Here is a 61,123-nt window from a genome sequence, read left to right as displayed (position 1 = left end):
GGATACGAATGTGCGGTGCCGGCTGTGGGACTGTAGCCAGCAGCTGCCCCAGACCAGACACTGTGGGTTAGGATGTCAACAGGGCAGCCAGTTCTGGTGCTGTGCGGAGTCAACAGGTCGGGGTGGCCAAGGTGAAGGGGGGCTCGGGTCCCACCTCCTACAACACACACCTTCGATTTTGATTTGACTTGACTGGCATCTAGAGGCAGAGGGTAGCCCAGGGTCCCAGATTTTAACAATCATTCAAGGGCCATCATGTTATTCAGAGGGTGGCTCTATCTGGTAGGAGTGGAGGCAATTGCCCCCAATCTCTTGCCCAAAAGTGGCATCAGACACAACTCTTCTGTTTTGTGCTCAACCATTGCCCTGGTTCAGCCTCAGGAGTGGAGGAGATTGGGGCAGGGAAAGAGTTGCACAGTGGAGGGCTGGGTTCAGCCTCTGCTGTGTGACCTTGGATGAGTGACCCACCTCTCTGATCATCTACAAAATGGCGATGCTCTCCCCATTCACAGGGTGTGGGGAGGAGGACTTGAGTTGCAGATTGGAAACTCCTGACATGTAGCAGGCACGCGGCACATGCTTGTTCCTCGCCATGTCCCCTCACACCTGTGCTCCTATCTTCTGTTAGGGTAGGACAAAATCTGTGGAATTACCCAGAAGTCCCCAGCCAGAGCCGCTGGCTCTTGGATGTGTGCTTTGAGAAGCATTTCCTGAGCCTGGAGGGTCTGGACACAAGCATCAAGTCCAAGTTCCTGACCCCAATTCACTGCCTTGCCCCAGGTGTCGGCCTCCTCGCCAGCCCTGGACAAGATGGCTCATCAGGATGGGACCGTGCGGCACAGCCTGCAGGCTTTGGAGCCAGGCAAACCTGGGCAGGGAATCCCGGTTCTGCCTCGGCCTCTGTGATCTTGGACAGGCAGCCTCGCCTCCCTGAGACGCCATTTCTCTACAATGGGATCACACTGCCTGCCTCGTGGGATTTCCGTGGGCACTCAGGGTAATTAATCTGGGGAAGGCTGACTCTCTACCTGGCACACAGGGAGGCTGTGGTCATGCTGACCCCACTCACCTTTGCCGGCCTGCCTTCTCCTTCCCTGCCCAGCCTCCTCCCCTCTCCCTCTGTGCTTTTCCAAACCTTCCATGTCCAGTTCTGAGACTCCTGGGCCCTGAGCCTCAGCCCTGGCAGGTGACCCCTCACTGTCCTGCTGTGTGTGTGAGCTCCCCCTCCCCAGTCCCTGTCCAGCAGCACCCAGGAGCCTGAGGACAGCCGGGCACCACCCTCTGTGGTGGGTGGAGAGGCTCCTGCTCCCCTCCCTCTTGGCAGCTCTGCTCCGCTCCGCTCCGGCCTGGGCAGTTCTGGTCGGTTTTCAAGGACATTCTAAGTGTTTGCCATAAACCCTGGGTCCGGCAGCAAAGGGGGGAGGATGTTGATTGTTGGAACACGCACCTGTCCAGGTGCAGGGAAGCTGGAGGCTCTGTGAGAGGAGGGCCAGCTCAGTCACAGCAGGAGGACTGACAGGTGAGGGGTCACTGCAAGGAGCTGGGGCCTGTCAGGGCCAGGTAGGCAGGGTGGAGTGTGGGGTGGTAGGGGCAGAAGCCAGCACCTCACTGTGGCCCTGAAGGGATCTCCTTCTGGGCCTGGGGTTTTCCTGCCTCTGTGGCCTGGGCTGGGGTGGGGGGTGCTCAGCGGTGGACAGGGAGAGTCAGAGCCATCCATGGGACTCTGCAGTGAGAGAGTCACAGCCCTGGGCAGAGACTGCTTCCAGCAGCGGAAGTGCCAAGCGACCCAGAAGGGTGGGAGCAGCGGCCACAGAAGGGGAAGGGGCTCTGAGCAGGGCTTAGGCTCCGGCCTGTGCCCAGTCTGCTGCTAGACACGGGCGGATACCGAGGAATCCCACCCCCTTCCCACAAAATGATACACACAGGTACACACCCTCAGTGACGGAACCTCAGGGATGAGGGCACACACAGACCTAGTGTGATAACTTCACACACACACACACACACACACACACACACACACACACACAGGCACAATCCTTCCTCTTGATTTGGTGGGGAGAGCACTGGAAGGGCCTAGAGGCAGCGCGAGGACGTGCAGCAGCTCACCCGGGTCCCTCCCTCTATCTGCTTCCCCAGGGGTCTGATGGAGGAGTTGGTGGGGCTGCGTGAGGGCTCCTCAGGGGACCCTGTGACTCTGCAGGAGCTGTGGGGCCCGTGTCCCCGCATCCGCCGAGGCGTCCGAGGTGAGAGCCAGGTCCTCTTCCCTTCCCCCTGGAAGACCACTCAGGACGTCACTCCTGCCCGACTCCCATCCCACCTCCCTCCCTAGGAGCCACCCTCCTCCTGGCATTTGTCCAGGACCTCACTGCCCAAAGTCTCCTGGGAGGCAGGGAGAGAAGGGGTCTGTCTGTCCCACTGTCTGTGGGTCAGATGGGTCAGGCATCTGCCCTCTGCCTTTCGGGAGATATAGCCCAAGGCCTGGTCACTGTGCCCATCCTCCACCCAGGCCTCTCCCTCACCTACCTGTGCCAATGAGGGGATGTGGGGGTTAGCTGCTGGGACAGCTGGGGCCACAGCAAGGGGCTGGGGCAACCTGCACTTGGCATCTTTCCTTGGAGCCCCATGTGCCTTGTTCACTTTGAAACCTGACTGTCCCCTCAGCTACAGGGCAGAGCAAGTAGGGACTCCAGAAGGAGGCTAAGTGCAGCCCCAGGGGCTGGTGCCCACAGCCAGTGGGCCAGGGGCATTGCTGTGGACCCAGAGGATACCTGTGCCATAGGCCCTGGGACACGCAGGAGTCTGCTAGACCCTGGTGCTCTCTCAGCTACGAGCCCTGCAGGGATACAGGTGAAAGCTGTAGCTGCCAGCCTCCTCCACACTCCCTGTCCCCCAGGAACCTCCCAGTACAGGCAGGGATGCAGAGGGTGGGCAGGTCAAAGGCCTTCCGGCAGGGGCAGCAGTTCTGGCACCCACTGTGTCACCACTGTTGCCTGCCACAAATCCTGCCCGGCTACTTATGTGAGGCAGGTCCCTCTCAGGACCACCCCAGAGTCCACCACCAAGCTCCACCCCACTGCCCCAGCCTCCCTGCCTGGAACCCAACAGGCCTCCTAGGATGGGACTGTCTGTGCCTCTTGCCCCACCCTGTGCCATGACCCCATGCCCTGCCCCAGGTGGCCTGGAGTGGCTGAAGCAGAAGCTGTTCCGCCTGGGCGAGGACTGGTATTTCCTGATGGTCCTCGGGGTGCTCATGGCCCTGGTCAGCTATGCCATGGACTTGGCTGTCGGGAGTGTTGTCCAAGGTAACCCCTCCATGGCAGGTGCTGCTCTGGGCCAAGGGATCCTGAGCTCGCTCTGGGGATGCCAGGTGGATGTCGCCAGGTGTAGCAGAGGTGGGAGGAGGGCTCTGGGTGGGGATCTGGTCCTGGCTTTACTCCTGACTTGCTGTGTGATCCTGGGCAGGCTCCTGCCCCTCTCTGGGCCTCAGTCATCTCATTTAAACAAGGGAGAGAGGCCTGAATGTTCCCAAGAGCCCTTCCTCCTCTGACCTCTCTGCCTCCTCTTCCAGCCACCTTGTTCCTTCTCCTTCCCTCCTCCATGCCTGGGGTGGGAGTGGGGGCACTTCCCTATAACACTAAGCTTGGAGCTTCCTTCCCAACTCTCGCTCCCTCAGCAGCCTGTCTCCACCCTGAGGCCTCCCTGGAAGAGGGGGTGTGGGCCAGGAAGGGTCAAAGACACTTTCTCTGGAGACCCTCAGCTGCCAGAAGCAGGACCTGCTATGGTGTTTGGCGCTCCACACCTGTGTCATTTAGTTCTCAGTGGCCCTCTGTAGTCTTCAATGAGCCTGTGAGGGACAGCCCATCACTAGCCCACTTGACAGATGGGGAAACTGAGGCTCAGAGAGGCTGAGTGGCTTGCCCACGGTCACTCAGCTAGGCAGTAGAAACCTGGGATATGGACCCAGGGTCATACTCCTGCCTCTTCTTGGGGCTCTTCCCCTCACTGGGTGGCCTGCTTCTTCCTTCTTTGTGACTCCATTTCTGGTCAGTAAGTGGGCACCACAGTGTCTAGCCCCGAGGGCTGCAGAGGCTATGGGTGGCTCCTGATACACAGCTGTCCCCAGCGCATGAGTGGCTGTACGGAGAGATTGGGGACAGTCACCTGCTCCGGTATCTCTCCTGGACTGTGTACCCTGTGGCCCTCATCTCTTTCTCCTCGGGCTTCTCCCAGAGCATCACGCCCTCCTCTGGAGGTGAGTCCATGGTCACCACGCCAGTCCCCACTGGCCAAAACCTTCTCAGATCCCAGGGGGCTTCTGATGTGGGGAGTCGGGAAGCGGCAGCCTCATTTCACAGACAAAGGCCCAGAAGAGTCATGTTGCTTGCCCGAAGGGACACAGCAAGAAGGCCAGATCTTGACCTCTGGGTCACTGCTAGCCCTACCCACTTTCCAGGGGCTCCTCTGGGACTTCATGGGAGGCCTGGTGGGAGGTTCTTCTGTGAAGCCTGGGAGGAGCTGGTGGAGGAGGCACAGCTCCACCTGGCCGCTCAGCCCGGCCTCCAGCTCCAGGCTAGCAGAGGGGAGCTCAAGGCTCACTCAGTGGTGGCCTGAGATTTCATCCAGGCTTCCCCTATCCTACCACAGCTTTCTGCCAGGTCTGTCGGGAGGAACGTAAGCAACTCACATTCCCTCTGTGACGCTCCGCGTCCAAATCTGCTAAATGAGTTTAAGGACCTTACCCTAGGCTGGGTGCGGTGACTCATGCCTGTAATCCCAGCAATTTAGGAGGCTGAGGCAGGAGGATCGCTTTTTGCCTAGAGTTTGAGATCAACCTGGGCAACACAGGGAGATCCTGTCTCTACAACAAATAGAAAAAAATCAGCTGGGCGTGATTGCATGTGCCTGTGGTCCGAGCTACTCAGGAGGCTGAGGCGGGAGGATTGCTTGAGCTGGGGAATTCGATCCTGCACTGAGCCGTGTTTGCACCACTGTACTCCAGCCTGGGTGACAGAGTGAGATCCCTGTCTGAAACAAACAAACAAACAAACAAAGGAATCCTAACCCAGTTGGGCACACTGGCTCACGCCTGTAATCCCAGCACTTTGGGAGGCAGAAGCGGACGGATCGCTTGAGGTCAGGAGTTCTAGAGCAGCCCGGGCACCATAGCCAGACTCCATCTCTTTACAAAAGTAAGGCGGGTGAAGTGGTCTCCACCTATAGTCCCAGCTATTCAGGAGGCTGACACGGGAGGATAACTTGAGCCCTGGCATCTGAGGCTGCCATGAGCTATGATCCTACCACTGTATTCCAGCCTGGCCAACAGAGCAAGACCCTGTCCCCAAAGGAAAATAATCCTAACTTCAGAGGGTTCTGCTGATCTGGCGAGATCGTAATGTGAAAACACTTTGTGGGTAGAGTGTTGAGATTTTTAATCTAGAGATTGTCCCTCTCCTGGCCCTGCCCACCCCCGCCAAGGTTCTGGAATCCCGGAGGTGAAGACCATCTTGTCAGGTGTGGTCTTGGAGGACTACCTGGATATCAAGAACTTTGGGGCCAAGGTGGTGGGCATGTGTTGCACCCTGGCCTGTGGCAGCACCCTCTTCCTGGGCAAAGTGGTATGGGCAGGGGTGAGGGCACCCCAACCACCCTACCCACCCCAGCCACCCCAGCCTCACCCCCATCACCCCACCAAAGCTGGGTCAGAGGGGACTTGGGCTTGTCCCTGCCTTTGAGAAGTTCAGTCTTGGGGGAAGAGCCAGGACAGGTCCCCAGAGTGTGACAAAAGCCATCTGAGGACAGCCCTGGGGGTTGGAGAGAGGGAGGAGGGGGTGTGGTGGGGAAGCTGTGCTGCCTCTGGATGAGGCTATCTGTGCTGCCCTCACCTGGGCCTTGGGCCCACCCTTCCCTCTGCAGGGGCCTTTCGTGCACCTGTCTGTGATGATGGCTGCCTACCTGGGCCGAGTGCGCACCACGACCGTCGGGGAGCCTGAGGTTAGGGACTCGGGGGTTTCCTTGGAGGACTGGGAGTGGGGAAGGAGGGGGCTGACGCTGAGCCCCGGACTCGGATCCCCCAGAACAAGAGCAAGCAAAACGAAATGTTGGTGGCGGCGGCGGCAGTGGGCGTGGCCACAGTCTTTGGAGCTCCTTTCAGCGGTGAGACCGCCTCATGCCCCGCCCCCTGGGTCCCTCAAGCCCCTCCCCTCACACCCTGGGTTCCCTCCGCCCAACTGAGAGCCTGGAGGAGGGGGTGGGTCTCATTCTAGTTCTTACTTCAGCCTCGCCTTGGGTATAGCCACCGCCCCCCACCGGGGGGTGACGTGATTGGCGGTGCTGAGAGGCTTCAGGGTAACATTACACAGACTTGGGTTTGGAATCCACGTGTGACCTTGGCCCGCTGGCCTCTCTGAGCCCGGCTTCTTCCTCTGTAAAATGGAGATCTCAACCGTCCCCACCCAATAGTGAGAGGACGCACACCCACATTTCAGGCTGGACGGCTCTCTGGGCTGCGGGCTCCTCCTCACCCAGGGCCCATGCCCTGCCCTCCCCTCCTGTCTGTCCCTGTCCGGGCTGTAGCAGAGCAGTACAGATGGGTCAGGGAGAAGGTAACAGGGTGAGGGGGCCCTACAGTCACAGGTGGGTGGGGGTGGGGGGCCCACCTGAGATCAGCGTCGCCCCCAGGCGTCCTGTTCAGCATCGAGGTCATGTCTTCCCACTTCTCTGTCTGGGATTACTGGAGGGGCTTCTTTGCGGCCACCTGCGGGGCCTTCATGTTCCGGCTCCTGGCGGTCTTCAACAGCAAGCAGGGTGAGTCCCCTGGGCTGCCTGACCCTGGCCCTGTCTGGGGGCTGGGGCGAGGGGCCCTCCCTTCCCCTCTGTGTACACCCCTTGCTCTTCCCTTCCCTCTCTCTCCCTCCCTCTTTTTCCTCCTCCCTGTTCCCACCTCTTTGGGAGGATGGAAGGGGCTGACCTGTGCTGAACATGAAGGGCAGGGGCCCTGAGGGTAGAAGGGATGAGGCTGGGCAGGGGTCAGGACATGGCACCCCCTCCACCCTGGGCTGTTAGTCTGGGACTTGTGTTCAGGTGGGGTGGGAGCGCCATCTCGGCTCCCCACTGCTCTCCTTCCCCAGAGACCATCGCCTCCCTCTACAAGACCAGTTTCCGGGTGGACGTTCCCTTCGACCTGCCAGAGATCTTCTTTTTTGTGGCACTGGGGTGAGTGGGTGCCTTGGGCCCCTGAGAGTCCAACAAGGCATTCCCTCCAGGCCTGGACTGCAGCCCCTGGCACTGGGGTCAGGCTCTGGACTCCTATCTCCATGCTCCTCAGGGGTCTCTGTGGCATCCTGAGCTGCGCTTACCTCTTCTGTCAGCGAATCTTCTTTGGCTTCATCAAGAACAATCGGTTCAGCTCCAAACTGCTGGCCACCAGGTAGGCTCCAGGCTAGGGGCTGGGGACCTCTCAGCAAGCACCTCCCTCACCCGTACTCCCAACCTTATGTAGAAAGCTCCACCACTTGAGCCCCTAAAGCCCGTCCTAGCCCACGCCCCACATGTGGAGCCCCTGACACCTCCTACAAGTCCCCACAGTCACTGCCCCCCTACTTTACTGGTCTCAAACCTCCCCATTTAATCCCCATATCTCCTTGAGTCTATACCCCCTCAGTGAATCCCAATCCCCTCACTGACCTTTAACCCCTTCTTGGTCCCTCTCTCCCTTTAAACCGTGTGTGCCCGAGGCATTGGCTAAGCCCTCCTGCCCCAGGTGCATGAGCCCTGCCCGAGTCTGGCCCCACTCTGTCCTCCCTCCCAGCGTGCCTGTGCCCCAATTCTCCTATCAGCCTCTACCCCTAAAAATGCCCAGGAGTGTGGGGCTGACCCCACAGCTGCTGTCTCCTGGAGCTGGCCCAGTTCGTGTCCCCCATTCCTGCTCTTCCTCCTCCCCGGTCCTTGCCTCGACGTCCTGCCTTCGCGAGACCCTGCTTCCCTCTCCTGGGGATGTGGGAAAGAGAGGGCCAGCCCTAGAGCCCGCCTACCCCCACAGCAAGCCTGTGTACTCCGCCCTGGCCACCTTGGTTCTCGCCTCCATCACCTACCCGCCCGGTGTGGGCCGCTTCCTAGCTTCTCGGGTAAGGGGCCCTAAGTGGGGTGGCAGGAGTGGGGAAGTCCTATTTGTTGCCCCCTTTGCGTGTATCTCACTTAATCCCCCCAATACCCCATAATGGAGATGCCTAGGCATTATTTTATAGATGATATTACAGCTCTGGGAGATCAGAGCCCTGCCCAAGGCCCCCTGCTGGGAAGTGGCAGAGGAGGATTCCAGGTGGGGTTAGGCAGTGCAGGGGCGGCTGGGGTCTGCCACTCGGGGCCCCTCATGTCCAGTTCCCACCTGCCCTGCCACAGCTGTCCATGAAGCAGCATCTGGACTCGCTGTTCGACAACCATGCCTGGGGGCTGATGACCCGGAACTCCAGCCCACCCTGGCCTGAAGAGCTTGACCCCCAGCACCTGTGGTGGGAATGGTACCACCCGCAGTTCACCATCTTTGGGACCCTTGCCTTCTTCCTGGTTATGAAGGTGGGCCTCCGGTCCCAGGTGTGCACAGAGCCAGGACCAGCTCTGGTGGGGAGGGGATGCCTCCTCGCAGCTGGTGGCATGGAGCCCAGGCCTTCCACCCACACTTCCTGATGTGCTCCCTGCCCACTGCATGGTCCTGGACAAGTGACTTCAGCTCTCTGGGCCTCAATCTTCTCATCTTTAAAATGGGGTGGTTACTGGGAAGACTGAGGAGGAAGAAAGGAATGTACCTGGCACAGTGCCAGGCATAGAGTGGGCATTTCTCAGGGTGAGGACCCTCCCCTAATGCCAGATTCTGGTAATGGGTGCATGGCCAGCACCCTCTTTCTCTCTAGGACACTCCCCTGTCCCCTGCCCTGTCCTCCCCAGTCAACGCCTTGCCTAGCGGCCTCTAACCTCTGCCCCGGGCTCCCCACTTCCACAGTTCTGGATGCTGATTCTGGCCACCACCATCCCCATCCCTGCCGGGTACTTCATGCCCATCTTCATCTATGGTGAGTCTGGAGTCCTGAGGGTCTGATAATTTCGGGGTTCTTGGGGCAGGGCTGTGGCTCCTGGTTCACCCTGCCCAGGTAGTACTGAGGATGGTCCTCAGGGATGGAGCGTTGTGGGGGCCGGGTCAGCCTGGCTCCCCCTCACCCTAAGTCTGTGGCCAGGAGCTGCCATCGGGCGCCTCTTTGGGGAGACTCTCTCTTTCATCTTCCCTGAGGGCATCGTGGCTGGAGGGATTACCAATCCCATCATGCCTGGGGGCTATGCCCTGGCAGGTGAGTGAGTCAGGGCCCTGCTGGGTGGGCAGCATCGTGGGGCTGGGTTGGACCTGGAGAATTGGCCGGTGGCTCCACAGGGCACAGAGCCGTCACTGAGCCTCCCAGTGAGCCCCTCACCCCTCATGGGGGTCTGTCCCTCCTAAGTCCCACCATTCCCCGGGGCCCATCACTCCCTCTTGGTTCCTGTCCTGTCCCCAGCCCCGTGGTCTCCCTTATTCCTCTGCTCTCACCAAGCCCAGGCACTGGGCACTTCCCACAGTGCCCAGGCTGTAACCTCTTACAAATCACACTTAGCCCCTGGTCGCAGCTATGCCAGTTTTGCCCTCACATGAGGCTGGCCCCTGGCCTCAGCTGCCCTGCCTGACTCTGCCCTTGCAGGGGCTGCAGCCTTCTCAGGGGCTGTGACCCACACCATCTCCACGGCGCTGCTGGCCTTTGAGCTGACCGGCCAGATAGTGCATGCACTGCCCGTGCTGATGGCGGTGCTGGCAGCCAACGCCATCGCACAGAGCTGCCAGCCCTCCTTCTACGATGGCACCATCATTGTCAAGAAGCTGCCATACCTGCCACGCATTCTAGGCCGCAACATCGGGTGAGCAGTGCCCACCTCAGGCTGGCTGAAGGGGGTCATAGTGTCCAGGTAGGGCTGGGAGTGGAGGGCACCTCCAAAAATAAATGCCACCGCAGCAGACCTTGGACATGGGGGCTGGGAGGGGCTGACACACAGCCGTGCTCTGGTCTCCATTCTCCCCAGTGCCCCGGGTGACCTTGGACAAGTTGTTGGCCTTGAGGCCTCAGTGTCTGTCTAGGGGCCAGCAGGGCTCCACAGCAGGAGATGAGTATTGCCCCGTGTACAGGTTGAGGAAACCGGGGCTCAGAGAGATGCCGTGTCTTGCTCCAGCACCAGATCTGGGTCTCCTCCCCTCTCTTCACTTCTGCAGCCTTCACTGGAACTTTGGGAGCAGGAGGTGGAACGAGAATGGAAATGGGCTTTGAGGTCTTCACTCAACCAGATAGGACCAGAGCAGCTTCTGGTGCCAGAGAAGCAGACCAAGGAGGCTCTTAGAGTCCCTGGGTCCGAGGCCCTGCTCCAAATACAAGCAAGCTGCTGCCTTGCTCTGAACCTGTTTCCCCATCTGGAAAACGGGGCTGCTTACCCCAGTGGTTTCCTGACTTTCAAGTTTTTCCCTGGTGGAGGCATACACTTTTTTTTTTTTTCCTTTTTCTTTTTTTAGGTGGAATCTTTCTCACTCTGTTACGTAAGCTGGAGTGCAGTGGCACAATCTCAGTCACTGAAACCTCCACCTCCCAGGTTCAAGCAATTCTCCTGCCTCAACCTCCCAAGTAGCTCAGACTAGGCATGTGCCACCATGCCCAGATTATTTCTGTAATTTTAGTGGAGATGGGGTTTCACCATGTTGGCCAGGCTGGTCTCGAATTCCTGGCCTCAAGTGATCCACCTTGTTTGGCCTCCCAAAGTGCTGGGATTACAGGCGTGAGCCACCGTGCCCATCTGCATACACTTTTTATTCAAATTAAATTTTCCAGGGAAGGCCGCTGGGTAAAACAGGACAAAGTGGAGCTGGTCTGGGGGACATGGGGGTCCAGGGGGCTGGGAATTAGGAACTGGGTCATCGGTGACGTGGTCCCCAGGTTTCCTCCCACCGTGGATTCCAGGAGTCCCTCATTCCATGAACCTCTCCGGCCCTGTCCACACTCCAGAGCCGTGGGTCCCCAGTTCAAGCAAAGCTCCCCCCAGATCCTCCTGCCGGCCTGGGTCTCACATCCCCGACTCTGGGACCTGATGGGAGCCCCTCTGCCTGCAGCTCCCACCGCGTGAGGGTGGAGCACTTCATGAACCACAGCATCACCACACTGGCCAAGGACACGCCACTGGAGGAGGTGGTCAAGGTCGTGACCTCCACAGACGTGGCCGAGTATCCCCTGGTGGAGAGCACAGGTGCCCAGCCGTAAGGGAGGAGGAAGTCGGGGGTGGGGGATGCCCTCTGCCTCCTTCGTGGACCTGTCAGGCAGACAGGATCTGCATCCAGGCTCTGTGACTTAGCAACCAACCGTGTGACCTTGGGCAAGTCACTTCACCTGAACCTCAGTTTCCTCATCAGTAAAATGGAAATCATGGCCACCCTCCCCTGGGGTGGTTGACATGTCTAAAGAGAGTCGGCTGGGTGCTTGTAAGGCAGTTCCTGGGTAGCTGCTGGGGTAGGAGCATGGGGACACCACCAGGGTCTTCTGGAAGCTTCCCTACAGGCCTCCCTTTAAGCATTCCCCAAATGAGACCCCTCCCCCAAATCCCTGTTGCCATAAGGTAAACATCTCCTTAAAGACAAAAGCATGGTGGCCCTTGTTAAAAGGCATGGCACCCGCTTCTTGCGGAAACCTTAACTAGCGCATCATTTCCTGTGGGTACAACTCCAGTATCTGCATTCAGAAGATAAGGCGGGGTTGGGGGGTAACCCTGCTCATTCAAGTCTGCTGTCAGCCCATGTGTCCCCCTGTGCAAATGAGATAAGGTGCACACCTGGCAAGCACATCACAGCTGGATTTTGGTCTCCACTTGCACTTTGGGTAGGCACCTTGTGCAGTGAGCAACCTGTACAATAGGGTCACCCCTATGCCCACCCCAAGAGGGATAAAGCCATTTATGAGCTAAATAACTGTGAGTATACCACTTAAGCTCTATGTACTGCATTTTCATCATCTTGAAAGTAGGGATCAAGAGACATTCTCACTCCAAATGCTAGGCCCTTCTTTCCCCACTAATTGGAAGACTGTTAGCATTATGCTGTGGAACATGCCAAATATCTCATCTGAAAATGTTTGCTTTCGGATGAGCCCCCCAAGAGTCTTCACCTCCTGGAGCAAAGAAAGAATTAGCCTCGAAGACAAAGTCCTCTTTTACCCTTAGAGCCATAGCAAAGTGCTCCAACCAACACAGGCCCAGGCTGTGGGACCCCACTGCTTACCCAAGAAATAGCCTTCATTGTTCATTTAAAAGGGAAGGGGGACATTTACATGTCTAAGTGTCAAGTTTTTATTCCACTCAACAGAAAGCAAAAACACCAAGCTGGGCCCTCAAAACTAAATATCTGACAATGCCATTGATACCCCAGGGCCAGAGTGAAGCTTGCCAAGGCCCCAGCACACAGTAGGACCTCAGAACACAGGGTCCTCCTGGGTTCGCACCTTCACTGGGCTGCACCAGATGTGAAGCCTCTTGGGAAACGAAGGAGAAAGCCCAGCCCTGACACACAGACTTCATCGTGCTGGCGTCCCCAGCTTGCTCCTGTCTTGAGACCTTGCAATGTGGGGGATCTCAGTGGTGGCCAGGGTCCCTCCTGGTCCCCTGGTAGCCTCACTCAGCCACCTGCAGCTACCACACCTGAATGACCTGGGGCAAGACAATTAGCCTGTCTGTCTCTGAGCCTCAGTTCCTGTCCTTTATAATGGGAGACAATAGTTACAACAGCCCCATAGGAACACCAGCACAGTTCTTGGCTAAGTAGGTGCTCAGTAAATGTGAGTTCCTGTTTCCTCCTAATGCGCCTCCCTCCCTCTCCCTCTCCACTTGCCAGAGTCCCAGATCCTGGTGGGCATCGTGCGAAGGGCCCAGCTGGTGCAGGCCCTCCAGGCTGAGCCTCTTTCCTGGGCTCCAGGACACCAGGTGGGTACTCCTGAGGGGCGTGGGGATGGGGTGGGGGTCGGTCAGCAGGGCTGGGACAGGAGGCGCCTGCTGATCTCCTGAGGGAGAGGTGGTCTGAGAGAGGCATCCTGGAGAGGCCGGCCCTGCACCTGTAACCCTTCCCCTGTAACCCTTCCCCACCCCCAGCAGTGTCTCCAGGACATCTTGGCTGGGGGCTGCCCCACCGAACCAGTGACCCTGAAGCTGTCCCCGGAGACTTCCCTGCATGAGGTAACAGGGAGAATTGAGGAGTGTGACATATGAGGCCCCTGGGTGGGGAAAGAGCTGATGAGGAGCTCAGGCTTCAGCCTCCCCTCCCAACCCGCGCCCCCACCCGTCTTATGTTGCTTCCTTCCCCTCCTGGGCCTGTGTCCTCATCAGCAGACTGGGCAAAGCAGCTCCTGCCCTGTCGCCCCTCACTGCCAGGGTTGCGGGGATGATGCAGAGAGATGAGGGAAGTGGGAGAGTGGCAAATGTTTAAGTATCTGGGTGGAAAGACAGTGGAGTTGAACCAGCGCACACGTGCACTTCAGTTTCAGGTCCACCACATTCTCCCTGTGTGATCTTGCACAAAAGACTTAGCCACTCAGGACAGAGCCTGGCACATGGGCGGGGAAGGGGCAGAGGCCCACAGGGAACCTGGAGATGGCCCTGCCCCCTCTGTGCTGCTGGAGGGTGCTGGATATTGGGTCCTGTCCACCTGTGGTCTCGCCCAGACCCTTGCATGGACTCTGGCATCCCCCAGTGGCCACACTGGACATTGCAGGCCTGGATCTCTTGCCTCCCACACACATCAGGTCCGGCCCCTCTTCCTGGCTCAGAGGCGTGGCAGAGTGGGCCAGAGGGTGGGCTGGGCGCCTTCTACCCTCCAGTGTTTCCTAACAATCCCCCATCCAGGCACACAACCTCTTTGAGCTGTTGAACCTTCAGTCCCTCTTTGTGACATCGCAGGGCAGAGCTGTGGGCTGCGTGTCCTGGGTGGAGGTACCAGGGTCCCAGGGGCAGAGCAAAGCAGGGGACCCATGCCTGAGAAGCCTGGGGAGGTGGGGGGGACACCGGCATGCTCCCATCCAAACCTGGGGGGATTCAGAGGATACTGATGAGTCCCTCTTCCTGGCCCAGATTGGCCACTGGGCCTGGCTCCCCTATCTTGTTTCCTGGCCAGTGGCCAGCCTGCCCCTCTCTGCCTCTGTGATCCCATCTGTGCAATGGGGTGACATGGGCTCTACTATTTACCCAGAAACCACCCTTAGGGGACTAAAAATGCTGGTGCCACCCTGTCAACCTCCTCTACATCCCCCCTCCAGCCCCCTCCCCCTTTCTCTGTTCTAGATGAAGAAAGCAATTTCCAACCTGACAAACCCACCAGCCCCAAAGTGAGCCAGTCCAGCAAGATGAAACAGGGCACCCCAGCTGCCTGGTACTGAGGTTGGGCTGAGACCCTGCCTCTCTTCCCCCGTCACCCCTTACCCCCACTCCAACCCAGCTCCATTCCTTGGCATAACAGACAACTCTAACCTAGCCGGAAAGAAGATGGCTCATCCTGGGTGTGATGATGGCTCCTGCCTTGAAAGACAAATCCCACCTTGGACAGAGCTGAGTGTGAGATGACAGAAAACCAGTGTCTGCCAGGTGCTCAGTGACTGGCCATCACATTAATGGATGACGGGATTGGAGTACGCTGTCACCAAGGGCCGGAGCAGATGCCCTCTGGGGTTGTCTGATTCCCAATGAGAGGCTCCAGAGAAAAATAAAGCTGGTTCCCAGAGCCACTGTCCATCCCTCATCTCAGCTGCAAGGTTGCTGGCCTGGGACTAGAGCTCCTCACCTGTGCTGGCCCAGAGTGAGTTTCCCGTGGTCACGTGGACACTGCAGGCTCGGGCCCCTGGGCTCCCCTCCTCATGCTCCACTTCTTGGCAGGTGGATGGTAGGGAGAGAGGGTCTCTCACCAGGTCTATGATGCTTGCCCTCATGGATAAGCAGGACCCTGTGTCGTTTAAGCCCTAGTCTCCTGCTTGGCTGAGCCACAGTTCAAAAAGCTGGGTCCCCAAGTGTAGCTCCCTGGGGAGTCCACAGAGACTTGGGCATCCTCCATGGGCCCTCTCTGGCTAGGTGGGAGCAGGTTGACCAGCTGTGTGAGCGTTGGCAGTAGGGACCTTCCCCGACTCCCTCCGGACTTCGTCCAGGGGCCCAAGGTCACATCTTCCCAACAGAGACCAGGCCAAGGTCATCGAGAGTGAATCGACCACTTTAATGTCCTCAGAGAACCTTGAGTGAGATGGGAGGGAGCTGTAAGGAGTGAGAGTGGGCTCCCGGGGGCGAGGAGCAGGGGACACCGAGGAAGCAGGTTCAGAGAGGGAGGGACAGACAGACAGACACTCCAGAGAGACAGATGTCCTGGTGAGGACAGCTGGGGAGCAGGTGCTTAGCTACCAGAAGTGGCCACCCCACCTTTGCTGGGGGGCAGACACACAGAGAGAGTGGGGAGGGACTGAGCCCCAGGTACAGGCAGGGTTCCCAGACCCCACTCTAAGTGGGTCTCAGTTCTCTCCATGGCTGTCCTCCTGGGGGCCTGGCTGTTGCTCCTCTGGGCCAGGCTGCCCTGGTTTCTCTGAAAGTCCTTGAGTTCCCTGAGGGCAGACACCCTGCAGGGGAAGGTGCCCACCTGAGTGAAGTAATGAAGGGGAGGGGTTATGGCTGCCACTGCTGGGGCAGGTCCGCCGAGGCACAGAGAGGCCATGATGAGCGCTGGCCCCATCCCTGACACACCTACCCTGTGCCTACCCGAGGGGTCAAGAGATGCCCTGCCCTGGACACCAGGATCCAGATATGCCTGGACTGCCCACTAGGTGAGGTCATGGTGTGAGCAGGTGCTGGACCAGCACAGCCCCCACCTCAGTTATAGAACACCTCGTCCTCCTCCTCCCAGAGGGAACCGCTGTCCACGGAGGGAAGGGATCCTGGTAGGTGCGTCCCACCCTTGGGTCCTTGGTGCCCGGGCCGCCGCCGCCGATGCTGCAGCTCTGGGCTGGGGGGCTGCAGGATGCCAGCGGTGCTGGGGGTCTCCTCCAGTGAGGGACAGCTGTCAGGGGTGAGGCTGGGCGAGGAGAAGGCCTGAAGGCTGTCATCCTGCGAGGGGCCACTGGGAAGGCTGTGCTGAAGGTAGATGCTCTCCAGATCTGGAAAAGCAAAGGGATGACGGGGGAATGGAGTCCTGAGTCCGGCTCTTCGCCCTCTCTGGGGGTGTGAGAAAGGGCAAGGGGCAGAAGACCTGCCTCCAAATCCAGCTGTGTGACTGGTGAGCGTTGTTACCTTGGTCAAATCACCAAAACCCTCTGAGCCCCAGGTTCCTCCTCGAGGCAGTAAACGGAGGAGTCAAGAGTGGGCTTGGTGCCAGCCTGTGCTCTCTGAGAACTGGGACAACCAGTGCTCCCCTGGGCCTCTGTCCCCTCCCCGTCCCTCTCCATCTGTCAGGGAGGATTAAGCGCAGGCTTCCCCCAGGGCCAAGGCTCCTTGAAGCCCTCTATAGTAACCTGGGCTTCTAGAAAGACGGTTGCTTGTGTCTGGTGGTAAGTTTCAGATCCGGCTCTGACGCTTCTAACTGTGTCATTTGGAGTAAGTTTCTGAATCTCTGAGTGCCTCTGTTTCCTTATTTGTAAAATGGGGACAACAGGACCCCCCTCCCTAGGGCTGCTGTGAGGATTCCGTGAGATGCCTCGTGCACAGCCCTCAGTGCGGTAAGCACTCGATTCCCGCCCCCACTGTGCTCATTCTCTCCTTCCTGCTCCTGGCACTGCTGGGCAATGGGCAGGGCAAGGATCACTGCTGCATTTTACAGATGAAGAAACTTAGGCTGAGAAAAGGAAGGGGCTTGGCCGAGGCCACACTGCATTTGGTGGTGGGCAGGCATCCACCCTCAGCTCCGCTCTGCCCACCCCCACCGCCGGACCTCCTGGGCTGTACCTTGGAGCTGGACGATGCCCTGGGGGCTGTTCTCGGGGTGCAGTTCCTCATCATCCAGCGAGGACCAAGCGCTCAGTGTGGCCTCTGTGATGGCAAACTGCTCAGCGACCCCTGGGGGGACAGCGAGATCTGGCTCAGTGGGGGATGGGTGGGGACAGCCTCAGTGCCCGATAGAGCTGCTCCAGAACAGGCCGGAGGGTGGCCGCCTCTCAGCGCTGCCCATCCACGCCCCAGTGGTCAAGAATGCTCACTTAACAGCCCCCCACTCTATGCTATTATTTTTTCCTGCCCAGACAATGTCCATGCAGTGATCTGGGCCCCCCAAGGTCCCAGCTTCATCCCCACAGAGCCCTGGCCAGTCCCCCTCCTCACTGACCTGCAGCAAAGCGGGCCTCACGCAGCTCATCCGGGAGGCAGCAGTAACGCTCGTCCTCAGCTGGGGACAGCTCCCAGCCTGCCCGCTGGGCACTCCAGCCCTTCCACTCGATGAGGTGGGCCACGCGGCCTCGGGCCATGGCCGTGGGCTTTGTGATGTGGTCCTTGATGCTCTGCACCACCCCTGGGGCATGGAGGGCATCTGGGCGACTGTCCTGACACAAGACCCAGCCCAGGGCCTGGCCTCCATGCCTCAGGCCCACCTGGTGGCCTGTACCCCACATTCCCTCAGTGTGCCACGGTCTCCATCAGTGCCCCACACCCCCCCAAGGGCCTATGCCTATCTAATTCCTCATGCCCTCTGAAGCCTCCTTCTCCTGCCCTGAGCCCTCTGAGCTCTGCGGCCCCCTCCCCTCAATGCCCCCACCCACTGGCGTCCACATTTCCTCCCAGCATCCTACTCCTAGTCCATGTTCCCACCCACTGGGTGCTTCTTCCCCAGATCGCCCACACTCTCACTCCCTTTCTGACTAAGTTCAGACCCTTCCGCCCAAGGAGATCCACCCGAGGACCACTCATGAGCCCCCAGCTTTCTCCATGATCCATTAAACACATTCTGAGAGAGCATCTCTGTAGCCTGCCAGCTCTGCTGAAGGTGAGAGCTGGGTGGGTAGAGCAGGCAGGGAAGGCTTCCTGGAAGAGGGGACCTGGGATTGAAATTTGAAGGTGGGTTGGGTTTGAATATTTGGAGGCAAGACTGGAGGCTTTTTCAGTGATGAGAGAGGATGAAGGCATGGAAGAGTCTGGTGTGAGCTCAGGAGTAGCTGGAGTGAGACATGGGGTCCACACTAGGACTGGGTGTGATAGGAGAAGCTGGGAGCTGATCAGGGCCAGAACAGGGTTGGGGAGAATAAGGTGGAGGGCTCACGTTCCTGTGCAGTGGGGAGCCCCAGCAGGGTAATGAGCAAGAGAGTGAGCAGTTAGCACAGCTGTTTAGAAAGACACCCCAGTTGGAGGATTAGGGGTTACTGCAGGGACCCAGCAACAGACATGGCAAGGGCTGGGCAGACAGAGAGGAGGGGTCAGGGGCTTTGGGAGGAGAGCTGTTGGATGTGTAAAATGGAGAGGGGGCTGCCAGGAACGGGTCAGCATCACCATTAACCAAGGCTGAGAACAGATCTGGGAGTCACCCAGGTCCCCGAAGCCATGATGTGATGTGAGGAATGGCAATATTTAAGTAGGAGAAAGTATCCACAAAGGTAATTAGAGAGTGGGGAAAACAGGAAAGATGGGAGTGTGGAAGAAAGTGGAGACTCTCTCTCCCACCCACTTAGTTGGCGAGTGTTGGCAATTGGAGAGGATGTTTTGTAGGAAGTGGGGGTTCAAGTGGCGCTTGAAGGGCAGTTGAGGTGGAGGAAGGTGCTGGAGATGAAGGAAAGGCACAGGCCAACGTGGGGAGGGAGGGCCCCAGGGGCCTCAGGGGAGCTGGGTGGGATTTAGTGCTGGGGCCACCTGATGCTGTGGTGGCCACCGAAACCCCCTCTACTGGCCTGGGAGCCCACGCCCAGCTGCTTCAGGTGCTGCTGCTGCTGTCAGCTCACACCCTTATCTGGAGAACCACCCTGAGCTCCTGGGAGCCTCTTCACCTGGAGATGCCGGGAGGCTGCGGAGTCCTCCCCAGAGGCAGCCAGTGAGGCAGCAATGGGGGAATATAAAGTCCAGCCCCATCAATTCTGGGGTACTATTCATGCTCCCACGCTCCCAGTGGGACCAGGTGGGCAGGGCTAGACTCCTGCTGAGCCCCTTCCCCAGTCCCCTCTGCCTCCCCCGCTGTCTGCTCGCTTCTCTTGAGGGCCAGTCTCCAGGGAATCACCTGCACAGTCAGGCCATGTCAGGCTCTGCTTCCAGGGAACCTGAACTAAGGTGATGTGACTGGCAGAGAGGCAGGGAGACCATGCCGGACAGACATCTGAAAAACTCTGCCCCACCCCCGCAGAGCTTCTTGAGAACCCAGCAGTTTAACTCGTGGAAACAGAACGCTGAGCCACTGGTCCCCCCATGACCCGCATAACCTAGCATGGACTCTGGCATTTAGAAAATGGGACTCTGGCATTTAGAAATGGAGAATCCAGCAGGGCTGCCGTCTTCCCACCTGCAATGCAGCTGTGCCCCTCCCACAGCCAGGGTCTACGGTGGGACTGTGCATTCTCCAAGGGCAGGAGAGTTGCAGCCAGAACCTACCCACAAGGGACGAGGTGGCCAGGGCTGCCACGTTGTAGTTGCTGGGGCAGGACCTGGAGTCGGACAGGTAGCCGTTGGTGGTCTGGAAGCACCTCTGGAACAAGGGGCAGGAGGAGTGAGCAGGGTGGGCCAGACTGCTGGCCGACATCCCTCCAGTCCCACCCATCCCGTCTCCCAGCCCACCAGGTCCTCTGGCCAGTGGGCAGGGACAGGGCAGCTCAAGCCAGGGAGATCCTACCAACTCCCACAGGACCACCCCCACCCACTGTTTCATCAGACTCGTCTCCCCCAGGGCCAGCAGGACTGTGTGCCTGGGCTGGGCACAAAGGATAGAGGGATGGGGGTGTCAGCTTGGGCTGGCTAGACTGGGGGACACACAGTGCACTGACCTGCCAAGGATCCCAACAGAAATCCATCTGTTTGTCCTAAAACAAGAGGAGAGAGAGGATCAGGTAGGGCCTGGCACACTGTCCTGGCAGATGGCCCAAGTCCTGCGGCCCTGGGTGGGGATGGGGGTCAGCCTTCTGGTGCTCCGTGAGGTCGGGGTCTGTCCTCTCTTGGGTGTCCCCCGGCATGCAGAGTAAGAAGGAGGGGGCAACAGTGGTGCTGGGAGGAGAGGCAGCGGGTGCAGCTTATAGAGCAGGCTTGGGTGTGGGCTCTGACTTTGCCAAACACGTCTCTTCCTCTGCAAAACGGTGACAATGTCATTCACCTCACAGGCTGTGGTGAGGCCAAATAACATAATGGAGGCTGAGAGCTGAGTGCGGTGCTTAGCAGGAGGGGTGTGCTGGTGGGGGGAATGGTAATTACATCAACTGGTGGGTTCATGCCACAGACCCTAAGGCAAGGGTGGAAATTATGCACCAGAATTTGGGGTCCTTTGTGATCCTTAGTGACATCTTCTAAATCAATCTGGACTGAGAAACATATGTAAAATTTTAATATATATTATATATAAATTATATTCATATAAATTATATATAATATAGTATACAAAAATTATAATATACAATTTATATATAATATATAACATATTTATGTATTATATATATTTTATATTTATATTTTATATATACTTATATATAATATAATATATTTTATTATATAATATAATAAACTTTTATATATAATTTATATAAATTATAATATATAATTATATATATTACATAACTTATATATAACATTCGTGAGGCTGCTCAGGAGTAGTGGGCTGGTAGCAGAATGTGTTGTCTGCAAGGCAGCGTTAATTTGTGCAGGAAGACCTTCAGGATGGATGGTCTTCTAAACAAGCCTGGTCCAGCCCCTGGATGCTCAGCCCAGTCCAGCCTCTCATGCTGCTGAATACCAGGCCTTAGGGCCCCTGGTCCCACAGGGAGAAGAGGGTTTGGCAGGGAAGGAAGGAGACTGGAATGGATTCTGCTCCCTGTGGGGAGCTGTAGGGGACAGGCCGGGAACTGGGACACAGGCAGCACAGGGATGAGGAGCAACCAGTTACCTTGCCAGGGACATGGTCTACAGCCACGATAGGAGTGCAGCCCGAGGGCAGGTCTGGGTTCAAGGGGTCCATGCCCTGGGGCATGGGGCAGTCCTTGTGGGCACTTGTGAACAGGTCTGGAAATAAGATCAAGAGGAGGAACTCAGCAAAGCCCAGCCCTCTCTTGCTTACAAGGCGTGTTCAAGGCCCCCCCATAAGATGGGTGTGGCCTTATTTTTATCCAGCATCATTGTAGAGGAAGCCGACTCAAGTCCATAACAGGGGAGGAGGGGTCCAGCCAGATGCCCTCCTGCCTGTGCCCCTCAGCAGGAATCACTGGCCTCATCTTCTTTTTACCCCCTTTTCGAAATTTCTAGCACCCACACTCCAGCATGTTTTTGGCCTCGTGGAGACGTTTAATCCATTTGCCCTGGTATTTCCCGACTAGCTCCTCTTTTGCTCCTGGCCCAGCTGACCCTCCGGCACGGCCTCTGAGCTCTCTCTCACAGATGCCCTTACCTCTCACCCGGGTTTGAGTCTGACCCTCTCGCCCTGTGCCTGGATCTGAGGAGCTGAATGTTGCTGGAGAGAGTGACTGCCACGTGCTAGATTGTAGCCCCAGCCTCCTGTGGGATGCTGCCCGGATCCTTCCCTGTTTCTCCATTTCCTGCTGCCTTTGTTTCCTGCCAGGCTGACAACTTCACCCCAACCTTCCTTCTCAGACATGAAACACACTCCCTCCCCTACCCCACACAGTGCTGGGGGCTTCTGCCCCTCCCTCACTGGGTCCAGGATCCTTGGAAAGGTGTCACCTGGATCTTTCCACCCAAATCACCAGAGCCTGCCTGCACCTTTGCCCACATCATCGCCTTTCCCTCCTGCAACGAAGGAAGAGCTGTTCCTGCTGCACCCAGGACCTTCTGGCCCATCCACCCAGGGCTGGGTCCTGCCCCTGCCCTCCCCTCAGGGGCTCTGCTCTCCCTCCTGTGGAGTCACTGCTCTCTCCACTCCGTCCGCCTTGAAGCATTCAGCCAGCACCGCATATGCTGCCATGCTTCTTGGGCTCTGGACGTTCTCCCGCATTCTCACTCCTCTGTCCCCTTACCACGGGGTGGGGCCATCAGCATCCCATCATCTCCTGTCTTTTGAGAAGCTTGTGACCACTGTTTCCCTCCAGCGACTTAGCCGTTCCTTTGCTCCCTTCTCGCCGGACGTGCAGAGAGCTGTGTCCCACCTCTACTTCCTTGTCCTCCAGTTCTCCTCCACCCATTCCAAGCAGGCTTTCATGAGGCAGCCCTTGCCAAGCTGCCAGGAACCTCCATGGGGCCAACTCCAGTGGGGGCCGCTCCAGCCTCTTCTTGGAGCTAGAGCTGTGCAGCCTGCCTGCCCTCTTGAGCCTCGCTCTTACCCTGGCCTCTGGCCTCTCTGGCTGCTGTCCTGGGTCCCCTCTGTGGCTCCTCCCTGGCTCACCCCTGCCCATTGGCTGGCACCACACTTCCGTCCTGGCCCTTCACCACCCTCTCTCCCCAGGAGGCCTCACCTTCGTGTTTCCGCTGCCCACTGCCCATGTGCACACCTCCAGCCCTGACTCCTCACTTGAGCTCCCAACTGAGTTTCCAGCTCTCTACATGGAAGCCCAAGGGGCACCTCAAGCACACCTGGGCAAAAGAGGACTCCCAAATCCGGGTCTACCTTCCCCCGGTCCCCCACTGCACCAACTACAACCCTAAGAGTTTCTCAGGGTCCTGCCTTCCCCTATTCTCCCGGGGACCACCCAGTAAACCGGCAAATCCTATTAGCCCTCTCCTAGGTCTATCCCAGGTCTCCCTGATCCCTTCTCCCAGGGCTCCCCTGCTGCAGGCATCCTCCCTTCCTGGAAGACAATGGTCCCTGCGCTCACTCTCTGCCCGCCAGCGGAGGGACTTTATGCTCTAGGCCAGATTGTGTCACTGGGGTTAGGGGACCCTGTGGGTGCTGCCCCCAATTCCCCTGGATTCCTTTTTCCTGTTTTTGCCCCCATGCCCTGCATGGCTTCTAAGAGGCACCACCTGTGGCTCTTTCTACAGGGGCTACCCTAGGTAAATTTCTGTTGGCCCCACCTGGAGCAGCCCCAAGCCAATGACTGCCAGGTGCAGGACTCCTTTGTCTGGGATCAGAAAATTCCCCTTCACTTACCCTCCAGAGTACCCTGCAGGATGAGGCCGAGGCCAGGCCTGAGACCACCCCACTGCCTGGTTGGCCTCCTCTATCCTCCTCTCGCTCCGTTCCCTACTGGCTTCCTCTGGAAGGTTCACCTCATATCAGTTGTACCCAAATCCTCATTTCAGGGGCAGCTTCTGAGGAGCTGCTCCAAAGCTCTCCGGGTCAGGGCCTGGAGCCAGACTGTCCTGTCCAAATCCCAGCTCCACCCTTACCACCTAGGAGACCTGAGCAAGTGCCTTCCCCTCACCCATTTCCTCATCTGTAGAGTGGGCCATTGAGCAACACTGTTCTTGTTCTTCAGGAATTGTCTAGTGGGATCCAAAACTGAGAACACGGAAGCCTTGAAGCCCCTGTGTTTCCAAGCAAGCCACTGTCGCCAGTGGGGAGGGAGATGACCCCATCTCTAATGTGGCCAAAATGGGCCCTGCAACCCCAACCATCAACCATCCTTCTGACTCCAACCAACCACATCTCCCCACATGCTAACAGGAGGTTCCCAGAGGATCACGTGCAGAAATGTGGGATGCCTGCAGAGGCAGACGTGGCCCCAGTTAAATGTCTCTACAATCAGTGAGAGACAGCAGGCGGGGTAGGTGGGGGCGGGGTGGGCCGGGAAGAGCCAGCCCTCCAGCCTGTGCTATGGCAAGGATCGTGAGATGTTCAAAGCAAAGCAGGCAACTAGGAAGGAGTCCTGGCTGGGCCTCACTGGGACCGCTAAGAGGGCTGCTTGCAGGGTGAAGGGACCACAGCCCCCATGCTGCAGGGGGAGCACTTTAGGAGGAGAGGGAAGTTGGGCAGGGCGTGGAAGGGGTCAAGCCAGGTCAGGCCTTCCATGACAGGGGCTCTATAGTCAGCAGCCCCCACCCCCCCACACCCAGATGGCTCCCCAGAGAACTCACACACGCTAAGCTGGGAGATCCAGGCCCCCATTCCACCTCACCCCCACCACTGTCCCCTCTCACTCCCCTCTGGCCACCCTGATCCCTCTCCTGGGGCGTCCTCAGAGCTGCCCAGCCACACCTGCCTCAGGGCCTCTGCACTGGCCGTCTCCTCCCCACGCCCGGAGCTCCCTCCTCCCAGACACCCAGGGGTTCACTCCCTCACTCCACACAGCTCTCTGTTCCAATGCTGGGACCTCAGCGAGGCCTCCCCCAGTGGTCTGATTTACAGCCGACCCTTTCTCGGTCCCCATCCTGTTTGGGACATAGCTCCCATCTCCCTCCTCATCGCGAGTGTCCATCTCATTCATTGGCTCTCACTAGGACATGAGCTCTGCAAGGGCTGGGCCCTTGTCTGTTTCCTTCACCACAGCCGCCTCAGCACCTGCCATAGGGCCTGGCACACACAGGCACTCATTGCATATTTGGGTAAGAAGGAAAGCATGAATATTTGGGTGCCTGCCACACAGACGTCTCAACAGTGAGCCGGTGTTGGTCAAGGGAGACCCTAAAGCCCCTGATAAAATAACCATGTCTTGACCCTTTCTCTGAAATCCTTCATGCCACACCCCAGCATGCCAGAGGAAAAAGGAATGCCAAGAGGGGATAGAGGTCAGCAGGGTAGAGATCCCACTGTGGCCCGCAGGTCACCAGCCCTAGCTGGCAGGGGAAGGTGGGCATTCAGTTGGAGGTGAGATTAAGGATTCCTTTTATTTTCTTTTCCCTTCCTTCTTTCCTTCCTTCCTTCCTTTCTTTTTTCCTTCCTTCCTTCCTTCCTTCCTTCCTTCCTTCCTTCCTTCCTTCCTTCCTCCCTTCCTTCCTTCCTTCCTTCCTTTCTTTCTTCCTTCCTTCCTTCTTCTCCTTCTCCTCTTTCTTTCTTTCTTTCTCTTTCTTTCTTTCTTTCTTTCTTTCTTTCTTTCTTTCTCTTTCTTTCTTTCTTTCTTTCTTTCTTTTCTTTCTTTCCCTTTTTTTCTTTCTATCTTTTTTTTTTTTTGACAGAATCTCGCTCTGTCACCCAGGTTGGAGTGCAATGGCACGATCTCGACTCACTGCAACCTCCGCCTCCCAAGTTCAAGTGATTGTCCTGCCTCAGCCTCCCGAGTAGCTGGGATTACAGGCACCCGCCACCACGCCCGGCTAATTTTTTGTATCTTTAGTAGAAACGGGGTTTCACCACGTTGGCAAGGCTGGTCTCAAACTCCTGACCTCATGATCTGCCCGCCTCGGCCTCCCAAAGTGCTGGGATTACAGGTGTGAGCCACCGCGCCCAGCCTGAGATTAAAGTTTTCATCCCAACTGGATTAGATTTAGTTTGCAGAAGAGACCATAGGTTTCTGGGATCTACCCAAAGGTAAGCAGGTGAGCTAGTCAGGGAAGCTGGAGGCAGAGACTGGAGCCAAGGAAAGATCTTATTGAGCACTCCATCCATGACCCAGGCAGGCCTAAGGAGGAGAGAGCACTCATGACCCAGGCAGGCCTAAGGAGGAGAGAGCACTCATGACCCAGGCAGGCCTAAGGAGGTGAGAGGCCTAAGGAGGAGATCCCACCACATGGGATCATGTGGGCTGAGCCATGTGCCTGCACACCATAGCACTCAGCTCATCTTGTTCTTTTTCCTGAGTCCCTGCTGTGTGACTCTGAGCTAGTCCTGCCCTTCTCTGGGCTCCAGGGCCTCCATTTCTACAAAGGCCATGTTGTCCAGGCCCTTCAAAGGCAATGTTCAAACTAGGGGTGCCTCTTTCAGTGGGTCATGCAGCCATTTATTGATTAGGCCTTATTTTAATGGAATAGAATGGAAAATATCAGAGCCCACTGCAAGTCACGTTAAGTATTACTTTATGAAGCTTCTGTTTATGCAGACACAAATCTGTGCAGATGTGTGTGCACAACACACACACACAGTAAAAATTTTCTGGGTCATGATGCAAAATATATTATTCCTATGGGTCCAGTCAAAAAAGTTTGCAAGTTGCCAATCTTGAGGTTCTGGAAATTCTGCACGTCTTGGACAAGCCAGGGCCCGCCAAGGTACAGACAGGTGGTACTGGCCATAGGCTGACCCTGGGAACTTGAGAGGCATTAGGGTATTTCTAGGACCCCTGGCCACCCCCTGAAGCTTTTTTACAACTCTCCAGCCACAGACCAGGGAGCAAGGTTGATGGGGAGGGGAGCCGGGCATGGAGGAGGCTGATGGTGCTGCCAAAGCCTGGCAGAGGCATGACTTGAACAAGGTCATTCGTTGAGATGGTTGTGGGCTTGGAGGACTCCTGGCTCCCACCCCCTCCCCAGTCCACCTGGCTCCCCACCTCAGTTGGGGTTCGGGTGTCTCCGCCAAAGCTGCCTGCTACCCCTGAGGACTTTGGCCCCGTGATGTCACAGGCTGGTTGCCATGGGGACGTCAGGTAATGAACCAGCCCAGGGTGAAATCACAGGCTATTCTTCGCCCAGCTGGGACTGGTGGCCACGTCACCACTGGCAACTGGAAAAACACAGAGTGTCATGTGGCGTGGGGGCTGGGAGGCAGCCCGAGGGGACCGCTAGCACCTGCTCCTGTGGCTCCCTCTCCCAGAAGGACACCCCCTTTCTTTCAGTCCACATCCTACTCTCCTGACCTCAAGGTCAGAGATCCCTTCTCAGACCTGCTCCCTCCCCCACCTCTTCTGTCCACAAGAGTGACAGGCTTCTGATTGCCATGGCAACCTGAAGAGGGCCATCTTGATCCTTCAAGGAGAGGGTGTCAACCAGATGTCTCCTCCATCCCTCTGTCTTCAACCAGAGCTTCTCCTCTGCATCTTGAGGGTGCTTCCTGCCTTCCTATGCCAGCTCCTCTTCAAACTGCTTTAGAGTCTAACCTCCCAGACAGTTCCTCCTGATGTCCAGCCTAAACCCCTCTTGTTGCAGTTCCCATACTCGTCTTCTCTACTTGATCCTTGGGTGAGTCTGCAAACTCTCAGGCTCCTATCATCTGCTTCAGGGTCTTCCAACTCCTTTAAGCCGTTCTTTGGGGCTCTGTGTCCCAGCCCATTAGTCACCATGGTTTCCATCCACCCCAAGAGTGTCTCCCAAGGCTCTGTACCCCAGAGGGCAGAGAGGGACCACGTTTGACTCTGCAGCAGCCCAGGGAGGGTAAACATCCTCTTGAAACCACACAGGAACTGAGCAGCAGCCTGGGGTCAAAGTGTCCCCTGATGCTCCTCCCCGGCCAGCCTCGGGCTTCTCCACTCAGCTTCTCAGGGCACCTGTAGCCGATGCGGCCCCTCCAGCCAACCATTGCTCAGGTATGTACTGCCCAGTTGTGACGTGCCGGGCTCTGCCCTTGGCTCTGAAGAGAACATAATCGGCCAAGGCATTCCTCTTACAGTCCCTGAGCTGGGTTTAAGTCCCAACTTCTCACTTTCTGCTCAGGGGGTGGGCATGCGACTTAGCCCCTGTGAGCCTTGGATTCTCATCTGTGAAATAATACCAGCCCGGAAAGGGCTGCAGCAAGGACGAAGCACCCACCACAGCAAGCAGTCTGTAGGCAGCAGCCGCTCCAGCCCTCTCCCCTCAGTGTCTCTCTCTGGACAAGGGACACATCTTAGTCAGCCACTCCTCTGGTCTTGTCCCCAGGGCTGGAGCTGGCCCTGGAGGCTCCGCAAAGGGAAGCCCTTGAGGGTGAGTCCTTGGCCTCTCTGCCTGTTGAATCACTGCCAGGGGAGCAGGCCACAGAGCTTGGCAGAGGCCAGGCCTTGAGTGGACTGAGTGTCCCCTCCCTCCCTAGGATGTTTGTTTACGGGTCACCTGAGCCGTGACAGTAGCTCATCCATGCGTTGGCTCAGCTCAGAGCTCTCCAAGGGGGTCCCTTTCCCTCCCTGTGCAAGGATGGAGAGAGAAAATGGGCTCCTCCCCGGAACTTCCACACACTCCAGCTCCTCCCTACTTCCTTCCCCAGGCTCCCTCCCACCCTGTGACCTGGTCTCTGGGAACATCTTGCTCTAGCCTCACCTCTCCCAAGCAACCTGCCCAGATTGGCCTCTGCTGGATTAGGTGACTCCCTCACCTGTGGCCCTAATGGCCAAAGTCTGGCCTGCAGTGATTTGCTGCCACTGTTTACTGAGCAGGTGCAACAGTACTGTGTCAGGTACTGTCCTAGGCCTATTCACCCATGATCTGTCATTTAACCCACACAACAATCCTGCAAAGTAGGTATTATGCCCATTTTACAGATAAGGAAACAGAGGCTCAGAGAGGATAAATCACTTACACAAGATCACCCGCTAATAAGCAGCAGAGATGAGGGTCACACTTTGGCCCGTGTGAAACTCCAAAGCCTGTGCCCCAACCACTAAACAGGGCTGATCTCCAGACAGGATCCTCGGGTCATCCTTCCAAGGGTTCATGCATCCTGCCTCCCCCATTAGGCTACTCCACGGACAAAGCTGTACCTCTCTTATCAGACTGTGAGCTCCTGAAGGGCAAGGTCCCACCTACCCTTTCCTCAGTCCCTGGTATAGGACTGCTTGGAAACTATGGGTGGCTCTGGTGGGTCCCCTTAGAGCTTGTGCCTTCACCCAGACATGACCAGATGTCTGATTTTCCAGAAGAAAATTCTCGGTCTCTCGTTTCTACTCTCACCCCTGACCCCACCAGCCCCCAGTGCATTGGAGACCCCCAACGTGGGGCCAGGAGGCTGATCAGTTGGCCTGGAGGAGAGGGCTGGGGCATGAGTGGGCAGGCAGAGTGGTTATGGCACCAAGGGCATGGAGTGGGTACTGAGCCCCTGGAACTGGAGAGAAGCAGGGCAAATATTCCTCTCTGTTCCATACAGACTGCCACTGGTTGCAGAGCCCCAAACAAATGGAAGGGACCATTCAAGTTTTCCAAGAGGTTGTTTTTCTAAGCACTGGCTGTATACTGAGCACCTTTTTTTGTTTTTGAGACAGGATCTTTGTTGCCCAGGCTAGAGTGCAGTGGAGCAGTCACAGCTCACTGCAGCTTCGACCTCCAGGGTTCAAGCCATCCTCCTGCCTCAGCCTCCCAAATAGCTGGGACTACCAGCGCACACCAACACACCTAGATAATTTTTTTAAAGTTTTTTTGTAGAGATGAGGTCTCACTATGTTGCTCACTGCAGCTTCGACCTCCCGTGTTCAAGCTATCCTCCTGCCTCAGCCTCCCGAATAGTTGGGACTACCAGCGCACACCAACACACCTAATTTTTTAAAAGTTTTTTTGTAGAGGTGAGGTTTCACTATGTTGCACAGGCTGGTCTTGAACTCGTGGGCTCAAGTGATCCTCCCACCTCAGCCTCCCAGTGTTTGGATTATAAGCGTGAGCCACAGCACCTCTCTCTCTATAGGGACATAAGAAAGCAAAGGACAGGGTTTCCACACTCAGGCTCTGGGGTCACACTGACCTGGATTCAAGTCCTGCCTCTCCATGCCCTGGCCATGTGACCTGAGGGAAGACCCTCCCGTTCTCTGAGCCCCATGTCCTTTGTCACAGGGTTGAATGAGAACTAACTAGGTCAGGAGAGCAAAGGCTCAGCCCGGCTCAGGATAAGCGCTCAACAAACGGTAGCTTAAAAATAGATAATGAACACAAAATAGCTCCTGGAAACAGCATTTGTTCCCTTAATCTGGTCCCAATCAGTTTCTCAATGTCCTCAGCACCTCGAGTGCCTGCCACCCACTGCCTTTCCCATGAGGCAGGATGCGGCTGAAAACCTCCGTAGGTTTCCCCTTTCGGCCATGAAGGCCTGTATTAGCTGTCTGCACAGACAGGTAATAAAAATTAAAGGCCGGGCGCAGTGCCTCACACCTGTAATCCCAGCACTTTAGGAGGCTGAGGTAGGAGGATGGCTGGAGGCCAGGAGTTTGAGATAAGCCTGGGCAACATAGTGAGAGCCTATCTCTATTATAATATATACAATATTAAGATTAAAAGTAAAAATGAGAGCGATAGCTAATACGTACGAGTGCTTACTATGTGTTGGGTACTGGTCTGAATGCCTTACATGAATTAAGCCATTTAGTCCGCCCAGCAACCCTATGACATCAATAATATTATAATTCCCATTTTAGAGATGGGAACACTGAGATACACACACAAGGTCCAGTCACTTGCTGAGGTCACAGAGCCAGTAAATGGTGGAGCCCTGCTTCCTATTCTGCACTCCTAGCCTCTCTACCAAGTATGCAGATGCTAACTGCTGCCAGTGCTGGGATGGGGTGATTTTCCCAGGTGTGGCCTGACCTAGGTTTTGGGGTTTGGCTGGATGGTCCCGGCTGGGTGCAAGCTCTGGGCTCAGTATGGGCATCAGCCTGAGGCCTGCAGTCCTTGGCCTTGGCCAAGGGTGGACGCACTCCCTTCACCCTTCCTTCTGCAGCAGTGCCTACCTGGCCTAGGAGGCACTCAGCACTCAGGCTACGATTAGCAATCGATTGCCGGTGCAGGGGCCAGGTGGGGGCACAGGAGCCTGCAGCTCCAGGAGAGTAGACAGGTGCAGGCACCAGGGCCGAGGGCTGGCTGTGAGTGCAGAGACTGAGGCCCCAGCCTGTGGAGTCAGCATGCCGTGGTTTAAATCTTGGCTTATCCTTTCCTAGCTGTGTGGCCCTGGACAAGACTCTCCACCGCCCTCTGCCTCTGTTTTCCCACTCGTAAGATGGGGACTGTGTTCATATATAACCCAAACTAGCTTTATCTGCCTAAAACTTTCAGACTAGTATGTGCTCGGAGAGCATCAGTGAGGAGGACAGAGCTGGGTGGGTCAGTGATGCAGCCACCCAGAGTCTCTGGGACCCTGGCCGTCCCCTGCCCACGTGGCTCCCCATACTATTTTCACCTCAATCCAACTTTTTGGGTGCATGTTGAGACTGCCAAGGGCCCCATCTTCTCAGGAGGGGGACAAGGCTGAACTATACAACTAGATCTGGGGGGCACCGGGGAAGCCCAGGCTGCAGAAGGAAGGGTGGAGGGAGCGCATCTTGGCTGCTGTGGCCCCAAAGAGCCCTGGCAGAGGGGGCAGTGGAGGGACCCCCAGGTGTGGGGTCAGAGGACCTGGGCCCCAGTCTCTCAGGGTGACCTTAGCAGGCGTCTCTTCCTCCTCAGCCTCTGTCCCGTGCTCAGTGGGTCCTCAGCTCAAAGGCCAGTCCACTGGGGCTGGGACCCCAAGGTGCCTGGCATGGGGTGGCCAAATGAAGGGGAAGGGACCTGGCCACTGAGGAAACACTCAGATCCCCTCCACCTGGAGCCAGAGACTGCCTAGAACCTTTGGGGTTTCTGGAGCCTGGTGCTCCTAAAGAATCCTTAGCACTCCTCACTCTTCAAACTCCCTTCCCCTCCCGCTAGGCTGCAGGCCTCATGGACCAGGTGCTGTGCTGGATTCCTTGCTGCTGGATGCCCAGCATGCACACGGTGCCTGACACATGGCAGCTATCATGTTAATATCAGCTTTTGCATAGATAAGTAAAGGAACCTCACACAGCCTAACCCTGTACTTTCCCCTTCCCCAGCCACGATTAGACATCCTGAGCCACTTACCTGAATGCCCACAGGAACTCCTGAGCAGAAGCCCTTAGGGTCCAGAGGATCGGGAAGGGCGTTATGCTCCCTGCTCAATACCTCCAGGACAAGGTCCTAGTAGCTTATTCTGGGTAAGCTACTAGGGTTGATGGGTGTGGTGGTGGTCAGTGGGTTTGGCCTCAGCCTGCAGAGCCTGAACCAAGGCCAAAGCCACCCCCACTCCCAGCCACACCCCCCTGATCCCACTGTGGGGTGAACAGACCAAGCTGGGAGAAGAGCTCAGCCCAATCGCTTGTCTAAAATGTTGCCCAGCGGCCTGTTGGAAAGCTGGTGGTGATGGGTGGGGGTGGAGGTAGGGGGCTCCAAAGACCAACCTGCCCATCCCCCAATCTCTGTGCAAGACTCTGTGTCCCCTACTCACCGATAGAAGCGGCCAGGGCCTGCCCTGGTCCCCCAGGCAAGGGCAGGTCCCTCCACCTCCCTGGGTACCACCTCAGGGAGAGCAGAGAGTGACAGGTCAGGCACAAGAGAGAAAGACCCAGGCGGTAACTGGGAACATCAGCTGTGCTCTGGCCCTTCTGTCCCCTGACCAAGGATGGGGGTGGGGAGGAGGATTAGGGATAAGGGGTGGGGGCAGGGGAACCTTCTTTATAACCTGTTCCCCACCATTAACCCTTTCCTGACAACAGCGTTCAGGGACTCTGCAGATGGGGGCACCCGATAAGACGTGGGAAGGGGCTGTGGGGGTGAGCTGGCAAGGCCTGTGTCTTGAGGAAGGGTGGGACAGGGAGGGTCTGCTAGTTCTCCCCGTGCCCCGGAGTTCCTCCGAGAAGCCAGGAAGAACCGGAGCCTCCCTCCCCTCCCAGGCACCCGGCAGGGGGTGTGTGGCTGTAGGGATGAGAGCGCGGCACTGGACCCTGCTTCGTGTCACCTGCGGGGCTGCAAACCGGGACGGGGATGCAGTGAGCTCTGCACGTGCGCTCTTTGCGCTGCTCCCCGCCCCCCACCGTCCCCAGCCCTGTCCCCTTCAGGACGCCGCGTCCTCGGGGGTGCGGCCGGGCTGTGAAGGGCGGGTCACCAGCCCCACCCCCCAGGTCTCCCAGCGGCGAGGGGACTGCACCGGTCCCCGGCGCCCGATCCCCCCACCCCCGGCCGAGCCCCCTCACCTCGCGACACGCAGGAGCCCATCACGGGGCCGCGGGGCCGGGCCGCTGCGCCCGGGGTGCGTGGGGCCGCGGGGCGTTCATGTCTCCGCGGGCCCGGGGCTGAGCACTGCGCAGCCAGAGGACGCGCCGGGCGGGGGTCTCGGGCGCCCTCGGCTTGGCCTCAGCTCCAGCCCCGGTCGTCCCCGCTGCCGCCGCGCCCGGCTCGCCGCGCGCCGCCGCCTCCCGCGCCGCTGCCTCCCGCGCAGCGCCCGCCGCTGCCAGGGGAGGGCGACACCGCGGGGCGCGGCGGGCGGGGCCCGGGGGAGCGCAGCCGGGAGGCCTGGGCGCACCTGTGGCCGCGGCGCGCGGGAGGGCCACCTCTGTCCCTTCGGGCCTCCCGCACCTCCCGGGATTGCCCGGGCTGAAGGTCAGGGAAGGGGAAGGAGGGGGCGGGGAGACTCCTGGCATTTGGAGCACAAAGTAAACAACATGAATTTAACCACAACAGCGACGACTGGGCACCAGGGCTTGGGGGCGAGGAGGGGTGTGCACAAGAACAACAGTTCCATTGGGCCCATTTTGCAGAGGATAAAAGTGAGGCTTGCAGAAGTTAGAGGGCTTGCCTGAGAGCCCTAAGCTGTGAGTTCAGCGACTTTTGACTGTCAATGCCTCATTCAGAGCTATTGAAATTAACATACGCAAAATAATATATGCCCAGAGGTGGGGTAGAGAGAGTGGGGGTAGATAGTGCTCTGGCGGCCTGGCAGCTGGATGAAGGGTCTCCAGCGATGGTTGAAGAGGGGGGCAAGGCTGCCTCTTAGGGCTTATCTAGGGCAAAGTAAACTGAGGCATGGGTTTTTTTTCTCAGCCCTGGACGGCCTCTGTAGTTATTCACACTCACACGCACATACTTACACACACACTCTCCCATGTGTACATACCCTCATTCACACACTGATGGTCATACACACACATATATATGCACACTTGCATTCACACACAGGCACGCACACTCACATACCTACACATGAATACACACAGTCTCCCATGTGTACATACCCACTCACACCCGCACAATGACAGTTATACACACACATTGAAGCACCCTTGCTTTTACACACACACACACATCCCAGCTCCTAAGGTGTGAACATCCTTTAGCAAAATTTCCCATGTGCACAGCACTCAGTGTCAGCATCTGAGACCCTCACTCTCACACGGCATCTCGCTCTCTCCTTCATGCCCACCTGTGCATCAGGCAGGGCAGGCACTCTTGTGTCTGTTTTCCAGTTGAGGCAGCCAGGTTCGCTGGTGGCAGCAGAGAAAGGTTTTGAAGAATGAATAAGGAGGGGCCAGGCGCCGTGGCTCACGCCTGTAATCCCAGCACTTTGGGAGGCCGAGGTGGGCAGATCACCTGAGGTCAGGAGTTTGAGACCAGCCTAGCTAATATGGTGAAACCCCGTCTCTACTAAAAATACAAAAACTAGCCAGGCATGGTGGTGGTGGGTGCCTGTAATCCCAGCTACTCGGGAGGCTGAGGCAGGAGAATCGCTTGAACCCAGGAGGCGGAGGTTACAGTGAGCCAAGACCATGTCATTGCACTGCAGCCTGGGCTATAAGAGAGAAACTTTGTCTCAAAAAAAAAAAAAAAAAAAAAGCTGGATATGGTGGCACAAGCCTGTAATCCCAGGTGGAGGGCAGTTCTGTGCCTGACCCTGGTATCAGCAGACCTGGGTGAATGAGGGCTTAACTCACACAAGCTGTGTAACCTCGGGTAAGTTGCTTCGCCTCTCTGAGTCTCAGTTTTTTCATCCGTTAACTTAGGGTAAAAATCTCACCTCATGGGATTGCTGTGAGGGCTAATGAAATTAATATATGCAAAATGACTGGCATGTAGTAGGTACTCAACTTAGGACTAAGACTAAATAATAGTGATAGTGAACACAAACAGTTGTGATGTGTTATTACTCCACCACAGCTTCCCGACAACCACAGGGAAGCCTGAGAACTTCCATTCAACAGATACATTAAAGCATCTACTGTGTGCCAGTGTGAACAAGACAGATGTGCCAATCCTTGAGTCAGCGCTGTATTCAGTCACAGTGGCTCAGAGCCTCCCTAACCGTACCCTCCAGGTCTGGCCTTGGAGGGGGTGGCTCAGAAGGGATGGCCTTCTATCACCTTGGATGCTCCAGTGCCAGGTGTGTGCCTGCCCTTGTGCGGAGAGGGAAAGGTGGATCTGCCTGTGCCAGGCTCTGGGGTCCCATCCTGTGTGGCCCGGGCTTGGAAAGGCAGCGGTGTCCTTCTCTTCTTCCTGTCACGGAGTGACTGGATCTGGCTTGGAAAGAGGGCTCTGACTCACTATGACGCAGGATGCTCCGTCATGGCAGCTGATGCTCTCTGCTGGCAGCCTGACAGCTTTGGGAGTAGATGGGACAGGGAGAGGGACCCTTGAGAAGAGGACAGGGCAGCTCACAAGGGAGAGGATGCCTGGGCACCCCACTGTGCCCTGTTTAGCCTAAGCCAGGGACAGGAGGGAGGGCTAGGCAGTGGCCCCACCTGGAGTCCCTTGCTGACCCACTCAGAGATGTGGCTGGGCTGGAGATCTGGCTCTCCAGCCTCTGGTGTTCATGCTGGTCAGTTCCACACTGACTCAAGCCTCTCCTTGTACACACTGGCACTCAGAGAGGGGCAGGGGCTTGCCCAAGGTCACACAGCAAATCAGTGGGAGAGTGGGGACTAGAACCCAGGTCTCCTGCCTGTCAGCCCAGCCCAGGCACCAGCCTGAAACCAGGCCACGCAGGGGCAGTGGCTCTCCTTGCATGCTCACATTCACCTTGGAATTCTGCTGAAGCAGACGATGTCCAGACAGCTCCAAGCTGTGTGGTTGTCCTCCCCGGGGCCACACTGTCCTTTCCCAGTTTACCGCACAGCCCATCTGCCCTGTGACCTTCCACTTTCCGCCCCCAGGGCCCTCTTTGCCATGCCCGCTGCTGGGGCAAGGGGGGAGGACAGAGTGTCCATGCTGTGCCCTTCACACCTGGCAGCCCATTCTCCTGTCATGATTTTGGGGATCCAGGCAGAACCCCCACTCCTGTGGCCTTGCTCTGAGCATGCACCAGCCCTGAGTGCCCGGCCCTGGTTGGCTGCGCGCTGCAGCGTGGAGAGGAGCTGCTGCAGGGTTTGATCAGAGAAAGATTAATCAAGGCCAACCGTTACAGTGATGAATCAGACCAGGCCCTGCCCTGGCAGCCCTGGGGGGTGGGGTGGGGATGCTGCAGGAGCCACGTGCATAAATAGCGCAGGGTCAGGGTGGACAGTGCTGCATCTCCATGCCAGCCAAGTGTGTGACAGGACAGTCACTTGTGCCGAGGGCTGTGGGGATGGCTTTCAGGCGATCGTGACCCTAGAAGCGGATTTTGAAGGTCAGGTGGGCTGTTGGTGGTAGAAGGCTCTGTGTGCACAAAGGTTTGGAGGCAGGAGGCCACAGCAGACTGGCATATATGGCATCCAGGAACCAGGGGGAGAGGGTGGGGCTGGACCACTTCCCCAGGCCCCAAACATCGCAAGAAAGGCAGAGGTTAAAAAGCAGCAAGAGAAGAGCATCAGAAGCCAGTCAGATCTGGGTTTGAATCCTGTGCCAAAACCAACATGCAGTAGACTGATGCTCAGTAAGTATTTGCTGAATGAATGCAAGAAAGTGAGACTCTTCCAAGGTCCCACATCTAGAACGTGGGACTGATTCAACTTTCCATTCATCCAGCAATTGCTCACTGAGCACCTCCTGTGTGACAAGTGCAGTCTGTGCCGAGATTACAGCATGAATGAGATGGACAAGAGCCCTGCTCATTGGAGCTTACGGTTCTGATGGGGGAGGCAGGTGTTAATCCAATAATGACCCAGATACATTTACAATCACGGCCCTGGAAGCGCTCAGAAAGGAGCCCTTGAGAGTGGAGAAGAAGACTTCATCTGGTCCTAGGCATGAAGGGCACATCCAGAGAAATGACAGTGACAGAGCCCACAGCTGATGGATGGGTGGGACGTAGCTAGGCAGAGAGAGGGGAGGGCCTCCAAGGCAGAGGGGCTGGGCACAGAGGCTAGGCCACGGTCACGGTCACGGACTGGAGGTGGGAGGGAGGGACCAGGTCCCAGGAGGAGGATAGAGATGGCAGTTCCTGCAGGGCCTCGCAGTGGAATCCGGTCTTTGTCCAAAGCACATCTCTTGTTTCCTCATCTGTGAACCAAATCCTGCTCCATTCATTCTCGGTAAGATGGAGGCGCAAATGAGTTTCCAGGAGAATTCCCTGCTTTCTCTGGAGGTTTGGCCCTGCCTGGGGGTTCCAGGGACCAGGACTTGGGGCCTTTTGGTGGAGGCTGAGAAAGAAGGCCACAGGCTGACCTCAGAATGGGCCCACTTTCAGCTCCAGGCTTGGGCCCAGAGGCTGCTGACTGGAGTTGGGTGTTAGGTCATTTCTCTGCTTCACCCCCAGGCAACCAGCTGGACTAGGGAGAGAGCGAGAACGGTAAGTTCTCAGTCTGATGGGGGAGACAGAGCCCTCAGGGAGCTCCAAGTCTAACAGAGGAGACACAGCCACTGTGCCAGGCACGAGGACACTGGGGTGAGACCAGCCCGCTCCCTGGGAGCCTCCAGCCTGGTGGGTAAAGAGGTGTCCCGGGCTGGGCACGGTGGCTCATGCCTGTAATCCCAGCACTTTAGGAGGTCAAGGTGGGCGGATCACCTGAGGTCAGGAGTTCGAGACCAGCCTGGCCAACATGGCAAAATTCAATCTCCACTAAAGATACAAAAAAATTAGCCGATGTGGTGGCACACGCCTGTAATCCCAGCTACTCTGGGGGCTGAGGCAAGAGAATCACTTGAACCCAGGAGGTGGAGGTTGCAGTGAGCCAAGATCACGCAACTGCACTCCAGCCTGGATGACAGAGCGGGACTCTATCTCAAAAAAAAAAAAAAAAAGTGCCCTGAGTTCATCTCTAAGATGCCCGGCCCTGTCCTGGCCCATGGTGGCTGCTCTGTGATAGGGTCCCTTCCTCAAGGTTCAGAGGGCTGGTACCCCAATTCCTAGATCTCAGGATCTCTGCAGGTGGGGAGGAAGGCCCCCTGCTAGAACCGCTGCTTTTCCAGAGCTGTGAGTGTGAGGCAGCTGCTGGCCATCAGGGGGCAGCCTGAGACAGCATCATTCTCTGTTGCCGTCTTTTCCTTCCTCCTGCGGTCAGCTGACCCAGAAAGTACCCCGCTGGTAACTCAGCCCCAGTCATGGCTCCAGGTGGTGGATGCTACACCCTGCACAGAGGTGCCTGGCTGAGCGGGAGGGGACCAAAACCTGCCCATGCTCTGGTCCCAAAGCCCTGAGCTCTACCATTGTGTAGAGTTCTGTGTCTGCCCCAGGACAGGGCGGGTTTTTTCCTAGCACAAAGGTGTCACCTCCGCTAAGCTGTGCACTCACAGGGTGCATCTACCCAGAGGGAAGACCTTTTACAAACCTGCACAAAGTCTCTCTATAGCCTAGCCAGGCTCCTGAAGTCAGACGACATGTGGTCCTGACCCCCATTGTACAGATGCGGAGACTGAGCCCCAGGAAAGGAACCAAAGCCAGTTAGGAGCACAGCTGGGACTGGAACCCCACAGCCAGCAGGACCCCCTGCTCCAGTCTGGAGGGGTCAGGTGCTAGGTGTCACTTCTCGTGTCCTGGCCCTGCCTGGGGGTTCCCCGGGGCTGGGGCTTGGGCCCTTTCTGGGGAGCCTGAGAAAGTCACAGGCCATTCTTGGAATATGCCCACTCTCACTTCCAGGCTCTGACTGGAGTTGGATGTCAGGTCAGAGCCCTTCCCAGGCAACCAGCTGGACTAGGGGGGATAGGGAGAGACAGAAAAGTTAAGCCCTTAGTCTGATGGGAGAGACAGAGCCCTTAGGGAATTCCAAGTCTGATGCAGGAGACACAGCCATGCTGCCAGGCCCTGTCCTGAGCACTGGGAACATGGATGAATCCAGTCCCTGTGCTGGGAAATCTCCTAGCCTGGTGAGTATACAGGTGTCCCCAGCTCCTCCAGAGACATTTCATGGCCATTATGAGGGCCCGGCCCCAGTGTGGCGAGAGCCCTGCTGACCAGGTCAAGCCATTAGTGGCAGCTTGAGGGGCAGTTTCAGATGTCTGGGTTATTAACAGTACCAATAGTTGACCGGGTGAGGTGGCTCACACCTGTAATCCCAGCACTTTGGGAGACTGAGGCAGGCGAATCATCTGAGGTTGGGAGTTCAAGACCAGCCTGACCAACACGGAGAAACACCATCTCTACTAAAAATACAAAATTAGCCAGGTATGGTGGCACATGCGTGTAATCCCAGCTACTCGGGAGGCTAAATCAGGAGAATCGCTTGAACCCGGGAGGCGGCGGTTGCAGTGAGCCGAGATCGCGCCACTGCACTCCAGCCTGCACAACAAGAGCGAAACTCTGTCTCAAAAAACAACAACAACAAAGAAACAAAAGAGTACCGATAATCATCATGGCAGCTGAGGCCTTTCTGTGTGTCGGGAGCTTTCTGGAGACACCCTCCCTCCTGTCCTGTTTCACCCTCCCAGTAACCCTAGGAGGGGGAGAAGGTGGTCCAAGCCATCACCATGCTGGGCCAGCCCTTAGACTCTTGGCATTCCCCTCTATCTTGACCTTGGGGGCGATTCTGAGCCTGGTAACCCCTGGGGCCTGAGCGTCGCCCCCCATTTCTGCCTTTGGACATTTCACCCTGTCACGATCAGTCCATACCTCACACATCCTTTGAGACCCACAGAGGTCTTGCCTGTTTCACTCTCTGTTCACACCTTTATTCACCAAATATTGATTGAAGCAGCACCTACAGTGGGTTACAGCTGACAGTGGATAGCCGTCCTCGGACTCCAAGGCAGAGGGAATAGCTCAGGCCACACCCATGGTCTGGAGGTGGTCCAGCTGTCCTGGAGATAAGAGCAGGGGCCAGCAAACTATGGCCCATGGGCCAAATACGGCCAACAGTCTGTTTTTGTAAGCAAGGCCTTGTTTTATTTTATGTTATTTATTTATTTATCTGAGACGGAGTCTCACTTTGTCACCCAGGCTGGAGTGCAGTGGTATGATCTCGGCTCACTGCAACCCCTGCCTTCCTCGTTCAAGCAATTCTCCTGCCTCAGCCTCCTGAGTAACTGAGACTACGGGTGTGTGCCACCAATCCTGGCTAATTTTTGTATTTTTAGTAGAGATGGGGTTTCGCCATGTTGGCCAGGCTGGTCTTGGAACTCCTTACCTCAGGTGATCCGTCCACCTCAGCCTCCCAAAGTGCTGGGATTATAGGCATGAGCCACTGCGCCCGGCCTAAACAAAGTTTTATTGAAACATATCTACACTTATTTGTTTATCTGTTGTCTCCGGCTGCCTCCCCCTCCCCTGGTAGAGTGGTGTAGACAGAGATGGCAGGGCCCTCAAAGCTGAAAATAGGCTGGACCTGGTGGCTCATGCCTATAATCTCAGCACTTTGGGAGGTCGAAATGGGAGGATCACTTGAGCCTAGGAGTTCAAGACCAACCTGGGCAGTATAGTTAATACTTGTCTCTACAAAAAAAAATGTTTTAAATTGGCCACACATGGTGGCATGCGTCTGTAGTCCCAAATACTCTGGAGGCAGAAGTGGGAGTGTCACTAGAACCCAGAAGATTGAGGCTACAGTGAACTATAATGCTTAGAGTGTGACAGAGGAGACAACATTAACAAGTCCCTGGCCGGGCGCGGTGGCTCACGCCTGTCATCCCAGCACTTTGGGAGGCTGAGGCGGGCGGATCACAAGGTCAGGAGATCAAGACCGTCCTGGCTAACACGGTGAAACCCCGTCTCTACTAAAAATACAAAAAATTAGCCGGGGCGCGGTGGCGGGCGCCTGTGGTCCCAGCTACTCCGGAGGCAGAGGCAGGAGAATGGCGTGGGCCCGGGAGGCAGAGCTTGCAGTGAGCCGAGATCGCACCACTGCACTCCAGCCAGCCTGGGCGACAGAGCAAGACTCCGTCTCAAAAAAAAAAAAAAAACCAAGTCCCTGGAATACATAAGTTGACAAATCCGAAGTGCCAGGAGGGGTACAACAGGGGACAGGAACTGACGCTCAGGGTCACACTGCTTGACCATTTATTTTCACCTTTGATCCCCGACCAGGTCAGCCAGGGCAGGGTTGGGTAGCAGAGAGTGTGCTGGCCCCTCTGAAAGCAAAGCCTTGGAAGGGGGCCTCCTCCTGGGTCGTTGTTTATGCCAGGCAGGGTGAGGGTCCCGCCCAAATCTGCAGTAGGGGCCAGTGTTCTCATCACCACCTCACCTGGCCTCACCTGGCCTCACCTGGCCTCACCTGGCCTTGTGGCACTTCGCTGTCAGTCATCCCCTGGGAGGAAGGCAGGAGCGGGAAGTACAACGGGACAACAGAGGCTCCTTATGTTTTTGTTTTGTTTTGTTTTGTTTGAGATGGAGTCTAGCTCTGTCACTCAGGCTGGAGTGCAGTGGCGTGATCTCGGCTCACTGCAAGCTCCGCCTCCTGGGCTCACACTATTCTCCTGCTTCAGCCTCCCAAGTAGCTGGGACTACAGGCGCCCGCCACTACGCCCGGCTAATTTTTTTTTTTTTTTTTTTTTTAATTTTTAGTACAGACAGGGTTTCACCGTGTTAGCCAGGATAGTCTCAATCTCCTGACCTCGTGATCCGCCTGCCTCAGCCTCCCAAAGTCTGGGATTACAGGCGGGAGCTGCTGTGCCCAGCCGAGGCTCCTTATGTTTGATGACTTGGCCAAGGCCTTGCTCCTTGTCTCTGCAGGCAGAGATCTTGATGTCGTGGGAAAGCCCTGGATGGCATTTAGGACACCAGGGTTCTAGCCCAGGACTCATTCGGGCAAGTCTGTTCTCCTCTGTACCTCAGTGTGTTCATCTGTACCCTAGAGGGCTGGATGAATGGACCTGTAAGTTCTTTTCTGCAGCTGCCAGCAGCACGCTGGGGCTCGTCCCATCACTCTCAGGCCTTGGTTCGTCTCTGTAAAATGGGGAGATGAATACTCGGCCCTCCCACACTTCTGGGGTGGGGTCCCAGGCCAGAGAGATCACAGATGGGAAAGTGCTTTGAGCTCGGTGGGAGAAAGGAGCTCTATAAACCCAGGGGTTTATTAGATGATGCGGGATCAAGCAGGGCTGATGGCCTGGAGGCCTTGGGGCAGTGTCTGGTCTGACCAGCAGAGGGCACTCTGGGAAAGCTGGGGCTGGATCTAGGACTGGAATCCGCTTTGCTCCTCTGTGAACACAGCTAAGGCCCTACTGTGAGCCACGTCTGCTGTGCTGGGCCTGGGGACGTGACCATGAATGAATGGACCCAAGGGGGTGGGGTGGGGTCATGGAGCAACTAGGCCGAATGCAGAGTGAGATGGAGCTATGGTGGCGGCTAGGCAGGGATGGTGCCCGGGGCACCTCTGCCACCATAGCTCCCATCTCTCCTTAGTTGGGAGAGCCCAGGTCGGAGGTCTAGGCTGGAGAGCCAGAGGGGCAACCTGGAGAAGCAAGTGTGTGGGCTCTGGGGCCAGGCTGCCTGGGTTTGAATACAGCTCTGCCACCTATGGTCAGTTTCGTCCCCTCTCTGGGCCTCAGCTTCCTCACCTGCAAAGCAAAGATAAGAATAATATTCACCTCTCAGAGCTGCTGTGAGGAATGAGCAGCTAATTTTGGGTAACGCCTTTTAGAACAGAGCGTGGCCCGTGCAAACGCCTGAAATGGCATTGTTATAACCCGGTGTCAGTGGTTTGGATGTTGCCACCAGGGGCTTATGTCCACACCAGGGAAGACGGATGAGGACAAAGCTGAGGATGGAGCTGCCTGGAGAAGAAAGAGCGAGAGGCGCAGTCTGGGAGATTGGGGGAAGGAAACACGACTTTGGGGGGAGGGTACAATGAGGGGAGAGAGGGAGTTTGAAGGAGGAGAGGGTAGCCAAGCACCCAGTGCAACCCCAAAATAAGCCCTCCTGCTGAGACACCCCCTGCCAGCCCCTTCTCAGCTGTCACTGGGTGCATCACTGGGCCTCTCTGAACCTCAGTCTCCTCCTCTGTAAAATAGGAAAATAGCACCCGTGTCACTGGGCTTCAAATGTTCCCTAAGATGACATGGCCCTGGGGGGGACTCTAAATGCCCCCTCCCACATAATCTTCTGTTGGAACCCCCTTGGCCCCAGGAGGGGCTGGGGCTGGCTCTGTCTCCACAACCATCCAGGCCTTTTGTTTAGAGAACCAGTCTAAGAGGAAAACCCCAAAAACAAACACGGCCCAGCTGGTCTCCCCTGCCCAGCCCTGCCCAGCCCCTTCCTGCCTTCCCAATCCGAAAAGCGGGTGGGAAAGTGGGGGAGAAACTCACATTGTGGGAAAGTGTTTTTCCCAGCAGAGGTGTGAAGGGGACACAAGGCCAGGTCAGGGTGGTGCCAGCTGAGGGGTGAGCCCCAGGGCTCACCTGCCTGCAAGATGTTCCTTCCTAGGGGAAAAACAGTGGGCAGAAGCCCCCCAGCAAACTCACTGAATGTGCAGATTCTCCAGTCCTGCCACCCCCACTCCTCACCACCAGGTCCTGGTTCCTTGAGTTGGTAGGAACTCTGAGCTCCCTGCCGGGGTGGGGGATAAGGGACTGATGTAGGAGGTCCCCAAATGGGACTTTTTTCCCTTCTTGTAAAAAAATTCCAGCCAGGAGTGGTGGCTCATGCCTGTAATCCCAGCACTTTGAGAGGCTGAGGCGGGCAGATCACTTGAGCCTAGGAGTTCGAGACCAGCCTGGCCAACATGGTAAAACTCCATCTCTACAAAAATACAAAAATTAGCCGGGCCTGAGGGCTCACACCTATAGTCCCAGCTACTCAGGAGGCTGAGGCAGGAGAATCTCTTGAACCCAGGAGGCAGAGGTTGCAGTAAGCCGAGATCACACCACTGCACTCCAGCCTGGGCAACAGAGCAAGGCTCTGTCTCAAAAAAAAAAAAAAAAAAATTCCCCAACATCCCACTTTTTTAAAACACAGGTCTTGCTTTGTCTCCCAGTCTAGAGTGCAGTGGCGCAATCATAGCTCAATGCAGGCGTGAACTCCTGGCCCCAGCAATCCTCCTGCCTCAGCCTCCCAAGTAGCTGGGACTACAGGCGCCGCCGCCACACCTGGCTCCCTGAACTGGGCTTTAACACCTGCTGGGAAGGACAGAAGCCAGGTGGGGAAGGGTGAGAGGAAACAGGCTCCAGGACACGTTTTATGAGGAAGTGGGAACTTCCACAGACTTAGAGGCCAAAGAGGAGGCAACAGTGGAAATTAAAAAGCCGGACGTGTGGGAGAGAAGGGGCTGGGTGGGAGACACAGAGGGTGGGCGAAACAATTAGAAATAAACAATCATGGCCACGCACGGTGGCTCATGCCTGTAATCCCAGCACTTTGGGAGGCCGAGGAGGGTGATCACCTGAGGTCAGGTGTTCGAGACCAGCCTGGCCAATGGGGCGAAACCACATCTCTACTAAGAATACAATAATTAGGCTGCACACGGTGGCTCACGTCTATAATCCCAGCCCTCTAGGAGACTAAGGCAGGTGCATCACCTGAGGTCGGGAGTTTGAGACCAGCCTGACAAACATGGAGAAACCTTGTCTCTACTAAAAATACAACATTAGCTGGGCATGGTGGTACATGCCTATAGTCTCAGCTACTCAGGAAGCTGAGGCAGGAGAATCGCTTGAACCCAGGAGGCAAAGGTGGTGAGCCGAGATCGCGCCATGCCACTCCAGCCTGGGCAACAAGAGCGAAACTCCATCTGAAAAAAAAAAAAATACAAAAATTAGCCAGGCGTGGTGTCGGGCGCCTGTAGTCCCAGCTACTCAGGAGGCTGAGGCAGGAGAATGGCGTGAACCCGGGAGGCGGAGCTTGCAGTGAGCTGAGATCGCCACCACTGCGCTCCAGCCTGGGCGACAGAGCAAGACTCCGTCTCCAAAAAAAAATTAAAAAAAACCAAATAAACATTCATATGATTCTGTACCTCTTGGGTGAGGCTCTTCATGTACATTGTCCCTTTTCGTCCTCACAACCAGCTGAGGAAGTGGGATTATTTAAAGGATGGTTGTGCAGATAAGTAAACAGAGGCTCTGAGAGGCAAGTGCTAGGATTCCAAATTCCATCACCTGAGAGGGCATCCAGAGCGCAGCTCTCCATATCTCAAGATGGAGATAGGAGGGGAGGAGGACAGCGTGGGTCAGCTGGGCTGGAGCAGGTCCCTCTGTGGACCCCGGGGTTCAGGGTTGGATTTCTGCTGATACTTCTCAGGGCTAGGCAGCGGCAAGGTCAAGCTTTCTGATCCTGGAGGGCTGGGGGTGGTGGGCTTCAAGCGTGTTTGCCAGGCCTCAGACTGAGGAGTGGAGAGATGTGGCTCTAGGGACAGTAGTCACTTCCTCTTTCCTTTAAGGGAGCCTCCCAGGACCTGCCAAGGAAGGACTGCTCCTCCCCATCTCCCTGGTTCTCACTAGAAACCTCAGTGGTGCTCTGAGGAAGTCCCACGTTGGGGACCCACTTTTCTGGGGACACACCATAGCACTGTCAGGTGGAGGGTCTGGGCTGTGCCTTTTTTTGTTTGTTTGTTTGTTTCTGAGACGGAGTCTTGCTCTGTCGCCCAGGCTGGAGTGCAGTGGCGCAATCTCGGCTCACTGTAAACTCTGCCTCCCAGGTTCAAGCAATTCTGCCTCAACCTCCCAAGTAGCTGGGACTACAGGAGTGCACTACCATGCCTGGCTAATATTTATATTTTTAGTAGAGATGGGGTTTCACCATGTTGGTCAGGCTGATCTCGAACTCCTGACCTCAGGTGATCCACCAGCCTCGGCCTGCCAAAGTGCTGGGATTACAGGCATGAGCCATCAAGCCCAGTCACTTTTTTTTTTTTTCTTTAAATAGAGACAGGGTCTCACTATATTGCCCAGGCTTGGTCATAAACTACTGGACTCCAGCCATTCTCCCACCTCAGAGAATGTGCTGGAATTACAGGTGTGAGCCACCATGCCTGCTTGCTTTTTTTTTTTTTTTTTTGGCTTGGCTTCAGCTCACCGCAGCCTTAACCTCCCAGGCTCAAGCTCACCTCCTACCTCAGCCTCCTGAGTAGTAATGCCACCAGGCCCGGCTAATTTTTTTAATTTTTTGTAGAGGTGGAGCTCGCTATGTTGCCCAGGCTGGTCTTGAACTCCTGAGCTTAAGCAGTCCTCCCACCTTAACTTCCCAAAGTACTGGGATTACAAACCTAGGCAATTGTGCCTGGCGCCTTGTTCTTTTTTTTTTTTTTTTTTCCTTTAGCAACAAGAATCTGTTTTATTTTTTCCAATTACAAACACAGAAGTTTGCATGTTCTGCAAATATTGCTTCAAAGCAACATCTCTATTTAGGGTGCCTTCTGTTCGAATAGCACGTGGACATAGAAATGTATCCACAGTGCAATGTTGGCTCACCCAGGACCCACACTGCATACACTTACTACTTAAAGAAACAAAATGTGAGGCCAGGCACAGTGGCTCACGCCTGTAATCCCAGCACTTTGGGAGGCAGAGGTGGGTGGGTCAGGAGTTCAAGACCTGCCTGGCCAACATGGTAAAACTCCATCTCTACTAAAAATACAAAATTAGCCAGGCATGGTGGTGCATGCTTATAAGTAATCCCAGCTACTCAGGAGGCTGAGGCAGGAGAATCGCTTGAAACCGGGAGGTGGAAGTTGTAGTGAGCGAAGATCACGCCACTGCACTCCAACCTGGACAAAAAGAGTAAAGCTCCATCTCAAAAAGAAAGGAAGGAAGGAAGGAAGGAAGGAAGGAAGGAAGGAAGGAAGGAAGGAAGGAAGGAAGGAAGGAAGGAAAGAAAGAAAGAAAATAGGCCAGGTACAGTGGCTCACGCCTGTAATCCCAGCATGTTGGGAGACCGAGGTAGGTGTATCACCTGAGGCCAGGAGTTCGAGACCAGCCTAACCAACATAGTGAAACCCTGTCTCTATGAAAAATACAAAAACAAAAACCAAAAAAAACTAGCCAGGCTTGGTGTTCGGTGCCTGTAATCCCAGCTACTCAGGATGCTGAGGCAGGAGAATCGCTTGAACTTTGGGAGGTGGAGGCTGCAGTGAGCCAAGATCGTGCCGTTGTACTCCAGCCTGAACAACAAGAATGAGACTCCATCTCAAAAGAGAAAAAAAAGAAAGAAACAAAATGATCAGTCAAACCAGAATTGTTTTTGTCAAGGTAGTTTTTTATAGGTGGATAGTTTTCTTGAAAGACAAAACAGGTTGTGCACATATTTCTAAATGGTAACAATAATATTTGCAAATAACAGTTTTCTCGTGCTCCAACTTGGGATTAATTCAACTTGACCCAGGACTTGGGAATGGAGCCCATCAACATGGCTTTACACTGGGGAGGCACACTGAGATCGTGAGAACTTGGGGAGTCCTCCCTGCTCCCTGCTCGTTGATACGTCCTGGGGCAGTATCACTGTGGGGAAGGTAGCCCTCTCCCTCCTTCCCACCATTGAGAGGCCCTGGGTCCCAGGCTTTAGGTGGAAGAGGAGTAAGAGGTTGTTTGGGCTGAGGGCGGAAGCAGGAGGGCAGGGAGGCAGGAACAGAACTCTGTAGGGCCACTGACTCAGCCTCTGAACCTTCCTAGTCCCTCTCCCTCTTCCCTGTGCCTCCCCACATCAGCCTCTCTCCCCACAGCTCCCAAATCTTCTCCTTCCCACCAGCCAGCTGGGGCAGGCAGACCAGGACCACCTTGGTCCACGTGCCCTCTGATCTAATTTGTACTTTCTAACACTTCCTCCTATTTCTCTGCGCCAGCCCAGGCTGGGCACCTCCTGGGAGGAAGAAGGGGATGGTAGGGCAGGGATGGGGACAGGGAAAGCAGATTCCCAAACAGGAGTACAGGAAGAAGCTCTGAGATGTTGGACAGAAAAGGGAGATTCGGCTGTGGCCAAGTGAGTTAACCTCACTCTGTCCTGGCCCCCGCCCCCCTCCGCAGGCTGGTGGTGAGGACGTGGGGATGCTGGGCCTGGCGTGGGCTTGGTGCTCAGGGAAAGGTGGCTGTCACTACTGGACAGTGGCCTCCCATGACCTCGCCTCACCTCCTCACTTCTCAGGAGGGAAACCAAGGCTCAGAGAGGGCGTGGGCTGGTCCTGGGACACACAGCGCTCACAGACGGCTGGGCTGGCGCCTCCCCGGGGTGGGTCCCTTGGGGCGGGCTCCATTGTACTCTCCCCAGCAGGAAACCGCTGTGCTCAGCAGCCTGGGCAGTAGGAGAAGAGGAACGAGTTTGGCTACGTGACCGGCAGGCCCTGGAGGCTGAGCCAGGCCCAGCCAGGAAAACAACCTGCTGGAGGCCGCCTGGGCAGGGCCAGGAGGGTGGGCACCAGGGTGGAGACCTCGCTGCCTGGAGAGGGGGAAGTGGGCCAAGCTGCAGGCTTCCCCTGGGACAGAGTTGGGAGGAGTCCTCAGGGGCCTGTGCCCCAAACCTGCCTGTGAAGGGTAGCTGGGCCTGTTGCTTCCTTGATATGCATGGCCCCGGGGAGCAGCAGGCGGGCAGGCGGGCAGCGGGGCCAATGGGTACACACAGCACTGAGGGTGATTTGCGCAGAATACCACCCACTCTTCACCTCTGATTTATGGGGATTTGGGAAGCCAACAGGGCAGGAGAGTTCAGCCTTATCCATGGGCCACTTGGCTCCCAGGGGCCCAGTGCCCACAGGGGCAAGACCCAGGGGAAAGGGGCAGGGCCTCTGCTGAGCTTCCCCACCATGGGACTTGGACTTGAGGCCCCTTTTAGGGCCTCAGTTTCCCCAGCGACTCATGCAGCCGTTGTCTCCCTCACCTCCACACACAGGGCTGACTCAGCGCCTAGACACTGGCTGTCAGGAGAAGGCCCCGCAGGCCCACGTGGTTCACCGCTTGGCCAATTTCCGCAGGGCAGGCACTGAATGCCAGAGCCACTAGTCGGGACTTCATCAGGAGGCAAAGCGGAGCTGTTGAAAGATTCAGCACTGGGGCAGAAGGTGATCAGATGAGGGTGTGGGAAGGGGCCAGGCTGGAGGCTAGAGGGAGGTGGGTAGAGCCCAGGTGAAAGGAGGAGGCCACAGCTTGGGCCTCAGTGAGATGATAGAAGAGGGGTGAGGGAATAAGGTTTAATGGATGCCTATGAATGATGAGGAGGAAAGAAAAATAAAGAAATTGAAGGCCGGACACAGTGGCTCACACCTGTCATCCCAGCACTTTAGGAGGCCAAGGCACAAGACTCACTTGAACCAAAGAGGTGGAGGTTGCGGTGAGCCAAGATCACACCACTGCACTCCAGCCTGGGTGATAAAGCAAGATTCTATCTCAAAAAAAAAAAGAAAAAAAAGGAAGGGAAAGGGAAGGGGGGAAAGGGGAGGGGGAGGAGACGGGGCGGTGGTTCCCAGCACGTTGGGAAGCCGAGGCACAAGAATCGCTTGAACCCAGGAGGCAGAGGTTGCAGTGAGCCAAGATCACCCGATGCACTCCAGGCTGGGTGACAAAGCAAGACCCTGTCAGGGAAGGGAAGGGAAGGGAAGGAAGAGAAGGAAGGGAAGGGAAGGGGAGGGGAGGGGAGGGGAGGGGAGGGAAGGGAGAAGAGAGAAGAGAAGAAGAAGGAGGAGAAGGAGGAGGAGGAGAGGGAGGGAGGGAGGGAGGGAGGGAAGGAAGGGAGGGAGGGAGGGAGGGAAATTGGAGGTGCAGGCACTGGAGTCAGGCAGCCCCTCCTCTTCCTGGTGGCGTGGCCCACTGTGTACCTGATGGGGTGTGAAGTCCATCCCTCTTGTCTTTTGAACGTAACAAAAGTGAGGTTGGAACTGAGGCGGAACAAAGAAAGCCTCCTGCCTCTCTCGACACCATAGCACCAAACACCCTGGGCCACGGATGCCCGGAACCCAGAAACAGATGCAAGGAAGCAGGAACTACCCACAGGGCTAGAGAGTAGCACTCTTGCCTGGACAGCGGAGGGGCCGGCTGTGAGCTGAGCCCTGTGAGCTGAGGACAGCAGGCACAGGGACCTACTTGCTAGTGCTCCCACATCCTTGTTAGGGGAGACCAAATCTGCAGCTGTGACGCATTGCTTCAAGAAATGAAGCTCTGGGCCAGGCGCGGTGGCTCACGCCTGCAATCCCAGCATTTTGGGAAGCCGAGTCAGGCAGATCACAGGGTCAGGAGATCGAGACCATCCTGGCTAACACGGTGAAACCCGTCTCTACTAAAAATACAAAAAAATTAGCTGGGCGCGGTGGCGGGTACCTGTAGTCCCAGCTGCTCAGGAGGCTGAGGCAGGAAAATGGCGTGAACCCGGGAGGCGGAGCTTGCAGTGAGCCAACATTGCGCCACTGCACTCCAGCCTGGGTGACAGAGCGAGACCCCGTCTCAAAAAACCAAAAAAAAAAAAAAAAAGAAATGAAACTCTGGAAGGCGACCAGGAGAGAACATCCTGCCTAGAAAACAAGAATTCCCCAAGCCAGAGCCAGTGCAAGCTCAAGCTGAGCCGTCAGCCTCTCCTGCCTACCACAATCCGAGAACCTGCCTCACTTGCCTGCTCTCTGGAAGAGGACAGGGACCCACGGGAGGGACATCTCCTGCCCTACCCGGTGTCTCCTTTGGACTCTAAGCCCCAATCTCCTTATCTGTAAAATGGGTCTATAATGGTGCCTGTCTCAGAAGAAGCAGCCAAGGGCATCATGTACAAGGGTGCGTGGCACATATGAAGGGCCCAGTACACTATGCATGGCATATATGATGTGCTTGGTACACTGTGCATGGCACATGCGAATTGCTTGGTACACTATGCGTGGCATATAGGATGTGCCTGGTACACTGTGTGTGGTGCATACGAAGTGCCTGGTACACAGTTTGGTCTCACCCAGGCCCTGAGAGTCAGATACATGCTGCCCATCATACAGACGACGAAAACTCTGGGGCCAGGGAAGTTAAAGGAGCTCGCTCATAACCTCCCTACAATTCTAACTGTGCAACTCCTGGGCCTGGGTTCTCTTGGCTGGCAACGTGGAGGGAAATGGGTGGGTGGGTAGGTGGGTGCAGGCTCCACATGCTCTTCACTTGGCAAGAGGGAGAGGGGAGCTACCCCCTTCCTCCATCTGTCCCAGCCTCTCTTCTACCTCCCAACCCCACCAAAGGCAGGTCCTGCAAGGAAGCATCCGTTTCTGACTCCAGAACTCCTCTGTGGCTGCAACGACTCTCTCGGGTCTAACCTGAGTCCTCCCTACTTCGGGTGCAGAGTACTTCCTCTTCACCCGCCTGCTGGGCTGGCAGATGGCAGCCACCTCTATCAAGACCCCCAACGCTTCCCTGATGTGGAAAAGAGGGGTCACCAACCCCTCTTTCAGGGCATCATCCTTTCTGGGCCAGGGATGCCCTAAATCTCTGCCAGCCTCCCCCGCAAAGGGAACTGCAGCTTCTCACACTCCAGGGCTGTTGTGGGCACGTGAGAGAAATCAGGCAGAGAGGAAATCAGACATCGGGTTCTAAGCAAAGACCTGCAGTCATCCCTCTTCTGGTCACCCCTTCAGTCTCGTGCCTTCTCCCAGCGAGACTGGAACCTTGAATGCTGACTGGGGCCAGGCAGGAACAGCCAGCCTCTCCTGGCACACCTGGCCAGGTGAGCAGGTGATGAAGCCAAGAGCCAGCTCATCACTTGGGTGTAAACAACTGCCCAGTGGGAGGTTGGCAGCCACCTCCTCTGCTCTATCCCCAGTCCCCCGCCCCGTGAGCCCCGCCCACCCAGAGAAAGAGGGTGTCCCAACTTGTTGGAGGAGTTTCCATCCCACGTCGGTGCCCGGTGCCTGTACTGGGTGTGTGTGGGGGACTCTGATGGGGGCCAACAGAGGATCTTTGTCCTCCAGACCTGCGCCCCTCCACTGTCCAGAAGCGCCCAGCTCTTTGGAATGCCAAGGCCCCTGTCACCCACCCATCCCAGATGCTTTTGCCATTCCTCCCAGGGCCCTCGCCAGCACAACAGAGAAAGGGCCGTCTGGGAACTGGGTCGTGCCTTAAGTAGAAGGAGCTTGGCTCCTTCTATCCACCAGCTGAGAGCTGTGTCCCTTGGAAGAAGGCATGCAGTTCCAGGTTTCCAGAAGGAGGAAGAAAACAGACCTCCACTGAGCAGTTGGCCCCCGATACCCTGCATTTGACAGATGTTGCCTGGAAGATAGATATTGCCACCCTCACTTTAAAGATGGGGAAACTGAGGCAAGACCACCAATTGCATGAAGGCTTGGACCTTCTCTGCCTTGTTTGCTCCCCGCACACAGCAAGATCTCAAGGTGTACTTGTGGAAGGGATGAATGGGGTTCAGAGAGGGCAAGTGACCTGGCCAAGGTCACACAGCCAGAAAGGAGCTCAACTGGGGATAACTCAGGCCAGTTTGAACCCTAAACTCAGGCTGCTTCTGAGACCCGTCCGAGGTCTCAGAAGGGGCATCACACCTACCCACACGAACATGCACCCACCCCGCTGTCAGAGTCCTGCTCACACACATATACACATCTACACCCATGTGGATGCACCCAGGCACATACCCCCACCCACACCACTCAAGTCCACGCAAAGCGCCCTCCCACCGTCAACTCCCAGTCACACTCTTAGACACCTCTCGCTTTCCTGAGGTGTGTATCTTCCTTTGTATCAACAAGCAGTAAATCCAGCTTTGTCCGGGTGTGTTTCTGGTGGTCTTTGGAAGTCTGTGGGTACACAGACTTCCTTCTGTGCTGTTCTCACAGCCTCCTTGTCACCACCCCCTCCTCCACACCTGAGAGGCAGGATGGTACATGCCCTCTTCCACCCCCACAGCCCTGGTGCCTTCTCTGCCTTCCCAGGCCCAGCAGCTGCACTGGCACCACTGCTGCTCCAGAGAAGGCCAGAGAGTCACAGAATGTCACTTCTGGAAGGGTATCCACCCAACGTATGGAGGGTCAGTCTCAAGCCCAAGGAACAGGCAGCACCCTGCCTACGGAGGTGGAGCTGACACCTGGGCAGCATCAGGGGAACGAGGGGCTCGGCTGCCTGCAAGGTGGCGATCCCACAGTGCAGGACCGGCCCCCTACTGTGTCACGTGGTCTAGCCTCCGGTGCAGTTGGAAGTGTAGACGGGAGAGGGAGGCCCAAACCACAGGATCTCCTCCTCCTGCTTTGTGCACTCCCAGATCTGCCTGGGAACCAGTTGGGGTCTCAGGTCCCTGGGCTGTGGGGCAGGGGCCTTGTTCTCCAGAGCAGGCTGAACCTGGAATGGGCCCTGGTTCTCTACTAATAAAGGGCCACTAGGCAGAGGTGGTTGAGGAGGCCCAGAGGACCTCTGGGAGGTCCAGGTGGCATGTACAGGACTCTGTGCCTGAGCCTCTACACTGAGTTTTCCATTTGACTTCATGGCAACCCTGGGAGTAAGCACTAATTTGTTTTAGGTACCAGCAATAGTCTCATTTTCTTTCTTTCTTTCTTTCTTTTTTTTTGCTTTGATTTTTGTTTTGTGTGTGTGCATGTGTGTGTTTTATTTTGTTTTGTTTTGTTTGAGATAGGGTCTCACTCTGTGGCCTGGGCTGGAGGGCAGTGGCGTGATCACAGCTCCCTACAGCCTTGACCTCCTAGGCTTAGGCAATCCTCCCACCCTAGCCTCCTGAGTAGCTGGGACTACAGGCATGCACCACCACACCTGGCTAATTTTTTTTATTTTTATTTTTGTAGAGACAGGGTCTTGCTTTATTGTCCAGGCTGGAATAGTCTCATCTTCTAGAGGGATAAACTGAGTCCCAGGGAGTTAAGGCACTGGCCCAAGCTCCCCAAAACCTGGCATACAATGGCTGTTCACTAAGTATTTGTTCAAAGAATGAAGTTGCAAAGGGGAAAGTGACTTGCAAAGTGACCAAAAGCGTGAGCAGTCAAGATGAGGACCCATCTGATGCCAAAGGCTCTTCAGCTTCCTGACCTCGGCAGAGCCTCCTCTGCAGCCTGAGGGCTCGCGAATGACACCTGGCTGAGATTTGCCCCTCATGAGCACCCTGTGCCATGCGGCCAGCTTTCCAGGCTCCAAGCTGTTTGCTTTCAAATGAAGAAAGAGGGAAGCGGGCCCCTGACAGCCTGGAGCTGCCTGGCCCTCCTAGCTAACCCTTGGTGTGATCCTGTTAGAGAGAATCCATTTTACAGATCACCAGCATTACACAAGGTCACCCTATGACCGTGATGATCAAGACAAAAAACAAGACCATTTCACAATTATATCCGAACACAGACAAAAAGAAACAAAGGCGACCAGAATCACAAATATGAGCAAACGTCCCTCTCTCCTGGCTAAACAAATGACGATGGTTTCTTTGCCAATTATAGTTTTGGTTTCAGTTCCCACCTCTCCCCCTGTAGATAAAAATTCCTGAGATCTCCAATCACAGAATTACCTCCCCCTTCGTGACAGAATAAAATTCAGAGCAAACTCCACTTCCCTGAACCCTCCTCAAAAGCATCCAACGTGATCCTGAATCCTCTAAGTCCTTCCTGCACCCTCTTAGACACCCCTCGCTTTCCTGAGGTGTACGTCTTCCTTTGTATCAATGAGCAGTAAACTCAGCTTTGTCCAGGTGTGTTTCTGGTGGTCTTTGGCTAGAATGCATTGACAAGGTCTTAGAACAACTGAACAAGACGTGTTTTGTTCAGCCCATTTTGTTGATGCCTCTGGAGCCAGGGGCCAGGAAAATGTCAGCCTCCAGTGAAGCATGACAAGGTGAGAAAGGACCTTGTCATCGCCAGCTGTTCCCAGGAGGCTGCATTTCCAGGTTGTTGGGTGGAGAAGATTAACTCCTTGCTGGCCCTGCAACTCCATTCACCACAGCCCAAATGCAAGCCTTGACACACCCACCACCACCACCACCACCACCATCACCACCAACACCAACACCACCACCACCATCACCACTACCACCACCACCATCAACACCACCACCAACACCACCACCACCACCATCACCATCACCACCACCACCGTCACCACCACCACCACCACCACCACCATCAACACCACCACCACCATCAACACCACCACCATCACCACCACCACCACTGTCACCACCACCACCACCACCATCATCAACACCACCACCAACACCACCACCACCACCATCACCATCATCACCACCACCACCATCAACACCACCACCATCATCACCACCGCCACCATCAACACCACCACCACCATCACTACCACCATCACCATCACCACCACCGTCACCACCGTCGCCACCATCACCACCACCATCACCATCATCACCACCACCGTCACCACCACCACCATCACCATCACCACTGTCACCACCACCGCCACCACCACCATCACCACCAGCATCACCACTACCACCACAACCATCAGCACCACCACTACCACCACCACCATCACCACCATCGCCACCATCATCACCACCACCACCACCACCATCACCACCATCATCACCACCACCACCACCGTCACCACCACCACCACCATCACCACCATCACCATCACCACCACCATCACCATCACCACCATCACCACCACCACCACCATCACCACCATCACCACCACCACCACCACTGTCACCACCACCACCACCATCACCACCATCACCATCACCACCACCATCACCATCACCACCATCACCACCACCACCACCATCACCACCATCATCACCACCACCACCACTGTCACCACCACCACCACCGTCACCACCATCACCATCACCACCACCATCACCATCACCACCATCACCACCACCACCACCATCACCACCATCATCACCACCACCACCACTGTCACCACCACCACCATCACCACCATCACCATCACCACCACCATCACCACGACCACCATTATCACCACCATCAGGCATCTGTGTGGAGAGGATGGCAGAAGGTGGCAAGCAGTGGGCCAGGAGTCAGGAGATCCAGGTTCAGTCTTGCCTCTGCCTCTCAGTTGTCATGTGACCAAGTCTCAGTTTATCCATCTGGACAATGGGGTGGGGTGGAGGCAAGTGGGATAACTGGTTGAAGGGAACCCTTCCCCAGTTGAAACTACTCACTCAACTCCCTGCTATCGGCCAGGTGCAGTGGCTCATGCCTGTAATCCCAGCACTTTGGAAGGTTGAGGTGGGCAGATCATCTGAGGTCAGGAGTTCAAGACCAGCCTGGCCAATATGGTAAAACCTCATCTCTATTAAAATACAAAAATTAGCCTGGCATGGTGGCATGTGCTTGTAATTACAGCTACTTGGGAGGTGGAGGCAAGAGAATCACTTCAACCTGGGAGGCAGAGGTTTCAGTGAGCCGAGATCACGCCACTGCACTCCAGCCTGGGTGAGAGAGTGAGACTCAGTCTCAAGCAAACAAACAAAACAAAAACCTCCCTTCTATCAAACTTTGAGTGGTCAAGACAGGAATATTCTAGTCTCCTCTATCAAGCCCTGGTTCCCTGAGGGTTAACCAAGCCTTTTCCTTCCAAGTTTGATGCTGGGGTAACCTGAGGAGCAGGTGAGATCCAGGGATCCCAGGTGTCCCCAATCACTACACTGTTGGCCAGGTAGGAAGAAGTATTGCTTGTGGCCATTTCCAAGCGTTCAAGGTCAGGCCTCCGTACCCTTCCATTCCCATCCCTCCTCGTTCCCTGGATCAGGGACCACATCCAAGTCAAACAGGATGGCCAGGACAGAGCCGGAGGTGCCACAGGAAGGGCCTGGCGGAGCCTCAGGGCTTATAAGAAGGACGCTGGCAGGCAGTTGAGGAAGACAGTCTCTGTAGCTCCATTCAGCCTCAAATCCTGCCTCTCATTCGCCAAGGGGATGTGGTATCCTCCATTTTGCCCCAGGCAGAAAGAGAAGGTGGCAGAAGCTGAGGACTGATGTGTGCGCCAAGGGCAGTGACCTTTCCAAAAAGGGATCATTTCACACGGAAGATCCAGGGAGTTCGCTTTCCCTCAAGTATAGGATCCTCCAGGCTTCCAGCCCCATCTTTTGGAGGGGAAGAGGGAAAAGGGGAATTCATGCTGGGCGCGGTGGCTCACGCCTGTAATCCCAGCACTTTGGGAGGCCGAGGCGGGAGGATCACTAGAGGTCAGGAGTTTGAGACGAGCCTGGCCAACATGGTGAAAGCCCATCTCTACTAAAAATACAAAAATTAGCCAAGCATGGTGTCGGGCGCCCGTAGTCCCAGCTGCTCAGGAGGCTGAGGCAGGAGAATCACTTGAACCCAAGAGGTGAAGGTTGCAGTGAGCTGAAATTGCGCCACTGCACTCCAGCCTGGGCAACAGAGCGAGACTCCATCTCAAACAAACAAACAAACCAAAAATAGGAATTCATAAAGCCTGACAAGGGTGCTGAACCCACCTCCCGCTTCACCCGTCAGTGCCCTCCTCCCTCACACTCCACTCTGATTCACTACTGTGCACCTTCACAGACGTCCTTTGCTCTGCTTGGAACGCCCTTTGCTCCCATATTCCTGTTTGCCTGATAATTGCTACACATCCTTCAAGCCTCAGCTTACATATCACCTCCTCCAGGAAGCCTCTCCTGGTTGGACTTCCTTGCAATGCATCCCATGGCTCTATTTCTCCCTCCCAAACTTGGGCACACGGGGTTGTCGCCTACTGTCATTCCCCTCCTCAAGGGTAAGAACCTGCCTCTGTCCTGTTCACAGCTGAATCCTCAGTGCCTGGGATGGGCCTGGCATACGTGGGTGCCACATAAATGTTGGATGGTGAATGACCACAGTGATGGAGACGTACACCCTCGGGACCAGAATTGAGAGCAAGGGACCTTTACTTAGGGTGGCTTCTGGTGGCAAAGGTCTGTGCAGAGCTTTGAGATTGGAGATAGGTAGAGAGAGGGTTCATCCTGGGCTAGGCACAGCCTGACGCCTGTGAGAAATTACAGCTTTGCAGGGGCTTCAGCTTTGAGTCATGATAGGATCTGTAATTTGAACCAACACTCCTTCTGAGGACAACTAAAGTCCCTTGATCCAGTTTCTTAAAAACCGTCTTCTGGCTGGGCTCGGTGGCTCACACCTGTAATGCCAACATTTTAGGAGTCTGAGGCGGGAGGATCGTTTGAGGCCAGGAGTTCAAGACCAGCCTGGGCAACATAGTGAGAACCCCATTTGAACAAAAAAAAAGTGTGTTTTGTTTTTGTTTTTGTTGTTGTTGTTGTTTAATTAACAAGGCAGTAAGAATCCCTTATCAGACAGGCTAGGTGCCTCACACCTGTAATCCCAGCACTCTGGGAGGCCAAGGTGGGCAGATCGCCTGAGCCCAGGAGTTCAAAACCAGCCTGGCCAACATACAAAGACCTCTATCTGTACAAAAAATACAAAAATTACCCGGGCATGGTGGCATGCACCTGTAGTCCCAGCTACTCTGGAGCTTGAGGGAGGGAGGATCATCCGAGCTCAGGGAGGCTGAGGTTACAGTGATTGTACCACTGCACTCTAGCCTGGATGACGCAGTGAGACCCTGTCTTAAAAAAAGAAAAGGAAAAAGAAAGAATCCCTTATCAAACATCTAGGCGAGGAGAAGGTAAGAATCCAGAGAAGAAAGCCACATTTTCCCTGAGGGCATTTGCCAATCTGGAAGAAACAGCTTTGACACTGAGCTGTAGCTTTGATGGCCTCATGGGGGCTGAGAGGGGCAGGATAAAAGGCAAGCCCAGCCTTCTGTCCAAGGTGAGGAGCCTGATACCCCACAATACCTTTGAGACATCCTCAGAACAAGGATGAACCAGATGAAAACCAAATCTTGAGTGATTCAAGAAACGCAAGCCTTGAGACCGGGCACAATGACTCACTCCTGTAATCCCAGCACTTTGGGAGGCCAAGGCGGGAGGATCACTGGAGCCCAGGAAGTGGAGACCAGCCTGGGCAACATGGTGAAACCCCATCTCTGCAAAAAACTAAAAAATTAGCCAGGCCTAGTGGCGTGCACCTGCAGTCCCAGCTATTTGGGAGGTTGAGGTGCACTTGAGCCAGGGAGATGGAGGCTGAGATCACACTACTGCACTCCAGTCTGGGTGACAGAGTGAGACTCGGTCTCAAAAAAAAAAAAAAAAAATCAGTGGGGAGGTGGTTTTCAAGAAATTGTATTGGGAAAACCGGATTTTATTTTATTTTATTTTATTTTTGAGACGGAGTCTCGCTCTGTCACCCAGGCTGGAGTGCAATGGCACGATCTCGACTCACTGCAACCTCCACCTCCCGGGTTCAAGCGATTCTCCTGCCTCAGCCTCCTGAGTAGCTGGGATTACAGGCACACACCACCACGCCTGGCTAATTTTTTGTATTTTTAGTAGAGTCAGGGTTTCCTCATGTTGGCCAGACTGTTCTCGACCTCCTGACCTCAGGAAATCTGCCTGCCTCGGCCTCCCAAAGTGCTGAGATTACAGGAGTGAGCCACCACACCTGGCCAGACTATCTTTAAAAAGAGGAGAGGAGAGGGGAGAGGAAGAGAGGGGAGGGGAAGAGAGGCAAAGGGCAAGGTGTGGTGGATGGGACACAGAGCTTCCATGCCCTCCCTGGGTGAGCGCCCCCTCCGGTAACCTCCACCTGTTCATCTGTCTGGAAGCTCTCTAGGTCTGGTCCTTTGGGTTTTTATGGAGGCTTCATTATGTAGGTATGATTGATTAAAATATTTGCCATTGATGAGCAATTTAAGCTTGAGTACCTCTTTCCTTCCCAGAGATTGGGAGGTGGGATTGAAAGAACTAACCACTTAATCATGCCTTGGTTTTTCTGGTGACCAGCCCCAGCCTAAAGTTACTGAGGAGCAGCTAGCCGTTAGTCCACTTATTAACATACACAAAGATGTCACTTTGGGGATTCTAAGGGTTTTAGGAGTTGTGTGCCAGGAAATGGAGTTGGAGACCAAATACATGACATATAAATAAAAGCAAAAAAAAAAAAAAAAAAAAAAAAAAAAACGTGAATTGCACTTAATCAAAATACAAATATGTGTTTCATAGTAGCATAGACTTAATGTTTGTGTCTCCCCTGCCAAATTCATAGGTTGAAATCCTAACTCTCAATGTGATGGTGTTAGGAGATGGGGGAGATGAGGTCATGAGGATGGAGCCTTCAGGAATGGGATCAGTGCCCTTAGAAGAAGATAAACAAGAGCTTGCTCTCTCTGTCTCTCTTCCCTTTTTCTTTTGTTTTCTTATTTATTTATTTATTTATTTAGAGACAGGGTCTTGCTCTGTCACCCAGACCGCGGCACTGTGGCACGATCACAGCTCACTGCAGCCTCAACCTCCAAGGCTCAAGAGATCCTCCCACTTTAGCCTCCAGAATAGCTGGGTCTACAGGCACATGACAATACACCCAGCTAATTTTTTATTTTTTGTAGAGATGGAGTTTTACCATGTTGTTCAGACTGGTCTTAAACTCCTGGGCTCAGGTGATCCTCCCGCCTCAGCCTCCCAAAGTCCTAGGATTACAGGTGTGAGCCACTGTGTCCAGCCTGCTCTCTGCTCTTTCTGCTCTCTGTCCTATGCTCTGCTGTCTATCTTGTGAAGATACAGCAGGAAGTCATCTATGAAGCGGGCAGAGAGCCCTCCCCAGAACCTGACCATGCTGCACCTTGATCTCGGACTTTGTGAGGAACAGATTTCTGCTTAAGCCACCCAGTCTATAGTATTTTTGTTATAGTAGCCTGAAATAAGACAATATTGTTAGCAATTAGGGAAATACAAATCAAAACCACAGTGAGACACTCCTTCACACCCACTAAGATGGCTACAACCAAAGACAGACAATAACAAGTGCTGTTGAGGATGCAGAGAAATTGGAACCCTTACACATTGCTGCTGGGAATATAAAATGGTGCAACCACTTTGGAAAACCGTTTGGCAGTTCCTCAATCCTCAAAAACCTAAACGAGGCTGGGCACAGTGACTCACGCCGGTAATCCCAGCACTTTGGGAAGCCAAGAGGGGTGGATCCCCTGAGGTTAGGAGATCGAGACCAACCTGGCCAACATGGTGAAACCCCAATTCTACTAAAACTGCAAAAATTAACTGGATGTGGTGGCATGCACCTGTAGTCCCAGCTACTCGGGAAGCTGAGGCAGGAGAATTGCTTGAATCAGGGAGGCAGAGGTTGCAGTGAGCTGAGATCATGCCACTGCACTCCAGCCTAGG

At 55.8% G+C, this 61,123-nt stretch overlaps 2 protein-coding genes across 7 annotated transcripts; one reads left to right on the top strand and one right to left on the bottom strand.

Moving 5' to 3' along the window:
• Positions 1-1,351: 1,351 nt before the first annotated feature.
• On the top strand, positions 1,352-14,812 carry CLCNKB (chloride voltage-gated channel Kb). Of its 5 annotated transcripts, XM_073007804.1 has the most exons (21): positions 1,705-1,794; positions 2,140-2,246; positions 3,177-3,305; positions 4,127-4,255; positions 5,479-5,618; positions 5,917-5,994; positions 6,078-6,156; positions 6,682-6,807; positions 7,131-7,215; positions 7,328-7,429; positions 8,042-8,126; positions 8,401-8,574; positions 8,999-9,068; positions 9,231-9,341; positions 9,723-9,936; positions 11,171-11,304; positions 12,938-13,026; positions 13,192-13,275; positions 13,942-14,028; positions 14,377-14,464; positions 14,567-14,812. In XM_073007804.1, the coding sequence occupies exons 2-20, from the start codon at positions 2,147-2,149 to the stop codon at positions 14,422-14,424; spliced, it is 2,064 nt and encodes a 687-aa protein (XP_072863905.1). In that variant the 5' UTR covers positions 1,705-1,794; positions 2,140-2,146; the 3' UTR covers positions 14,425-14,464; positions 14,567-14,812. The 5 variants fall into 5 exon arrangements, with proteins under 5 accessions (XP_072863903.1, XP_072863905.1, XP_072863906.1 ...); XM_073007802.1 differs by lacking the exon at positions 1,705-1,794 and adding an exon at positions 1,352-1,519 and having other exon boundaries at positions 14,377-14,812; XM_073007805.1 differs by having other exon boundaries at positions 13,195-13,275; positions 14,377-14,812.
• Positions 14,813-15,274: 462 nt separating this feature from the next.
• FAM131C (family with sequence similarity 131 member C) lies at positions 15,275-33,268 on the bottom strand. Of its 2 annotated transcripts, XM_073007800.1 has the most exons (7): positions 32,907-33,267; positions 21,119-21,234; positions 20,013-20,048; positions 19,624-19,717; positions 17,384-17,566; positions 17,008-17,118; positions 15,275-16,223 (listed from the first exon to the last, which is right to left on the bottom strand). In XM_073007800.1, the coding sequence occupies exons 1-7, from the start codon at positions 32,926-32,928 to the stop codon at positions 15,940-15,942; spliced, it is 846 nt and encodes a 281-aa protein (XP_072863901.1). In that variant the 5' UTR covers positions 32,929-33,267; the 3' UTR covers positions 15,275-15,939. The 2 variants fall into 2 exon arrangements, with proteins under 2 accessions (XP_072863901.1, XP_072863902.1); XM_073007801.1 differs by lacking the exon at positions 21,119-21,234 and having other exon boundaries at positions 32,907-33,268.
• Between the last annotated feature and the right edge of the window lie 27,855 nt (positions 33,269-61,123).

The sequence above is a fragment of the Chlorocebus sabaeus genome, chromosome 20, assembly GCF_047675955.1.
Source record: "Chlorocebus sabaeus isolate Y175 chromosome 20, mChlSab1.0.hap1, whole genome shotgun sequence".
Taxonomy (NCBI): Eukaryota; Metazoa; Chordata; class Mammalia; order Primates; family Cercopithecidae; genus Chlorocebus; species Chlorocebus sabaeus.
Note: the sequence above shows the minus strand (reverse complement) of the source record. Positions and strands in the feature narration are given on the sequence as shown.

Bases quoted from the DNA above. Each gene is read 5' to 3' on its own strand.
- CLCNKB (XM_073007802.1), top strand. From the start codon at position 2,147: ATGGAGGAGTTGGTGGGGCTGCGTGAGGGCTCCTCAGGGGACCCTGTG. The intron at 13,276-13,941 runs GTAACAGGGAGA...TCCCCCATCCAG, and splicing joins CGGAGACTTCCCTGCATGAG to GCACACAACCTCTTTGAGCT. The intron at 14,029-14,376 runs GTACCAGGGTCC...TCTCTGTTCTAG, and splicing joins GCTGCGTGTCCTGGGTGGAG to ATGAAGAAAGCAATTTCCAA.
- FAM131C (XM_073007800.1), bottom strand. From the start codon at position 32,928: ATGGGCTCCTGCGTGTCGCGAG. The intron at 19,718-20,012 runs GTCAGTGCACTG...CCCTTGTTCCAG, and splicing joins TCTGTTGGGATCCTTGGCAG to AGGTGCTTCCAGACCACCAA. The intron at 16,224-17,007 runs GTACAGCCCAGG...TTGCTTTTCCAG, and splicing joins GGGCATCGTCCAGCTCCAAG to ATCTGGAGAGCATCTACCTT.